At 44.8% G+C, this 60,948-nt stretch overlaps 2 protein-coding genes across 2 annotated transcripts; both read left to right on the top strand.

Annotated features, from left to right (window-relative positions):
* The first annotated feature begins 8,538 nt into the window (after window positions 1-8,538).
* LOC127183982 (60S ribosomal protein L26-like) lies at window positions 8,539-9,028 on the top strand. Its single transcript, XM_051140167.1, has one exon. It carries the CDS (start codon window positions 8,547-8,549, stop codon window positions 8,985-8,987), a length of 441 nt encoding a protein of 146 aa, XP_050996124.1. The 5' UTR covers window positions 8,539-8,546; the 3' UTR covers window positions 8,988-9,028.
* Window positions 9,029-18,560: 9,532 nt separating this feature from the next.
* Nphp3 (nephrocystin 3) lies at window positions 18,561-60,134 on the top strand. The gene is made up of 27 exons (XM_051140297.1): window positions 18,561-19,024; window positions 20,496-20,621; window positions 21,549-21,699; window positions 24,351-24,503; window positions 25,421-25,554; window positions 28,201-28,361; window positions 32,884-33,040; window positions 33,651-33,725; window positions 36,253-36,426; window positions 38,975-39,078; window positions 39,533-39,647; window positions 40,922-41,065; window positions 41,612-41,709; window positions 43,488-43,590; window positions 44,432-44,514; window positions 46,109-46,247; window positions 47,885-48,049; window positions 50,478-50,572; window positions 51,820-51,942; window positions 53,282-53,468; window positions 53,609-53,850; window positions 55,120-55,195; window positions 56,188-56,315; window positions 57,098-57,338; window positions 58,357-58,482; window positions 59,013-59,128; window positions 59,707-60,134. Exons 1-27 carry the CDS (start codon window positions 18,644-18,646, stop codon window positions 59,876-59,878), a joined length of 3,969 nt encoding a protein of 1,322 aa, XP_050996254.1. The 5' UTR covers window positions 18,561-18,643; the 3' UTR covers window positions 59,879-60,134.
* Window positions 60,135-60,948: the final 814 nt, after the last annotated feature.

The following is a 60,948-nucleotide window of genomic DNA, read 5'->3' on the forward strand; positions in this document are numbered from 1 at the left end:
AAAACCTAAGAGGAACAAGAATAGAAGAAAGAGAAAATTCCCAGCTCCAAGGACCAGAAATACTTTCAACAAAATCATAGAAGAAAGTTTCCCTAACCTAAAGAGATGCCTTTAAATGGGGTATAGAGCTAAACAGAGAATTCTCAGCTGAGGAATCTCAACTGGTCGAGAAGCACTTAAAGAAATGTTCAACCATCCTTAGTCATCAGGGAAATGCAAATCAAAACAACTCTGAGATTACATCTTACACCTATCAAAATGACTAAGATCAAAAATTCAAGTGATACATTTGACCATGTCCCCTGGAGGGGGAGACCTGGTGGCACTCAGAGGAAGGACAGCAGGTTACCAAGAAGAGACTTGATACCCTATGAGCATATACAGGGGGAGGTAATCCCTCTCAGGAACAGTCATAGGGGAGGGGAATAAGGGGAAAATGGGAGGGAGGGAAGAATGGGAGGATACAAGGGATGGGATAACCATTGAGATGTAACAAGAATAAATTAATAAAAAAAAAAGGAAAAAATTTCAAGTGATAAACACACACTGGCGAGGGTGTAGAGCAAGGTAAACACTTCTCCATTGCTGGTGGAATGCAAACTTGTACAACCACTTTGGAAATCAATCTTGTGCTTTCTCAGAAAACTGGGAATAGCTCTACCTCAAGACCCAGCTATACCACTCCTGAGCATATACCCAAAAAAATGTTCTATCATACCACAAGGACATTTGCTCAATTATGTTCAACAGCAGCTTTATCTATAACACCCAGAAACTAGAAACAACCCTCGACGGAAGAATGGATAAAGAAACTGTGGTACATTTACACATTGGAATACTTCTCAGCTATTAAAAACAAGGAAATCATGAAAATTTCAGGAAAATGGATGGAACTAGAAAATGTCATCCTGAGTTAGATAACCCAGACTGAGAAAGACACACTTATAAGTGAATATTAGCCATATAGTACAGGATAAATATACAACAATTCACAGACTTAAAGAAGCTAAGTAATAAGGAGGGGACAAGGGAAAATGCTTGAATCTCACTCAGAATGGGAAATAGAATGTGGAGAGAGGGAACAGGGTAGGAGATGGAATGACAAAGGAAATGAGGGTGGGGATCAGATGTGGGGAGAGCAGAGTTGGGAGGCCAGAGGGCTTGGAGAGAGAAGAGAAATGGGGTGAGGCATCTCTGAGACAAGCTAGAGACCTAAGAAGGCTCCTGTGAATGTTTTGGGGTGACTCTAGCTAAGACTCCTAGAAGCTCAGGTCATTGAGACTGAAGAGGCCACCTTCTAGCCAGACAGGACTCCTAGTGGAGGGACAGGAACACCAACCTACCCACAGAAACTTCGACCCAAAACTTAACTTGCCTACAAGATGTTCAGGGATAAAGAAAAAGCAAGGATTGAGGGAATGGCCAACCAATACCTAGCCCAACCCGAGACCCTCCCCATGGGAGAGAGCCAACTCCTGACACTATTAGCATAGCTCTCCTCTGAGAGGCTCCACCCAGCAGTGGATTGAAACAAATGCTGAGACTCATAGCCAAACATTAGGCAGAGCTCAGGAAGCCTTGTAGAAGAGTAAGGAGAAGATAGAAGGACTGGAAGGGGACAAGAATTCCACAAGAAGACCAACAGAATCAACTAACCTGGGCCCAGTGGTGCTTACAGAGACTGAAACACCAAGCAAGGACCATGCATGGACTGGACCTAGGCCCCCTACACAGCCGTAGCCAATGGACAACTTAGTCTCCATATGGTTCCCCTAGTAAGGGGAGCACTGGCTGTCTCTGACATGGGCTCTGTTGCCTCTTTTTCAGTCACTTCCCCCTGGCGGTGCTGCCTTGCTGGGCCTCAGTGGAAGAGGATGCAATCAGTCTTGATACGACCTGATGTGCTGGGGTGGGTTGGTAGAGGGGGCTCCCCTTTTCTGAGTAGTAGGGGAGATGGGATATGGGGAAGAGGGAGGGAGGGAGGATGAGAATGGGAGGAGAGGAGGGAGGGGGCTATGATTTGGACCGTAAAGTGAACAAATAAAAAATATATTAACATATTGGCTTATATAAATATTGTATTGAAATCCACGAAACTACAGAAGAAAAATTACCCAAGTTATAACTTTCTGACAGAGGTCATAACGTGTGGGAAATATTTCTAGGAAAAGAAGAGGGATTTCAAAAACACAGCCAGTTCTGGGAAAGCTCATTTTCTCCTAAAAGCTGAAACCTTCAGAATAATTTAATGTCGTAAGGAGGACAAAATTACTTTTTAGGCAATGATGGGAAGCCGGAAGTTTTATTTCTTAAGGTGAAGATGGATCTAATTTACTCAAAGGATGTTTGTTTCTAACCCAAGGAAAGAGAACTTGACAATGTGGTTTTGTCCTCTGAGGCTTTTCTATAGTGGTCTTCTATGAAACCATACTAAGATTAAAAGTGTTTACGCATTAGTAATTGAATCTCCTAGTATAGAGTTCAAAGGCAAGGTTTTACTCCAATATATTACATCAAAACCTCTTAGGGTTATATCCTCCCCTGGCACGACTAGAAGTAGCTGGTATCACAGATGTTTTACACACTGAAATTTCAAGATGTCGTACCCACTCGCTTCTAAATAATGATGCGGAGACTTTTTATTATTTATGAAAGCTTAGGCCTTATAACCGAGGCTTGTTCCCAACTAGCTTATATAACTTAATCAATCCTGTCTATACTAGTCCATGTTTGCCACATGGCCCGTTACCTCTCTTCAGTCCCTGTACATCTGACTTCCTGCATGTCTGGCTCATGAACCTCCTGTGCCTAATTCTTTCCCAGAATTCCTATCACTTCCCAGATGCGCTGCCTTGCCTCTGCTACCTAGCTATGGGCTGTCAGCTCCTTATTAAACCAATCAGAAGGTGAGGGAAGTGTGTTTACAAAACACTGAGTCAGGTGATGCTTCATAAAAATAACACAGCTCTCTGCTAGTGCAGAAATCAATGTCTGAATAATACAAAGGCAACCTCTACACAGTGCACAAGAGACTACTATCCCAACAGGTTAGCCAGTGAGTTCCAGGTCAGCCTCACAAACAATCAATCTACATGATTAATGGCATGCCACTGAAGGAAAAGCAAAAAAAAGAGGCTAAGAGGCCCTGAAGTTTCTACTGAGGTGGGTTTGCTTGCTTGTTGTTGTTGTTGTTTTGTTGTTTTTGTTGTTGTTGGTGGTGGTGGTGGTGGTTTGGTTTGGTTTGGTTTGGTTTCATTTTGTTTTTAACTCTTTGACAATTTAAGGCAGCCACCTTGTTCCCCATGCACTAGAATCTAGTTGACAACTCGTAAAGAAAACTGGCTCTCCCCGCTAGAGAAGCCATCAGTCATCAATGGCTTCTCAGTTAAGGTGTGAGCTAAGACCTGCCCTCTTTTTGATGGACCCTTGACTGCCTTCGTCTTGCACAGACTATCCCAGCGCCGTGAGTTCATAAGCCCAGAAGACACTGTTTGGCCCCTATCCACCCCCAACCTCTGGCTCTAAAGATCTTACTGCCCACCTCTTCAAAGTACCCTAAAGAGAACCTTGAGGTATCAGAAAGGATGGAAAATGACCTGTGTGAGATACAGGATACAGCCAGGGCAGTGGACTTGAATGTCCACAACTCATTCTAGTGACTGGAAATCCCATAACATTTGCATAAACTGGCTTGAGGGGGAGTGGGCAACCAGATCCTACTGGTAGGTCACAAGTGGGGATAGACTACTAGATTTGGGGGAAAAGACTATTGCTGCCATTTGGGGGAAAATATTAGAAGACAGGCAGGCTTTTGCCAGGTGGAGTGGGCGTGTGAGTGGATGTTTCATAGAAGAAGGTGTCTGACGAGGAAAGCAGAGGGATGAAGTTGCAGTAGATGGTTGGATTCAAGTATCACCCCCACACAGAAAGCAGCTGACCTCATAGCTAAAGATAGACTCATACAAAGCCCAGAGGAACTGGGAGAAATGCAAAGGGCACAGTTTGGGGGTGAGTTCAGAGTCCCACTGTAGATAAAACTTTCATTATAGGCAATAAAAAAGAGATTAAGCAAACTATTCCCTGTGTGTTTTCACACCCGGTACTTTGGTACTATGAATTAATGCCTTTTCAAGGTGAAAACTGTATCCTAGTCTGGTTATGTTTCCTCCACCATAGAACGTAGCCTCTGCTTCCACTTTCAAGCTGGGGTGTGTGTGTGTGTGTGTGTGTGTGTGTGTGTGTGTGTGTGTGTGTGTGTGTAGCAAGTGCTGTTTGTTCCTTTTTGTATATAGGTGTTGGAGGGTTTCACTTTGTAGTCCAGGCTGGTCTTCCACTCAAGATCCTCCTGCCTCAGCTTCCAGAGTGCTGGGTCCCATTACAAGCACACATCACCTAACCTGGTTTGGAGTGCTCTGTTGTCATTGTCTTCATGGTTTTGTTTGTATTGTATTTTTAGTTTGCGTATTAGGTACCTTTTTGCTGTCACTGAAAAGAAGCGACTCTAGGAGGAAGGGCTTATTTTGTCCCATAATCGAAGAAGGAAATACATGGAGTCCTGGGGTAGCAGCTGGTCCTCCGGGAAGCAGATAGGAAGTGGACCCAGGCTGTAACACCGCCCTGACCGCGTCCCGCCGCCTCAGGCACCCACGCTCCCCTCCCCTGTACCCAGCAAGGCTTCACCTCTTAAAGGTCTGACAGCCTTCAGAAACAGCAGCGCCACCGGAGGGCTGTTCAGAGCCATGCGCCTTTGAGAGGTGTTTTACACTGTGTAATAAAGCAATGTGCCTAGTCAACTCAGAAGCGCCCAAAAAGAAATGAAAAAAAAAGCACACGCACGCGCACACACACACACACACACACACACACACACACACACACACACACACACAAAGGGACGTTATCCTGCGTTCACAGGAATTAATAGTTACAATGTTTATGATGACAAAAGCAGTCTGCCAGCAGTATGCGACCCCGTCAACACTCCACCGACGCCTTATACAAGTAGAAAAGGGGAAAATCCTATGAGTCATGCGAAACCACAAAAGACCCCAAAAGCCAAAGCTATCTTAAACAGGAAGAACAGCTCGGGAGACATTGTGCTAGTGGATTTCAGAATCTGCCACGAGGCTAGAGTAATCAGGGCAGCATGGTGCTGGCATAAAAGCAGGAATATAGACAAATGGACCAGGATGAAAAGCCCCGAAATAAACTCACAAGTTTATAGCTGCTGACAAAGGTGCCAGGGACACACAGTAGGGAAAAGGCAATCTCTTCCATAATGGGGCTGGGGAAATTGGATGTCAACACGTAAAAGTAATGACATTGAGCCCGACGCTACCACACATACAGAAATCAACTGGAAAAGGGTAAAGACTCAAACACGAGCTCTGAAGCCATAGAACAGTGAGGAATTGGCGGGAAAGCTCTTGATGAAGCTCTGGACATTACCTTCGTATGCAGTGCATGGGCACCGAAGGCGGAGGTAGACAAAGGGAGTTAAGGGGGTGAAGGGGTGGAGGGGTGGGGGGGGTGGAGGTTTCTGCAAAGCAAAGGAAACCATCAGTAAAAAGAGCAGCTAGGAAGAGAAGGTATCTGCGAACTGAGCACCTGTAAGAGGTTATATACGGAAGCGAACTCAACAGCAAGGCAACAAACAGCCTGCTTTTAGAACGGGCAATAAAGCTAAGTAGATATTTCTCAGAAGAAGGCCGATAGCCCAGAGGTGTGTGATAGACACTCCACGTCACTGATCAACAGGGAAAAGCCAAGCAGAAACACAGTGCAGGCACTTGTCACACCTGTTAGACTAACTGTACTGAAAGATGACAGACAAGTGTTGGCAAGGTTGTGGAGAAAACGGAAGACTCACACCCTGCTGGTGGGGATGCAAACCATCACAGAAGACAGTGATGAGGTTCCTCAAAAAAAAAAAAATCTAAACATAGAGTAAGCATATGATCCAGCCATCTGACTACTGGATGTATGTACACCCAAAGGAAATGAAATCAGTGTCAAAGGCACAGCTGTATGCCCATCTTATGACATTATTAATAACAGCCAAGAAATGGAATCAACCTTGGCATCCATACAGAAAGACAAGAACCATATGGTCTCGATTGTATGTGGGATCTGAAAAGTAACTAAGGAAGCCACAAAGCAGAGAGAAGAACGGTCTTGTTGTGAAGGTGGAGTTGTGGGCGGGGAATTAGCTGCTGGCCAATGGATGCTAATTTTCCATTGAACTGGAGTAATAAACTTAATAGACCTATTATATCATGATGACTATAATTAGTAATGTGTTATGTGCTTGAAACTTGCTAAGGGAATAGACTGCAAGTGTTCTCAACACAGAAAATTTATGAGCATATATGTTAATTAAATATATATTATATATTTTATATATATCCATTATATATTTTATATATATCCATTCCATGACATATACATATATCAAAATAGCACATAGGGGAAAATAAATATATAAAAATTTTATTTGTCAGCTAAAGGTTAAGGAAAAGAAATCATTTGCTGCCTTTTAACCTCAGAATTCAACAGACACATTTCTGTAGAATGATCGGTCTCATGTTCAAAATAGAATAGCCAGAACCAGTGAAGAGAAGCTGTTTTAGGACACTGTTGTCTACGTAAGGATGATGATCCTCCAGTGGTTCTGTCAAAGGGGCTGGATCTTAGTAGACTGCCAATCAAAGCATCTCTTAGTCTTCTAAGGACGCAATACATCTGTCAGTGTTGTCTCTTTTTCATTGGGGTTGCCTGGCTACGTTACATAGAGAAAAGCATAGAACTAAATGAAACTGGGTTTGGGGTGAGTGTTGTTTTGTTTTTGCTTTGTGCATCTTCAGGGAGCAAAGTAGAATCAATTCAAAGTTCCTAGTTTGAACTCTTATCAGTCTCATTTTCAGAGGCGGAAACTGAACGATGAGAAGCCAAATAGCACACACAAAGAACTTGCTAGAATCTAAGCCCCAGAAATTGTCTGACAACTTGTTCTCTGTCCTGCCCTCCATGTCTCCTCCCTGTAGCACATCAGTGGGCTGTGCTCACTCTGACCTGTGGCTGCAGGTGTCCTCGTTTATGCTGATGACTTGATGATGATGATGATGACAATTACGATGACGATGACGACGACGATGATGATGATCTGTTTTATTTTAATGAAACAGGGTCACATTGCAAACCCACTGTCTGTATATGAACTCCTGGGAAGGAGCTGTTTATATAGGCTGATGCGTGGTAAACCTTCAGTGACTATGGAGGGTTTGGGATGTTGCTGATCCGATAGTCTAATTGCTTCTTTTGATAGCCTGAAAAAGAATTTCTCCTTGCCTATCTTTGTATCAGGCCTAACATCCTAATGAAGACATTGAAACTTCTGAACCCTATTAACAAAACCCTATTCCCCACGCATGGAGGGGCTAAGAGTGCTGTCAGATAGCATCTGAGGCTATGGTTGAGACTTCTTTGCCTGGGGTAACTGCCCACTCAATGCTTCCACCAGCGTATCTGCCTCAACTTACAACTTTCTCTGCTCTGTTACTATTTTAAAAAACAAACAAACATACAAACAAATTGTTTTCACATTGGAAGACTGCATTTGGAAAGACCCAAAGCATGTTCCTGGGCATGGTCAGTCATGTTTCACTCTGGCATGAACTGCCTTTTATTTCCTTTAAGGTTGAGCTCTGTGTTTTGCATCCACAGTAGCCAAAAGTGACTCTTAACTCTTGACCCACCTCCCACATACTGAGCTTACAGGAGCACACCACAAAGCCCAGCTCCACAGAGAGCCTCTTCACGGTTCCAAGCAGACACAAACATGAACAGGATGCTGGGTGAGATCTCATACCCAAGGGCCAATGGATGTATACTGGGTTCTCTGAGCTAATCTGGGCAAAGCATACATCTGTTCAATATATAAAGGGATGGAACGCCAGTGTTTTAACTCTGCACTTTCCTGTCCATAGTGTTCATTTAGCTCTGTGATGAGGCAACCAGAGGCTACCTTCCCTAGTTTAGCTTCCCTGGAAATAAGCTGAAAATACCAAGAAAGATTATTGGGTTGGGGTGATGGCTCCATGAGTAAAGTGCTTGCTGTGGGAATGTGAAGACCTGGCTCTCATCCCCTGCAGCCCATGTTAAAGCTGGCAATGGTGATGCACCTGTAATCCCAGCCCGGAAGGACTTGCTATCCAGCTCACCTAACCCACTCAGCAAGCTTTAGCCATTGTGAGACAGCCTATCCCAAGAAAGATGGTGGATATGTCCCACACTTTCATTCTCCATTCATTCACTGGTGGATGCCAAGGCTGGTTCCTTTTCCCTGCCATTATGAATACAGCAGAAGAAAATATGGGTGTGCACCACTTGGGTCAGCTATCTTTGGGGTAGACAAATAAACTATAAACTCTATAATGTTTTATAATAATAAACATTGCAATGAACTATAAACACTGTAATGACATGTAATAGTTTGAATGCTAGGGTTTTTTAAATTAAGAAATTAGAAAAAAGTCGCAGCCGCCGAAATGAAGTTCAACCCTTTCGTGACTTCTGACCGGAGCAAGAACCGCAAACGCCATTTCAATGCCCCCTCTCACATTCGGAGGAAGATCATGTCTTCCCCCCTTTCCAAGGAGCTGAGGCAGAAGTACAACGTGCGGTCCATGCCCATCCAGAAGGACGACGACGAGGTGCAGGTTGTCCGAGGACACTACAAAGGCCAGCAGATTGGCAAAGTGGTCCAGGTATACAGGAAAAAATACGTCATCTACATTGAACGAGTGCAGCGAGAAAAGGCTAACGGCACAACTGTCCACGTGGGCATCCACCCCAGCAAGGTGGTCATCACCAGGCTAAAGCTGGACAAAGACCGGAAGAAGATCCTGGAAAGGAAAGCCAAGTCCCGACAAGTAGGAAAGGAGAAGGGCAAATACAAGGAAGAAACGATCGAGAAGATGCAGGAGTAGAGGCCTCTCACGCACAGCTCTCATTAAAGACTGCTTAAGTAGTGAAAAAAAAAAAAAAAGAAATTAGAAAAAAATTAAGGCGGAGCATGATTTGAGGAAGATGCCTGCCATCAACTCCTGGCCTCCACTTGCACCTACACATTATATGCTCACACACAGAGAAAATACAGAAAAAAAAAAAAAATAGATTCCTAAATTGACTACCCCAACACATTACACGCATAAAAACAAAATCTATCAACGTCATGACAATAATTATTAAAATTTTATAACCATGAATAGATCCTATCTACATGATAAATCCTCTTAATTGTTACTCTTGATGTTTAGATGAACATTTTTAACTCATGCACAACTTGTGCAGAGATGTAGAGTGTTAGCTTGTCTCTTGCAGCTGGGGATGTCAGCCAACACTGCCAGAGTCTCAAGAACTCCTTTGCCGTGGGGCAGGGAGCGGAGGGAATGGGTTAAACTGGGCCCCACACCTGCTTCCTGGCATGTGGGGACTAAGTGTGTGTGCTAAGGGGAGGTGGGCGGGGACTGTCTCTGACACAACTATGTTGCCTGCTTTTCAATCATCTCCCCCTGCCAGGGCTGCCTCACCAGACTACAGGGGAAGTTCAGTCCTGATATGCTGGGATGGGTTGGTGGAAGGTGGAGCTCCCCTTTTCTGAGGAGTAGGGGAGGGGGATAGGAGAGTAGGAAGGAGGGTGGGTGGGACTGGGAGGAGAAGAGGGAGGGGGCTATGACTTCGATGTAAAGTGAAAAGTGAACAGTCATATAAATAAATTAATTAATTTTTAAAAAGAAATTGAGAGTATATTCATTTCAATAGCAGAACAAGAGTCAGATGTTGGGGTAGGAAAGAGAAAGCCCTGAACTGGATAAGTGAAAGGGCATTAGGTAGTGAGAAAGAAACAGTTGGGTTTCTGCATCCTATGGCTGGGGCTGCTGCAGAAAAAGAGCCACACAGACATCTCAAGTGAGCAGTTCGCTCATGGGTGCAAACAGTTACTACCCCATTCTCACCGACAGCAGTGTCAGCTTTCCTTAAAGCATGGCCTTCTTTATGCCTGGATATTTGCTCAGACCAATGTGACACAGCCTGGGGGAACCCCACACCCTACCCCTGACGAGGAGCAGGCACACCCTATTTGCAATGCTCCCACCCCACGGCCCTGCCCACTGCGCTGGCTTTGTCTTCCTCTTGCACACATCTAGGCCCTAAACTGCCCAACTTTACCAAGTCACACAAGCAAAAGGCAATCCAAGCACAGAAAAGCTATTGCCGACTTTAAAGGTTGGTTGGAGATTTGAGGGCATATAGGGAGGCCGGAGCATCGCACAGCAGGTTTTCCTTCTCCTTTCACTGTATTCTTCAATCATCTCCCTGTGAGACTGGAGACAGGCAAGGCTGTGTGTGGCAAGGGAGAAGGCCTTCCCAAGACCAGGCTTAATGCAGACATCGCCTCTCCCTCGCCCTGTCCCGTGTCCTCCTAGAACAAGGTCTCCAATAGGCCTATATTTACCTCTCGGGTGTGAAATCATGGGCGGTGCCACCACATCCAGTTTTTGGGGTGCTGGGGATCTAGCATGCTAGGTAAGCACTCTACCAACTGAGTCCCAGCCCCAAATGAGCCCTTCCTTGAGAGTGCCAGCAACCGGAACCTAAACTTTACACCTTCTATATTTACATCTTTTATATTGTGGGGAGTTACTCAGATACTGAAAAGATGACATTACTCCAAGGTGGGCCTTATCTACAGCACCCCCAAGACAGTTAACTTTACTTGTGGCTTACTAACTCCTTCAGCCAGAAGGAGATTTTTGTTGTTATTCTTGTTGTTTTGGGGTTTTTGTTTTGTTTTAAATCCAGTCGCATGAGCTCCACTCCCAAATATTTTGATGTAGTAGATTTGATGAATGTTGAAAAACTCAAAAGTTTTAACTGGTACCACAGAGAATTCTGGAAGCTATCCAGGCTTGAGGGGCTGTCCTCTCTCCGTGTCAGAAATCGGCAAGCTCAGCACCCAGGCTTAACCCAGCCAGCCACTTGTGCTTGCACATAAGGCTTTATTGGAATATAGCCATGCTTTGCTTTTGTGTACCAGGCAGGGCCATTTTGTGATATAATGACAAAACGTAATAATTATGGCAGAGACCATAAGACCCTCAAGCACTGAGGGTCATATCTGGTTCTTTATTTATAAAAAAATGTGGAGATACGCTCTTGGCTGTTTCATAAGCCATGTTATTATTTCTGATGAAAACTAAATACAGCAACGTAATCATTAGTGACTAAAAGGCCACCCCGCTGGATCCTTTACTGTCACCTTCACATCAATTTACTAGCCAAGTTGATTTTTTTTCCCTAAGTTGTACTGCCACCTACTGGTGGATATGTGGAATCACCGATGCATGAACAAATCTCTACTGTTAATTAATTCCCCAAATTAGAGTCTTGTTTATGGACTCCGTAATAATGGACCTTACCTGGTAGAAATGAGAACGACTAGGGTGATTAAACACCTGCACCTGGCTTTTCTAAGTTTTTTTTCTCTTCAAAGACTCAATTGTAGCATTTCCAGTCCATGGGGCACTTATTCCAAGGTGTTATGAATATTCGTGACGCCCGCACGCCTGTCTTCAAGGTTCAAGTACGATGCTATTGAAGAAATAAAAATGTCAGATTCATTCCCCATCTCAAGACGCTGAAAAGAAAGAACATTCAGACACAGAGATGCTTACCATAGGAAACTGTGCACACACTGGCAAAGATGAAACCATCGGTTTTCAAACTTGACTACTGATGGAGTCGATGAAGCTTTTAAGAGCCAATGGTGTGCAGGTCCTGTCCCTTGGAGGTTCTGATCTAACGAGTCTGAGATGAGGCCTGGACATCAGTTTTCGTTTTGTTTTTTTTTTTTTTTTTTCAAGTTCTCCGGGTGATTTTAATGGGCAGCAAGGCTGGGTCCCCTTCCTCAGGAGTGTGTCTCAAATGACAGTGTGTATCATTAAACCATCATGGGTCCCCGTTCTTCTCCCATCTCGAAGGTGAGGCTATACTCCAGCCATCTTGGTTCCCCGCTCTTATCTTGCAGGTTTTACTTTGGTAGCTCTGTGATGGCGCCTGAGGACCAGATAGATCCCTACTAAGCTCCAAGGGGATGCTGTGGGTGCCATCCAAGGACCATCCTACTAAAATCAGGAAGGAATTAGGTCATTCCTGCCCACACTTTTTATACAAACTCGATGGTGCTGAGATTTTTTTTAAGTAGGTGGGTAGCACCCAGGAGATGACTGAACATGAAGGTTTGAAGGGTCCAGCCTCAGAAACTCAATATATCTCCATTTCTAATAAGTATCCAAGTAATTCACTCATTTCTTTCTTTTTTCCTTCCTTTCCTTCTTTTTCCCTCTCTCTTCCTTCTTCCCCCTCCTCTCCCCTCCCCTCCTGCATCCTCCTTCTTCTTGTGTGTATGACAGTCTTACACTCTCCTCAGGCTGGCCTGGAACTAATGGTTATTCTCCTGCCTCAGCCTCCTTAGTGTTGGGACTTCAGTTCTAAGACATAGCAAGCAGCTGACCCAAGTAATCTCAAAATTCAGAGCCAGAGAGGCAGATACAAAGTGCCATTTTCTCTGAGGTATTTTGAAGAGCAGTATCGGTTTGTTAATTTGACATGCTACTCAAATCAAATGGGAGCATTTTCTTCTTCTTCTTCTTGTGTAGGAGTGAGAACAGCCAAAAGTTAGTGGCTGAAAGGAAGAGCAATTTCATTACACTCCTGACTTTATCAAAATCTCTTGTTACACAGATGGTAAGGGGTTGCTCTAAACAGGAGAGATGACCTTAGCACATGTGACTTGGGAAAGGTGACTGGAAGTCTGGGCCCAGCTGAGGCTGACATCTGCACATTAACTTAACAGTATGGCATTCTTGGTTTATAGGCTTCCAGAGAGTTCCAGAATACTCCAATTGGAATGGCCATTCTCTCAGGGATTCATCTTAGAAACTGTCGCAATGTTATTTCTGCTGCAGTTTGTTGGTCAAAGCAGTGGCGGGGCTCACCTAACCCTGAGGCACACAGTCATAAGCAGACAACTTCATCTGACCCCCATGAAGATTCCCATATGCTGCTCCTCCCCTGGCCCCCATACTCAAAGGGCTGCACTTTGGGGTTAACAGGCTGATGTTGTAGCTTGAAATTCTTCATGATTTTTGAACAAGGGCATTACATTCCTCTTTGGCAGTTGGTCCCACAAATGTAGGCGTTCTTTGTTTCAAACTTTCTTTCTTTCTCTCTTTCTTTAAGACTCATTTATTTATTATGTACACAGTATTCTGCCTGCATGTACACCTGCAGACCAGAAGAGGGCACCAGATCTCATTATAAATTATTGTGAGCCACTTGTGGTTACTGGGAATTGGACTCAGCCAGTGCTCTTAACCCTTGAGCCCTCTCTCCAGCCTCCTCAAACTGTATCTTTCAGTGGGAGAAGTGTTGAAAATGTTAGCAGTCAAAGCAGATATGGTGAGGCACATCTGTAATCCAAGCTCACTGGACGTTTGGGGTGGAGTAAGAGAGTTGAAGGCCAGTCTGGGCTACAGAGTGAGACCCTATCTCAAAAAGCCCCTCCTCACATGCTGTCTTTTAAAATTACACCACAGCATGCATTTGTAAGTCAGAGAACAACTTTCAGGAAACAGCTCTCCACCTCCATGATGTAAGTCTCAAGAATTGAACTCAGGCTGTCAGCCCCACAGCCTTTGCCATTTCTCTGTCCCCAAAAGATCTATCTTTAATCAGTCACCAGCCACCTGCCAGAAATTTCACTCCTCACTGAATCTCTATGACCAATGCTAAACTTTCAAAATACAGAGCAGAGTGGATAGGTTCTGTTAAGCATAAAGAAGGAAGGAAGATTGTGAAACTGAGATTAGACTATACTCTGCTGTGCTTTAGGATTGATAAACATGAAGTGAATCTACTAGCCTATCATACTGTGTCCCCGCTGGCTCCTTGTGCGTGGTAACCTTTGGGCTCCTTCACTTGGATTGCCCACTCAGACATTGATCAGTGCTTATCCAAGTGTCGACATGCAGGCTGAATGTATGTACAGTTGTTTGATGAGGAAAACAGTGTCTTTGTCATCAAATCTATAGATGCAGATAGGTCCAGGGTCTTGGCAAACCTGGTTTTGTGTTTTGGACATCTACAGAACCATTTGAAGCTACTTGCAGATGGTGGTAACTAGTCTCGTCTGTGAGCTCTGTGAGAACTGAGGTCATAATAGGTCTTTTCAGATTGCCAGCTATTTCCACTACTCTATATGCTCAGGAAATATCCAACGATTGGTGGTAGAGCATCAATAACAACCAAAAAATTACCAAAAAAATCCCTCCTAGTTGGTAAATTTTCATATCACTTTTCATATTGTTGTGACAAACACCTGTCAAAGAGTAACATACCAAAGAAAAGAAGGAAGGGAGGGTGGGAGGGAGGAAGGGCAGGAAAGAAGGAAGACAGGAGGGAGGGAAGGGCAGGAGGGAGGAAGGAAGGGCTTATTTTTGCTCACAGTTTGGTACTGTCCCTGACTGCAGGAAGGCATCATGGCCAGACTGAGAAGGCTGTTCACATCGCATCTACAGTGATGAAACTGAGAGAGATGAACTCTGATGGTCCAGCTGCTTTGTCCTGTGTACTCATTCTGAGACCCCCTAACAGGTAGAATGATAGTGCCCACATTCACCCATGGTCAGCCAAACCTCTCTGGGAAATGCCCTCACTGATGGGCCAAGGGGTGCCTCTGCTTGATGACACCGAATCCTGTCACGTTGACAATGGAGATTAATCCTCACACTTGAGGGCGCGACTGATGCAGAATGGAACACATTGCTTGGAGTGCTTTGCACAGGCCATGCAATGACTGTTGAAACTCTTGGCATGGGGGATTAACTTCCAAGAGCTACGGTTATCCAGTATTCTGGATAGCTGTCGGAGAAAGGAGCTACAATCTGAAGAAATGAGGGTTGACAGAGAGTACCCTCAAGAAAAACAGCAACAATGTTGACGGCAGAAGGAAAGTGGCCCAATAAAGGAGAAGTATATGTCCAACAGGGGACATCATCAGAGCGATGATGGGAACGGGGCAGGGGATTGATCACTTTAAGGCTCTTAGGAAATCTGAACTTCCAGTGTCGGCAAATTAGTATAGCTCTTTTCTGTCGTTTGTTGGAAGAGACAGGTGATGCCTTTTCTAGGGGCACGCTCATGGATGTCTTCAGCTGTGTCATGTTCCAAAGATAAGTATTTTCAAATGCATTGTCAGCTGTCTAGAGGTCGGGGCAGGATGTGTTGGCCTAGCATGCATAAAGCTGTGGGTTTGATCCCCCAGCATCGCAAAAACCAGTCGTGGTGGCACCTCCCTGCAATTTCAGTACCTGGGAGGTGGAGGCAGGTGGATCAGAAGTTAAAGGTCATCCAAAGCTACAAAGCTACCAAGGTTGAGAGCAGTCTGGGCTACAGGAGACCCTGGCTTAAAAAGAAAAGAAAGGAAGGAAGAAGACAAGACAAGAGAAGAAGTCTAGAGAATGGTCCTTAATCTCCGGTCTACATTGAAGGAACAGACATCAGCAATCAGCAACTAGCAAGAATTTGAGAATGGAGGGAAGTTCTATTATAGAGCAAATGTTTCCCTTTGGAAACCTTATGAACTAACCGGGGAAATCAATATGCAGTCTTTCAACTTAGAAGAATGTGGAAGAATGTTAATCCAGAACATGGCTGCTCTGGCAAGAGATCACATCCAAAGATCTTCTAGGTCTGTGTGATCTGGCTGAAATACAAATACACCTTTAATCCAGGTGACAGAGGCAGGCAGATCTGAGTTCAAGGCAGCCTGGTATAGAGCAAGTATCAGGTAAAGAAAAGCTTAGGTCCAGGTGTGGTGGCACATGCCTTTAATCCTAAACGAAGGGAAAGTTAGTTTGTAGAAGGAAGCACGCATATTTGAAAGTGATGTTTAATTGAGTGACAGAAAAGGTAACGAATCAGAGAAGATTTGACAGAATAGCATATGCTCAACTCTCAGGAGAAGAGAGAGGAAAGGGCAGCTACTTAAGAGGCAATTTTACAGGGAGAGAGAGGGAGAGAGAGGGGGGGGGAGGCAGTTTTTACCAGGACAGTAATAGATAGGTTGCAGAGAGAGAGAACTCAGGTAAAGACAGAACAAGCCAGAAAATGAGAAGCCAGGTTAGAGCAATTTGCTGAGTTAGTTTGAGGCCAAGGAGAACAACTCAGAGGCTGAGAGAAGACAGTTTGAATAAGTCAGCTGGGAGAGGAGTTTGAGCCAGAACAGCTGAGTTGAACCAGCCAGCTCAGAGCGCAATAAGACAAGAAAGGGTGAGATTGTTAAGCAGTAAGTCTCAGAGGCTGAAAACATTCTAAGCCTCAGATTGTATGGAGGCTAGACACTTCCAGGACTGGGCCTAGGTTAGCAGAAGGAAGCAGTAAGCCTCCCAGACAACAATTGAGCCAGGGGAATAAAAGACACTTTTTTAGATGTGTACAAGGACCAAAAGATTATCTAAGGGGTCAGAGAAAAGATGACCAGCTAGCTACTATGATGGAAGAAGCTCAGGGGTGTTTGTTCAGGGTTTAGAATGAACCAACATTGCCAGAGTTCTTTGGAGGAAAGGCTGTTTCCTGTGTGGTAGATTTGACTCTCAGCCATCAGTCCCCACCAGCTAAAGGGAGCAGATGACTGGATTAAGTGAAGTTTTGAAGTCCTAGCCCCCAAACCAACTTAGGACAACTCTACAGGGCCATCCCAGCTTCTGAAGTCCCTGCAGACCTGGCTGAGGTCTTTGTTGAGACTGCGCAGAAGAATGCAAACTCTCCTGTCTAACCTCACAGCTTCCCCTTCCTGGTCCCAGCCTTCCTGGCGGTCATCTTGTTTGGCTATCTACATCTGAGAGTAGGCTTTCCAAGAATCCCGACGATGCCTGTGGATCAGATGAAAGTCTGTGGTCAAGTGAGTCACCAAAGACTATCTTAGGTCAGCCTGAGGAGGCTCTGCATGGACAGATGCTTTAAAAGCCGATAGATTTCTTGCAGCTGGCGAAGGAGTAAGCAAGAGCTGGAATAAAGTTATATCATCCTTTGGCAAGGGACTCCAAGCAATGAGAGAACGATGGCAGGGTGGAGAAAACGGCTGGCATTTTGAAGAACTTTCCAGATTGCCTAAGAAGGGAAGAAGAGCGAGTATAAAGAGCACCAGCGCCCAGCCCACAGCAGTGTGAGTCAAGGCCACTTCTGCCCTTTTTGTCCCCTCTAACCTGGGGTACCAATCTGGGATGGGTAGGAAGATAAGTTAGCAGACAAAGGTCAACTCGCAACAGAATGAAAAAAGGATAGCAAACCCTGTAATTATACTTTCCTTTTGTCCGTATAAGGCCCCCAGCATCTCTGTTGCCAGGCAATAGAAACCCTAAGCTTATCAAAGCATGGTCCTGGGTGGTCTCAGGTGCTGACGCTTCCACGTTATTTTCCTGGCTGGCATTATTTATCACAAACACACTGAGAAACACACTAGACACTGAACTGCCTCTGGGAAGGGCAGAGTATCAGAAACTGCCCCTGGAAAGGGCACAGAATCAGCAGTGGTGGCACAGGGACAGGTGGGTGTGCAGCCTAATTCGTGCTGAGACTAAAGTCTTGCAGAAAAAACGGAGCGGCTCCCTTCTCGCTTATAGGCTTGGGCTTAGTCCCCAGCTTTCCCTTCTGGACGTCCCAAGTCTAGCTCTTCTACTGGTTCTGTCCTGCCTGCCCAACTCTATCCTGCTGCCTGCTCTTGCAAAGCAAGTTCTCAAGGCCTCCAGCCTGTCTGTGATACTCAAACCATTCTTCCCGATTCTCCTTTCTTGCAACCCTCCCTCTACTAATCCTCTTCTCCTATCCTCTTCCTCCGAAGCGCAAGCCCCGCTAGTTCGGGCACGTCCCGAGACCTGACTCGGCCCCTCTGGGCTCTACTCCTTTTTTTTTTTTTTTTCCCTGGCCACCCAGCCTATCGCAGTCCTGTCAAGGACCCTCTCCGACTCTTAGACTGTGACTCTCTCTCTCTTTTGCCCCTCCACCAGACCCCTTCCCGTAGCCGCATTACGCCTCACTGTGGGGTTACGCCTCCCAAATCTGGCCCAACATTCTCACCTGACCACGCCTCCTCTCCTTGCCACATCCCACCCTTCTCGCCAGGCTAGGGCCTCCTCTTCCCTAGCCGCAGCACGCCCTGCTTGTTCGTCCACGCCCCGAAAATATGACCACGCCCCTCCCCAGTTTGGCCGCTCTTCTCCAACTCCACGCCCCTTTCCATTGCCACGTTCCGCCCCTCTCCCCAATCTCCAGGCCCCGCTCACTCACTGCTTTGCTCCTCTTCAGACCCCGCCCTCCCGGTTGGGACACCCCGACCCACCCTCTCGGCCACGCCCTTAAGGTCTGGCCCCCGCCCCTTCTTGACCTCGCCCTTGCTCCTGGCCACGCCTCTCTCCGGTTCTAGTCTCTCGCCGCCCTGCTCCGCCCTGCTTGCCAGGCTCCGCCTTCTAGCCACGCCTCCTCCTGGCGTCCAGCAGGCCAGCGGCTACCGGCCTCGGGCACCATGGGGACAGCCTCGTCGCTGATGAGCCCCGCTGGCGGGGAGGTGATCGAGGACACGTACGGGGCAGGAGGCGGCGAGGCCTGCGAGATCCCGGTGGAGGTGAAGCCCAAGGCCCGCCTGCTGCGCAGCTCGTTCCGCAGGGGCGCGGGAGCCGGGCCCGGGTCGCTGCCTCGCGCGGCGGGGGGCGGCGGGCTGCTGGGCGCCAGCTTCAAGTCCACCGGCTCGTCTGTGCCGGAGCTGGAGTATGCGGTCGCCGAGTTCGAGCGGCTCAAGAAGGAGTATGAGATCTTCCGGGTCAGCAAGAATCAGGAGTTGTTGTCAATGGGCCGCCGAGAGGCCAAGCTGGACACCGAGAACAAGCGGCTGCGGGCGGAGCTGCAGGTAAAGCGGGACAGAAGCCCGCTGCTTAAGGGAGGCTCTGGGGAAACTGAGACCCCGGTGCGGTGCGCTGCTCAGCCGCTTGGTGGCACCACTATCCTACCCCAGCTACAAACCAAGTTGTTTTCCAAGTTGTACAGAAGCTGCTCCTTGTTTATAGCAATCGTTACTTGAGTCTAACGTAATTTAGCAGCATCTCGCCGCTCCCCTTTCAGTTTCCAGTTCATTCACTTAGACACCTTGACTCAGTCAACCCAAGTCCTGAAGCTGCTTTCTTCATGATGTTCTGCAGATTCTGGATTTTATTGATATGATAGGCATTTATCTGGAAATCTGTTTCCATCGTTTTCAACTGTTGTGGTTGAAAGCCTTCCTTGAGAGGACTCGAATTCCCTTAGTCCATTTGGTTGATGGACTCAATCAAGAGTTACTGCCGTGCTGTTGTAGGCCTTAGAACAGATCGTCTTCAATTCATTCAGAAAGTAGGTAAAGCAAAATTTCTCAGAGCAAAAATCTGGGACTGCATGCCATGGGCTCTGAGCCTATCTGATGGTCATTTGTTTGTGCCTTTCTCTTCCGTGGGAAGGATCTCTGACAGTCCAAGAACTCTGGGGCCCATCGAAATAGGACTGAAATAAACACCATAGATTTTTTTTTTTTTTTTTTTTTTTTTATTCTAGTCGGGCACCATCCCGTCAGGTTTTATGAAGCCCTTCATTGTCTGTCGTACTATTAGCATATTAACTGGGAAGATATTCTCACCAGCCGCTCCCTGCTGCCCTCACTTTCTACTAGGAGGCCAACGCACTTGCCCGTATAACGTGGACTTGTGCATTTCTCCTGTGGGGTTTCATGTGTGCGCACCACTGCCTACTGAGAACTAGGAGAGAGGGGTAGGAGAGAGGCCACTGTGTGCTGACAGACACAGAGTCACAGTTCCCTCCTGCCAGCACCCCCAATTCCTTGTGTAATTTGTTATTCCTTTCTTACCTGCATAATCTCGAGAAAACTCTACCACATTTATTTCATTCAGCCGTGTTGACGTTTACTGGAGGCCTGCCGCAGATCCAGACTGTGACCGGCTCAGGGGATCAGTAAAATGATTAATATGTAATGCCAAGGAGCACAGAAACTTTCACCCTAATTATTCGTCAAGCTAAACCTTACAAATTGCATTTCTTATTCCCTTAGAAACTCAAGGCATAGAAAAATTCCAGAGCTGGTACAGAGAAAAAAAGCATTAATTTCCATTGGAGGATCTTCGCTGAAGAACCTGTTTGCTAGGATTCAAACATATTTGCATTTTTTTTTCTATTTTGCTTGGGGAAAATGACAACATAGAAGTGCTTTATAACTGATAAAATACTCAGTAGAGCAGTAAAAGGCCCCAAATATGTAAACATATACGTAAGAATTTAAAATGTGGATGGAAGGCTATTTTTTTGTTAAGAGGTAACAAGGTGAGTCATTGCAGGCACTTCAGAAAACTTACCAGAAGATACTTCGGGAAAAAGAGGGTGCTTTAGAAGCCAAGTACCAAGCCATGGAGAGAGCAGTGACATTTGAACACGACAGAGACAGAGTTAAAAGGCAATTCAAGGTAAATTCCTGCTATTTCTACCCCTTACCCCAAGTGACACAGATTAAAAACGATTTTTAAAAAGTCAAAGTGTGGTAACGTACACCTTTTAAGGCCAGGACTCTGGATGCAGAAGCAGACAGATCTCTGTGAGTTCGAGGCCAGCCTGGCCTACAGAGTTGCAGGAAAGCCAGAACTATATAGTGAGACCCTGTCTTAATTTTTTTTTTCCCATCTGCTATCATGGTGCATAGAGATAACTTGAGTAACACTCAGGAAAGTGACAAGAGCTAAAAAAGAAAGTGTTTCCTGTTCTCAGGTATCATTTATTTGATACAGATGTGAAGCTGAGATATTGAGAAATGAGTGTGAATTTTGTTAATTTTTATTTTTAAGTTCATGCACAGCACACACATGAATGCAGTGCCTGTGGAGGCCAGAGTTGTACTGGAACTGGAGTTACAGTCCCTGTGACCCACCCAACATGAGTGCTAGGAATCGAACTCAGGTCTTGGGCGAGAGCAGTGTATGCTCTTAGCCACTGTACCATCTCTCTGGCCTCCAAAAATGTGTTTCTTTGTGAGACGAAGCAGTTGGGACATGCTTGGGGACAGTCTGTACTGTATGCGGCATGAGGAAAACAGATTTGTTATATGTCACACAAGACACACATCCATGCCACCAGACTTCCAGTGAGTTCCATTGTGGACAATAAAGTGAAGGTCTGCAAATGTCATTCTGTTACAGTGAGGAGACTGACAACCAAATGGGTACTGACTTTATGAATAAATAGTTTTCTCCCCTGAAAAGTTGGTGGTGCTATGTTGTGATTTTATATATATATACACACACACACACACATCTATATATGTACATATATATATACATATATGTATATGTGTATATATATATATATAAGTTTCAAAATTAAATTCTATTTTTTAAAAGATTTTTAGGGAGACCAAAGAGAATGAAATTCAGGACTTACTGAGAGCCAAACGAGAGCTGGAGAGCAAACTTCAGAGGCTGCAGGCTCAGGGGATCCAAGTGTTTGACCCTGGGGAGTCTGATTCGGATGACAACTGCACAGATGTCACTGGTAAACTCATTTTGTGTTCATGTTATGCTGTCCACAGAGCTGTAGTGACGCCCAGAGCCAATGCTGTAGTCCTTTTACTCTCCGTGAGTGGGCTTAATGCTTACTCTGCCCTTGCAAAAAGTGGGGAGCTGTTGGTGTCTCTCTCAGCTCTCAGGACCTCCTCTCCTTGAAGTGTATGACGTCAGGGGGCTAGGCGTTCTCTTGTCATCCTATTCTGCCACCCGTCCTAGCCCATGATGTGTATGTGTTCTCTCTCCACAACCTCCCACCCACCCGGCCCAAGGTACCTGCTCCAGATCACATCTGCATTTTCTCCAAAGGAAAAAAAAAAAAAAAGAAGGGAGAGTGTGTGAAGTGCTCTTCTTGTTGCTGTGACAAAGTGCCTGGCAGCAAACTACTTAAGGAGGAAGGTCTTGTTTCTGTTCACTGCCACGATGTCACAGCAACAAGAGCATGGGGCAGCTGGAACTGCTGCATTCAGTTAGGAAACACAGTAATGAATCTTATACTCAGCTTGCTTTCTCCTTTCCGTGCAGTTCGGGACCCCCAGCCCGTGGGCATGGGGTACAGCCCACAGTTAGGGTGGGTCTTGCCCAACCTCAACCCAGGCTAGACGTGTCCAGAGGTTTGTCTGTTCAGTGATTCCAAACCCTGTCAATTGAATAATCAGGATTATCCACTGAGCCTGCAACGTGGCTCCAAAGCTAGAGGCACCTTCACCCAGGCCTGGTGACCTGAGTTCTGTCCTGGGACCCCACAGAGTTTCAGGAGAGACCTAACTCCGGAAGCTGTCCTCTGACTTATACATACACACATGCCTGTATACACAACACCACACACACACACACACACACACACACATTTGCAAAACTATTTTTAAAAAAATAGCAGCACAGCTAGGCACCTTGCTTTTTCTGAAGGCACAACTTGAAATACAGTCACCAGTGCTCAAATGGCCCTGGTCAAAGCCAGACCTAGGAAGACAGGAAAGTATAATCAATAGCCAGGCAGATACGTGTCCAGCTAAAGCATGAAGGGAGCTACGCATCCTGGAGTTACATTCCCTACAGGTTATTCCCCATGTAGTGCTGTATTCTTTTCAACTTTGTTCAATCCGTGCATTGTGTTTTACTATTTCCAAAGTAGTGTTATGAGTCACCCAAAAAGCTTCCGTTTCATAGTACGCATTTAAGACATTTTTCTAGCAAAATAGAAAAGCCTGAAATCACAGAGTTGAAGGCATTTCCCATGCTTCAAGAAAATATTAATAAACTGCGATTAGTATGAGAAAAAGGGAAATTTCTTGTAGGTATAAGGAAAAGATGCTGTGGCCCCTGTGTTTCTAGGGGCCTACAGAGTGGTGTTTTAGGAATAAAATATGGAAACTGGCAGTTCCTTTCTAGTTTTCATTTTATTTCCCTTGGCTTGCAACCTGGGACCTGGGACTCTTGAGAAAAAGATGCGATGATTCCGATGGGACAAGAGCAGCTGAGAAAGTGCTTCCTGCCATCACGTTAGTCCCACTGGTTGCTTCCATACTGGCTTGTTCAGTGTACAATGTATCAAAGCTACTGTGATTGTTTTATGAAGTTAATAGAAACAAGTTCATCGTCCCTTCTTGGTCTTTCTCCTTGGTGCATTGATTTAAACCAGAAGGATACAAGTTATCAGTGCCCTGTTGACAGTCAACCTTCAAAGTCACTACATAAGCTGGGCATAGTGGTATTCACCATTAAGTTCAGGAGGCAGAGGCAGGTAGATCTCTGTGTGTTTGAGGCCAGCCTGGTCTACAGAGTGAGTTCCAGGACAGCCAGGGCTAAGTCTCAGGAGGGGAAAAAAAAAAAATAGCTCTTTTACATTTTAATGGATGTGTAAATGTCCAATTGCAAGTAGTTTTTTTGGTTTTTTTTTTTTGTTTGTTTGTTTGTTTTGGTTTTTCGAGACAGGGTTTCTCTGTGTAGCCTTGGCTGTTCTAGGCTCACTTTGTAGACCAGGCTAGCCTCAAACTCACAACGAACCACCTGCCTCTGCCTCCCAAGTGCTGAGATTAAAGGCATGCGCCACCATGCCTGGCTGCAAGTAGAGTTGCTTGTGGTGTTTTTAAGCTGCCTCATTTCAATTTTTTATCACATTTGTTAGTTGATTTTGTGACTATGTATGTGGGTATGTGTATGTATACGCATGTGGGTGTGTGTGTGTGTATGCATGTGGGTAGGAGTGCATGTGTGTGGAGGTCAGAAAACAATCTGTGAGAATCAGTTCTCTCCTTCTGCCAATTGCACTCCAGGTATTAGACTCAGGTCCTTAGGCTTCTTCCTGACCTTAAACTGCCTCTTACAAAAACAAAAACAAAAAACAAAAAACAAACAAACAAACAAAACCCTTTATTTCTTGGATTCCTTTTTCTTTTCCTTTTTCCTATTTTAATCCCTTCTTCGAATTTGAGACGACAACCAGAATTCTGTTAACCATAACTAAAGTGCTTTGCCAAGAGTCAGTGCCAAAATATTTTGAAAACTATTATTTGAACATGCTTGTTATACTTACAAATAGCCTACCTTGACACGAACACCCCTATCTGACATATATGGTAGGTTTTAAAATACTTGGTAACTTGGTCTTAATGAAATTCCAAATTCTGGTTGCAACAGCTGCCGGAACCCAATGTGACTACTGGGCCAGCCGAGCCTTGGGAAGCGAGCCCTCCATAGACAGCATGGTCCAGCTTCAGCAGTCCTTCCGAGGCCCCGAGTTTGCCCATAGCTCTATAGATGTGGAAGGACCGTTTGCAAACATCAACCGAGGTAACCCGTCCCTTGCCTGGTGGAGGTGACCACTCCTCTTGTGTGACAGAGCCTGTCATTAGTGTTCTAGCACCTTCCATTGGGCAAGCCAGCATGCACAGAGGCAGTGGCTAACCAGGCTGAGGCTGCATAATTCTCCTCAGGACAACACGGTCCTCCTGCTGTCCTGGCCACCCAGGCTCTAGCAGCTGTGTTAGTCTTGGTGTTTTTGTTGAGGCCCAGGGATATGATGTAGCAAAGTGGGAAACACTGTGTAGTCTTTCTCTCTTGCGCCTTTGATGGTACTGAAAGAGACTGATGGTCATGAAAGAATACATCTATCAGTTTAGTATTAGCCAGTGCACCCCAAGCTCGGGGATGTTCATAACTGCAGAATTTGCAGACCCAAGGACCTGCCAAGTAGCTCCACTCTTATTCTTTAAAACAGTGAGATTGTTTCACTGGAACAATGCAAATTCTTCTTATGCTGTGTTCTTGATTATCACATATTTTGCCATTTTTCCTTCCTACTAAATAGCATAAAACTACATTTCATTTTACACTACTCCTAAACTCTCGGTTTGCCTCATTGCATGCAAGAATGAAAAGGTGAAATGACACATCACCTTGGGAATACAGACCCTCTTCAAATAGCAGAATGGCTGAGTGGCTCACGTAAAATGGAATTGGAGCCACTGCCCTGGGGAATCTATTGTTCTCCAGGGGACACCACTGGTGGCATTCATTGTCTCAAATCCCAAAGTGGAAGTTGAGGCTAGAAATGATTTACTTTCTACTACGTTCTTCTAGCTTTGTTGCTGTTAGCACGTGGCAGCAGATTCCAGTCCACGTCTGCTACCCTTTTTTTCAGACTTGGAATTCTTTTGTCAGTTGTATTCTGGCATATTTCTCATAGTTTATGGAAACTTCCCTTCCAGATGACTGGGACGCTGCCGTGGCTGGTTTATTGCAGGTCACCCCCTTGTTCTCACCATCCCTGTGGAGTCACTCGGTCAGATGTTACCTCATCTACACAGATGAAACCCAGCCCGAAATGGAACTTTTCCTCAAGGTGAGAATATTCCTGAATTGGGTATTCACTCATTGAAAGTACCAAGTCTAGGGCTGGAGAGATGGCTCAGGAGTCAGAGTTCTGCCTGATCTTGCAGGGGACCCAGGTTTATTTCCCAGCACCCCCATGGGTGACTCACAACTGACTGTAATTCCTGTTCCCGGGGATTGGATGCCCTCTTCTGTCCTCTGTGGGCACCGGGCATGCACATAATACACACATACACACACACACACACACACACACACACAAACACACACACACACACACACACACGCACACACGCAAGCGAAACACCCATATTCCTAAAATAAAAATAAATACATCTTTTTACAGAAAAAAAAATACAAGTTAATCCCTGGGGTGGTGGCATATATCTGTGATCTCAGTGCTCAGAAGACAGAGGCAAGAGGACTCCATGATGTAGTTTGATGCTAGCCTGGACTGCATAGTGAGATCCTACCTCTAAATGAACAAAATATAAACTAATATTATATTCAGCCTATAATTGCATTTAAGCTAAGTAGCTTGCTACCTAGGAGATTATCCAGCTTACAACACAGAACACGTTGGGCTTTGCTGATGATGCAGTCTGGGTCAGCATCCACATGTGTAAAGGGCGACACTGTCTTAAGCCTACTAGTTTTTGTTTAACTTTCTGCTAAACTATATCAGTGTCTTCGTGACATGTGCACTCAGGAGGCAGAGACAAGCAGATCTCTGTGAGTTTGAGGCTAGCCTGGTCTATACAGCAAGTTCAAGTACAGCCATGCCTGTCTTGAAAAACAAGCAAACAAACAAACAACAACAACAAAAAGCCAATGTCTTAACATAAAAGTCGAAACTATAGTTTAAAATGTATATAATAAAATGACTTTTTCAAATTTCATTAAGTTTTCTCATTCTCTGCAGTACTTGAACCCTTCCTTGGCTCTGTCTGATTTAGTTGCTGTCCTAACCAATCATGACTTTGAACCTCTCAAGGCATCCCATGGAGTTATTCTAAAGTAGGGCTCAGCAAACTACAGCCTGTGGCCACTTCTAGCTTGCTGCCTGGTTTCATGTGGCCCAGAGCTAAGATTTGTTTTTACATTTTAAATTATTGGAGAAAGGAAATATAAGAAAACTACTTCATTATGTGAAAATTATATGAAATCCATACTATTTAAAAAGTGTTATTGAGCCAAGTGTAGTGGCGCATGCCTTTAATCCCAGCGCTCAGGAGACAGAGGCAGGCAGATCACTGTGAGTTCGAGGCCAGCCTGGTCTACAAAGCAAGTCTAGGACAGCTAAGATTACACAGAAAAACCCTGTCTTGAAAAACAAAACAAAACAAACAAACAAACAAAAAGGTGTTATTGGAACACCTTTAAGTGTGTATGTGGAGGGGGGGAAGCACTATGGCTGCACTACCAGCAGAGTTAATTGGGACAGAAACCAAAGAGATTTAAAAAGTCCCTGCTAAACTGGGCGTGGTGGCGCACAACTTTAATCCCAACACGGAGGGAGGAGGCAGAGGCAGGCGGATTGCTGTGAGTTCGAGGCCAGCCTAGTGAGTCCAAGACAGCCAAGATAACATAGAGAAACCTTGTCTCAAAAAAACAATAAATAAATAAATAGTCCCTGCTAAAACAAATGAATTATCAGACATTATTTTTTATAATGAAAATTTGCCACCTGACCTTTTGAAGGAAAAATCACTGTCTGAAGTGAATTTTAAATACATCTGCCCCAAGATAAACCGCTGAATTCATAGTCTGCAGACTGCTAACAGATTTATTTAGCATTCTTTGGAAATAATACTTAATCTTAGTAAAGTCATAGACTATCTTGAATCTCAAGGCTTCCATCTAGTAATTGCATGTAGGTTACTCCCAAGGACAATTGGAGGCATCTAACTAATTGCTTGCATAAAAAAAAATCATCATTATTTAATAATATACTTTATAATAGACCATCATTAAGATTTTTAAATTTTTTATGTTTCTGGAAAAGAGATCTAGGGCTTTTCATATGCTAGGCAAGCCTGCTAGCATGGAAACTATATTTCCTAGCACAGAGCACTATATTTCTCTCTCTCCCTCTCTCTCTCTCTCTCTCTCACACACACACACACACACACAGATATGAAAACAAATTATTCATGATAAAAATAATAATGAGAAATACCAAATCAAACTAACCTAATAGTTTCTTCTGTTGTTTAATTATGAAATAAGTCATTTTCTGAGCTAGAAAATACCCATGTGGTCAAGCTATTCTTTTTAGTTCTAAAGAGGAATTTAGAGAGGAATTTACTTTTGCTCTAAAGTAAAGCAGATTTTCTTTAAAATGTGATTATTTTAATTTTTTATTGGGACACAGCTTATAGAGACTATTCTTTTGTTTTGGTTTGGTTTTGCTCTTGTTTTTTCGAGACAGGGTTTCTCTTGTAGCCTTGGCTGTCCTGGACTTGCTTTGTAGACCAGGCTAGCTTTGAACTCAGAGATCTGCCTGCCTCTGCCTCCTGAATGCTGGAATTAAAAGCGTGCACCACCATACCCAGTACAGAGACTGTTCTAAAATATGCCTTTTAAGGATAAGATTCTATATACCTTTAGTTAAATATATCATTTATATATTTTATATTTTTTAACTCATTTTTAGGACCATTCACCTAAACTTAAAAGAATGTGCGAGACGATGGGATATTTTTTCCTTGCTGTTTATTTTCCAATAGATGTTGAAAATCAGTACCTCACTGTAAGAAAGTGGGAAATTGAGAAGAGTTCTTTAGTTATCTTATTCCTTCATTCAACGTTGCCAAGGTAAGCCAAAAAAAGATCTCTAAGTTACCATTCACATTAGCTGTAAAGAGATTACTGTCAAGTGAATTTCAAGATCAGTCCTAATTCCATTCACATAGTCAAAAACAGTGTGTCAAATCTTATAAACTTTATAACAACCACACACTCAAATAACAAAATGTAAAGTTTTATACCATTAGTTCCATCAGCATCATTAATATAAGAACTGTTTGGGTCAGCAGTTGGCAAGTAGTGGCCTAGGGCCAAACACTGCCAGGTATCAGCTTCTATAAATAAAGTTTTATTGGAACACAGTTACATCTGTAGATTTGCGCAATTGTTTTTAGTAGCTGCTGTCAAACTATGGCAGTACAGTGGAGTATTTACAACAAAAATTCTATGTCCTAGGTAGCCCAAAAGTTTATTGTCTGACTGCACAGACCATCTGCTGGCTTCTCATGTCAGTCCACAGTGAGCCTCCTTGTTTTCTTTCTTTGGATACAACTTGAGAGATGTGAATTTTCAGTGTGGATATTAGTGTTAACGGGTCTCACCTGTGAGGTTTTTTAATCAATCAAATGTAGCTGGTGCAGACACAGATAAAAGACAAAATGGGCTCCATGGAGGCTAGCTATTCTCTCTAGACACGTTGGCTGGACTAAGCCTTTCAGGTCTTAGCTGTCTTTGAGGATTGTAAGTTGCAGAGCAGAGCAGGCAACTTAGCAAGATCCTGTCTCAAAATGAAAAAATCAAGGGCTAGAGGTATGTAGCGCAGTTGGTAGGGAACGTTCCTAGCATGCACAAGATTCTGGGATCAGTCCCCAGCACCACATAAAAACTGGCAGAGTGACACATGCCTGTAATTCCAGCACTCAGAAGATGGAGGCTGAAAAGAAGGAGAGATCAAGGGTAAAACCCAATGGTAGTGTAATTGCCTCATGCGCATGAAGCCTTAGATTCAATGCCCAGTTAAAGCACATATAGACACACACTCATTCACACACTACACACAAACATACCACACTCACTCATACATATACAATAGACACACTCATCCAACACAAACATACACCAGACACACACACTCCTTCACACACACTCCTTCACACACACTCCTTCACACACACTCCTTCACACACACTCCTTCACACACACTCTTTCACACACACACCACACTCACTCACACACACATACAATACACACTCATTCAACACACACATACACACACACTCAAACTAGACACACACAACACGTACACGGAGAAAGAAAAGAGGGTGGGTCCACAGACTGCCTAGGGTCTGGGTGAGCCGAACTACGATACCCTTTACCTGGTTGCCTTCAGCTGAGTCTCCTTCCTCTACTGTCTTCTACTTGCTTTAGTATTTATTAAGGATGTATGCTTTTTAATACCTAATGTTTGGATTGTGTCTTATGTTTCTTGGTAATATATGCCCTTCATTGTTGAATATTTTTTTTAATTCTTATTTTTAACCTTTGAAAGCATCTTGCTTTTTTCTTTATCTTCAAGACACTCATTTGTTAGTAATATATACTATCCATTATCTTTCTGCTTTTAACGTTCATTTTCCCCTCTCATTTATTTCCTATTATTTGCTTATCTACTTTAACAAAAATTTTGTTTATTTTTTAAAAATTATTCTTTTTGAAGAATCAGAATTTTAATTTCTTGCGTTTCTGTTTGGGCTTTATTTTTGCTTGAATTTCCTTTATCTCATTGCATTCTTTACATCATTTGTTTCTCTTAGGCCTACCAAGAAGCATGGCGGTTGGGGCTGGGAGTATAGCACAGTAGCACAGCACTTACCTTGCATGCATGAGGCCTGGCTTCCGTGCCCAGGGAGCCTCCCTCCCCAGGAGCAAAAATATAGAAGGACCCCAGGAGCAATGACCTCAGACCACAGATACAGATGTTGGAGCCTTTGTCTCAGATTACTCCACTTCTGATTGGCTAGCTCTCCCAACTCCCCCAACAGACAAATCTAGAAAAGGCACCCCCGGACAGCTTGGGAGTTTTGTGGGAGAGTGATTTCCTGACCGATAATTACTCCTTGTGTGCCTATGAGACGCACAGAGCTACTTAAAGATACTGGCTCCTTGAATCATTCTGTACTCACATAAGAAACACTGTTGTTAAGACGTCACGCTCTTTAGGTACGCGAGACAAATGGATTCAGAGCAAGCTGTACTAACAACACACTAACAGTAGGTGAGGAAAGAGAGTAGGAGACTCAGGCTTCATGGGGAGCAGGAGGTGGGGGTCTCACCCCCCAACCCCGCTGTCCCTCTCCACTGCCCTTCACCAGAGCATGTGCAGAAGGGGAGCAGACTTCTGACACTACCAGCACAGGTGTTGTGTAATGTTCACATCTGGCGCACATCTTGATGGCAGACCCCATTTACAGTGAAGGACAGGAGGGGGAACACTCAAGGCTGAGTAGAAATCCTCCAGAAAACGGGCTTGGCTGGCCACCTTCATCACGCCAGGGACACTGCTTATACAGCTGGGGTCACCAAGAATGCTTGGTCCTGAGAGCGGAAGGCTGGCTGTCCCTGGGATGGCAGCCTGGCTTGACAGCACAGAGAGGCACCTGCCACTGGTTTGCTTCAGTGTGCCGTCCAGCCTTCTCAAGAAACAACAGCTCCCCTTGGGAAGCCTTCAGTGCCCCCAGAGTACTCCTTGGGACCTGTTCTTGGATTTGTTCCCCTCTGTTTTTAACCACCTATAGATCACTTCACAGAATGCAGCCAGGTGGGAGCTCTCTGTCCATGGCTGATCTGTTTCTGTAGCTCCTCAGCTTTGCTGTTTCGGCTTCCTCCACCTCACGAAGTAGTTTCACCCCTACCAACTGCATGTTTGCCTCTCAGCTAACCCCTCTGGCTGGATCCTACCGCAGATAAGCATGCCAGCTGCCTCCTTCCTCTCTGTCGTCAGCAGTCCCCCACTAGTGAGCTGTTTCTTTCACTTGTACTGCCTTCTTTCCTTCCACCAGAGTGTTCGAACCACATGCCGCAACCCCACGTTCCAGCTGCCCCATGTGTCGATTTCACAGCGTGTGGTTCCGAAACAGACAGTCCGCCCTGGTATTCAGGTGGACTTCAGTCTTTTCTCCCAAACAGTAGTAACAAAAGGACAGTTACAGTTCTGGACTTTTAGAGATTCAGTCAGCACGTTCACATGGAAACCATGTATAATTCAATAGAGATGATTGGTACAGAGCTACCTAATAAGACATTTTTTCTTTTGTCTTTGGAATTATTACTTTAATTTAAAGTTCTGATCTTATAAGCCTCCTCCCCTCCCCCCACCCACACACATCAATTTGCCTCTCATGAGATCTTTCACTTAATAGTTTCAAGGGGAAATTGCTTGCAATGTTCCTATTGTATACAAAACCCCAATAGATTATATTTTTTCCAGAACCTTGTAAAAATTATAGCTGTAGATCCCTATAGCAAAGTTCTTTTTTTCTTAACCTTCTCCTCAGTCATGATTATTGCTAGCTATTTAACAGTCCTCATTAGCCCCCAAGTGTTTCCTATAGCAGACACTGAGTATAAGGATTCAGAACATGAGCTAAGAAAGGGCTAGAGAAGGGGAAACTCCTGCAGTTTTAAGGCTGATAATATTTGTATTTTAATTTAGAAAAATAGGTATTTGAAATGGAATCTGTTTTGCAAGGTTTCATGAGTCTGATTTATTATTTTGAGCCATAGACAAACAGTATTTTTGAGAATTTGTATGTTTAAAATGAATCACTTATAGGCCAGGTGTGCTGGTGCATGCCTTTAATCCCAGCACTTGGGAGGCAGAGGCAGAGGCAGGTGGATTGATGTGAGTTCGAGGCCAACCTGGTCTACAAAGCCAGTCCAGGACAGCCAAGGATACACAGAGAAACCTTGTCTCGAAGAAAAAAAACACACACACACACAAAAACAAAAACAAAAACAAAAATTACTTATGAAAGCTTTATAGTTTATAGGTCTTATTCTCATTGGCTAATGAACGTACTATATTTCTAAGACCATGTTATTTTTTAAAGATTTATTTATTTATTATTATGTATACAGTGTTCTACCTGCAGGCCAGTAGAAGACATCAGATCTCATTATAGATGGTTGTGAACCACCATGTGGTTGCAGGGAATTGAACTCAGGACCTCTGGAAGAGCAGACAGTTCCCTTAACCGCTGAGCCATCTCTCCAGCCCTAAGACCATGTTATAATAGTACTATAAAATGGCCCGGTTTGGGAACTGGAAAGATGGCTCTATGGGTGAAGTGTTTGCTGTACACCCATGAAGACCTGAGTTCAAATTCCTGAACCTACATAGAAATTGGATACTGCTATGAATATCTGTAATTTCAGCGCACACACACACACACACACACATTTTTGGAAAGCTTTTCCTCCTCTGTAGCTGGGTCCTTCCTTGTCACCGTGGTAAAGCCCATCTGGACACTTAGGCTGCTCATCTAAGTATCTGCTCCCACAGTAGCCCATGAAATGGCAATTTCCAATCTAGTTTTTTACTGGAAGACTGTGAAGAAGCCTTTCTGCAAAACCCAGAGGGAAAGCCTCGATTAATCTACCATCGATTGGAGGACAGGGAAGGCACTTCCGGTTCTGTCCAGCAGTTACTGGATCAAGTTTCTAACCTAAGCAAGACCACCCAAGCCAAGGTAAGACCCAGAGGTTATGTCAGGGGTAAAGCAAGAGCCAAGGCAGGGTGGTCATGGGGAAGGAAGCCAGGGTGTCTGGAGAAAGGGGGTGGCCCAATTCACCCAATCCTGAAAAACCTCAGAGATTATTTTGAAGACCTCGGCTTTTCCTTTGGAGGGGCTGAGGAGTACTGGTTGGCTGTGAGCAGCATGGTGGAGCCCTGTATGGATGTCTGTCAGTGACTTCCTCCATGTTGTGTGAGGAATGAAGTAGTTTGGAGGGCAGTGGGAAGTCTGAGATTGGGTTCAGTCATCTAGATGAGAGACGCTGGGGCTCCTAACTGAGGAGTGATAGGAGGGATGAGACATATGCCCATACACACACACACACACACACACACACTGTTCTCACTGAATCCCTGTGAAACCTCAGATGAGGTATTTACCTTGCCTCAGCTTCCTCTTTTTAATGAGAAGGTTAAAATATAGTATCATTTTTGTAAAGAGCTTGCTGGGATAAATCAGAGTTGAAATGTTAAAAGGCTTGCTGCAGCCTCCTCCTCCTCCTCCTGCTGCTGCTGCTGCTGTGTTTCCTTGTTACTACTGAGCGTCCTTTCCCCCTCCCCCCTAGATCATCCATCACTCAGGAGATCCTGCGGACGGAGTGTATAATATCTACATGGGTGTGGAAAAGATTATTAAACAGGTAAATATGCTTTTCTCTGTAAGCTTCCATCTAAAATAGCTTAATAGTATTTTAAAAAGAATTTTCCAGACAACATTTCTTGTGTGTCATTTTTAAGCACAGTGCCCCAGGAGAGTGCCATTGTTCTGTTGGAAGTTCATCCTGGGGTGACATGCTGGTATCATCAGGATTTGCCTCCCAGAGCTGGCTGCGCTTCAACACCTATTAGGTGTGGAATGTATCGCAAACATGAAAATCCAGAGGAGGCATTTGAGGACAAATGCACATTTTACTCCATAGAGAGGCCTCTTGGGTTCTCTGTGTACTTGGGATTTTCACATATTTGAGATGTCCCCCACTTTACTATCCCTAACAGCAAAAGAGAATAAAGAAGCACCTTTCAGGGAACAGGAGCATGGTCCATGGAGAAATATGGAACTGGAAATTTCCTTGAAATCTCATGTTGTCTTAGTTAGGATTTTATTACTGTGAAGAGACCACGGCAACTCATAAAGGAAAGCATTTCATCAGGGCTGGCTTACAGGTGCAGAGGTTTGGTCCATTATCATCATGGTGGGATGTATGGTGGTACACAGGCAGACATGGTGCTGCAGAAGGAGCTGAGAGTCCTGCGTGTTGATCCATCAGGCAGCAGAAGGAGATTGTGGGTCACACCAGGCATGGCTTGAGCATGGGAGACCTCAAAGCCCGCCTCCACAATGACACACTTCCCTCCAAGGCCACACCTGTTCCAACAAAGCTAACAGTGCCACTCCCTATGGACCGAGCATTCACACACAGGAGTCTATGGGAGCTATTCCTGTTCAGACCACCACACATCTATATGCTTTCCATAGCTGCTTGGTATTACACCTGGGATTAGTGTTGAATGCAAGAAATCATTTCAGAATTGTGTCAGCAAAAATACCAATAACTAATAGCAAAAGACGGAAAACACCCTCAGGTCCAGGTAAAACGAGCACAATATGAAGGTAGACCCTGCTTAACCTGAGGATACCTGCTCATCTCTTCCCAGGAGCCAGAGACCTTTTCCTAAAAGGAGGGAATTACATCCCCCTTTGGTTTGGTTTGGTTTGGATTTTGTTTTTCAAGACAAAGTTTCTGTCTGTGAACAGCTCTGGCTGTCCTGGAACTTGCTTTGAAGACCAGGCTGACCTCGAACTCACAGAGATCCACCTGCCTCTGCCTCTCCAGTGCTGGGATTAAAGGCATGCGCCACCACCACCACCCAGCTTAACCTGTTCTAATTACATCAGGTTGCAGATTTAGAGATTTATCATCAGAGAACGCAATGAAGAGACACTTGGCAGCGTGTTCGCATGCCTTGCTCCAGTATAAAGATTGCCTGTGTGATTCTGAGCTCTTTTCTTTTCTTTTCTTTTCTTTCTTTTCTTTCTTTCCTTCCTTCCCCCTCCAGATTTATTTATTTATATGTACACAAAGTTCTGCCTGCATGTGTGCCTTCCCACCAGAAGAAGGCACCAGATCTCATTATAGATGGTTGTGAGCCACCATGTGGTTGCTGGGAATCGAACTCTGGACCTCTGGAAGAGCAGCCAGTGCTCTTAACCTCTGAGCCATCTCTCTCCAGCCCTGGTTCTGAGAGTTTCAATCTTATGATTTTAGGACCAAGATAAGTAAGATGAATGGATTGTCATCAATGCATTTTCCGTGATTTACTGCAGAGACTAAGTGGGACAGCAGAGAGGTTTGGTATCAGGAAACTCCATCTAAAGCTGGGCAGTGGTGGTACACACCTTTAACCCAGCACTCAGAAGCAGATGGATCTCTGAGTTCCAGGACAGCCAGGGCTACACAGAGAAACCCTGTCTCAGAGGGGGGGGAGGAGAAATGAAGGAAAGGAAGGAAGGAAGAAAGGAAGGAAGGAAGGAAAGGAAGTCCATCTTAATAATTCAATTTTATGCCATATTTCTTAGGCATTAGTGTAGCCTTTGAAGCCATTCACTAGTGGGGCTGAAGAGACAGCCCAGTGTGTAGTCCACTTGCCTCACAAACATGAGGACTTTAGTAGGAGTCTAAGCACACACTTAAAGTACCAGGCATGACAATGTGTGCTTATAATCCCGGCACTGGGGAAGGATTCCCTTAGGCTCACTAGCTAGCCAGTCAAATGCAGTTGGTGAGCTCCTAGCCAGTGGGAGACCCTGTCTCAAAGGAGATATGTGTCCCTGGGGATGGCCCCCAAAGCTGTGCTCTTGCACCCACACTCGGGTAACACACACTTTTTTTTTTTTAAGTGATTCACTAGCCAGATATAATTACAACTGTTACATGGATTTTCCAGAAAGTAAATCCCATCAAACATCCTGATTTTACTTTAGTTGAGAGGAAACTCTTCTTGTTTTAGAATTTCATTTTACACTAGGGTTCTTATGGTTTCAAATTTATTCTTAGAGGCACTTACAGTAACCCTTAAGCTTAAGTCTGGCCCTGTGTGCCCTCGGTGGCCCCAGCTTCAAGGTCTCTGAATTTCACTTCCTTTCTCGTACTTGTTCTTTCTACTCAGGAGATCCTTGGCCTCGAGAACACAGATGTGGAGGTGAAGGATGGGGGCAGTGAGGACTCCACTCCGGAAGAAGATGATTTTGGGGATGTTCTGTGGGACATACACGATGAACAAGAGCAGACGGAAGCCTTTCAGCAGGCGTCGAGCTCCGCCCAGGAACTGGGATTTGAGAAGGTGAGCTTCTGTGTCCTCTGCCAAGTGATGATCAGTGGCTGAGCAGGGGAGGTGGCGCGGCTGGTGAAATCCTTGTCACCTAAACACGGTGACCAAGTTCAGATCGCCAGCACCCAGGTCAGAAGGAGCATGGTGGCTCACTTCTGTAATCCCGGTGCGTGGGAAGGGTGGAGGCACAGATAGATCCCTGGAGCTCATTGGTCAATCAGCCGAGCCAATCAGTGAACCTGAGCTCAAAAAATAAGGTGGTGAATAATAACAGAAAAAACCTGATGTGAGCGTCTGGCCTCCACATTGCAACAGCATGTGTGTGTGTGTGTGTGTGTGTGTGTGTGTGTGTGTGTGTGTGTGTGTGTGTGTGTGTGTGTTGCTGCTTAAAGGTTGTCATATGATATCTCCTTCCCTTGATCATAGTCGAGTTCATGACTGTTACCTGCTCTCAAGGCTAGAAGGCCCATGAGGAGACGTGCTTAGATTTGTGTCATCATAGAAAGACCATGCGACACTGGCATGTATTTGTGAACACCAGTTACTTTTATCGATGACGGATGCATCAGCCATGCACCCATTATGCTTCCACCTGCAGCTCACCCAGATCAGGGTGGGAAATTTGATGATAGTAAGACCTGAGGGGGGAGGGGAAGGGGTAGAGGGAAGAGTCAGCTCTTCCCAACTGTCAAAAGAATTAAAATACCAAACGTTCAGAAAACAAACTCTGGTGTTTCACTCAACAGGCAGATCATGTGTTCAGTTTCGGTCTAATCAGCATCTATAAACATCTAAAGCTGACATCTGCTAAGAAATCTACATGCCCACGTTATAAAGTACTTATTAAACTAATATACAAACCAGCTTTTAAGTGTGTATGACATTATGTATTTGGTGGGGGGCGGGGTGGGACATACATGCCACGGTTGCATATGTGGCTATCAGAGAACAACTTGAAACCAACAGACTCTCCATGTCCACCACTTGTGTCCTGGGAGTTGAACTCACGCCATCAGGCTCAGTGGCAAGGGCCTTTAATGGGCAGAGCCATCTCAACTTGAGTCTACAAATTAATTTCCCAAGACTATCACGGAAGCTAACATGAGCTACTGCATTTTTGTAGTACTCTTAGAATTTAGACTGTGCTTATTTCTTGGTTTTGTCAAATCTCTTGGCCACTCTAAACTTGACCTTCTTATCGGTAAACGCAGACTAGCTATGTGCCACTCGCCTCGTAGGACAGTGTTGCAAATGTTTAGCCAGATGGCGTCCTAAAGCAGAGCTCAGAGGCTGCCGTGGCCTTACTCTTAAGTAGCAGTTGTTTCAAGAGAGGAGCTGATGTGATACGGTATAAATGAAGAAACCGACGTCTGACAGGCTCTCTCAGGAGCGCACGCGCAGTCTACATCTGAGGCTTTTTCCTTTGCAGCAAGATACCCCAGCTTGGGGACCATAGATGTTTAAGTGGGTTTTCTGTGGAACCCTGAACTCTTGGGATTGATAGGATAATAAATCAACAAAGGCCCTCCCCGCAGGTACAACACTGCTATGAGAGCCACTGGCAGTTAATCTATGCCTAGATACAAACTGAAAGACTACCCCAAGGATGGGTTCTTGAGCTTGGAGAGTTTACTGCCATGAAACCAGCCTAACGTCCACTGCAAGCTATTAAAACTTCATCCCCAATCAGCTAGATGTTTATAGACACAGCAGGGCCAAGCTGGCCCCGGATGCTCTCAGGAAGTATTCTGATATTTGCCTTTAAGAGCACGGCCTGCCGGGCGTGGTGGCACACGCCTTTAATCCCAGCACTCGGGAGGCAGAGGCAGGCAGATCGCTGTGAGTTCGAGGCCAGCCTGGTCTACAAAGTGAGTCCAGGATGGCCAAGGCTACGCAGAGAAACCCTGTCTCGAAAAAACAAAAACAAAACAAAACAACAAAAAAAAGAACACGGCCTTCCCAGGTCTCATGTGGCTAGGGAAAGGCCAGGAAGGATGGGTTCTTGGACTTCGCATAAAACACAATTTCATGAAGATCTCTAGCAATCTGGCTCTCTGGGTCAGCCTGGGAGAGTTGGGGGGGGGGGGGGGGGCGGGGAGAGGGGCTACTTTTGTTTGGACCCATTCTTCTAAGCCCTAGAAACTGAGGCCTACTTTGAAACTCCGCACTCACTCTTCTGAGCAGGAAATCTAGGGTTGCTGTCTGGGCCCCGCACGGCCTTCTGGGATACTTACGAGGTCGAGGGGCTCCAGTGTGGCGTGAAGTCCTTCCTCCTTGTAGTATTTCCTTAAATATTTGAACACTGTAAAATCCCACCGGAACTCCCCGTTGTAGCAGTGCCACGGGCCCACTTCCTGCCTCCTGCACCACCACTGTATACAGATCAGTACCTGTGTGTGCGGGTGGTGGCGGGTGCTGTTGGCCAGCAGCAAGTTGTTTTTCTCACACACTTTCCTCTAGTGTTTTCAGAGGTTGATAAGAAGTTGAACGTCTCAGCTTCTCAGAGGCATATGGAGTCTCATAAATCTGGTTTTTTGTTTGTTTGTTTGTTTGTTTCTAGTATTACCAGCGCCTGGATGATCTGGTGGTGGCGCCAGCCCCGATCCCACCCCTCCTGGTTTCTGGAGGACCAGGTTCTGGAAAGTCTCTTCTTTTATCAAAGTGGTATGATGCAATGCAGTTAAACCATCCTTTTCCCTGCTTGGGTGTGTGTGTGTGTGTGTGTGTGTGTGTGTGTGTGTGTGTGTGTGTGTGTGTGTGTGTGTGTGTGTGTGTTTTAGAGACAAGATCTCGTGTAGTTAAAACTGGCCCAGTTTCAATCTTACTACGTAACTAAAGCAAAATTTTAATTAAAAACGAGTGCTTATTTTATTAACATTTTATGTTAATTAACATCAACCCGTAATTAAAATGAGGCTATTAGCTTAAAAGGTTCTAAAACTAGAGTGAAATCAATAATTTCCTTATTTGTCATCACGGGACGAGCCATGTAATTGAGGACTGGGGGGGGGGGGGGCGTGTTTGATATCTAGCTTTTTGCATTTTGTTGATGTGGACAGTAAAGAGCCTCCCCATCAGTTTTTATTTAAAAAAAAAAATTCTTGTGGTTTTCCCTTAGGATTCGGCTGCAGCAGAAGCAATTCCCTAACACGCTGATCCTGTCTCATTTTGTGGGGAGGCCCATGTCAACCAGCTCAGAATCCTCATTGATCGTCAAGCGGCTGACTCTGAAGGTATGGTGTGCAGGCTCTGGGGCTGTCGGAGGGTATGCGGATTAGCAAACTCTTGGGGCTGAGTTAAGAATATTAAATGGGCGTTCAGAATTGTAGGTAGAGCATCACTAATTTGAAACCTGAGACTTTTTTTAACAGCAGTGAAGATTGAACGCTGGGCCTCATGCATGAAGGGTAAGCATTCTATCACTGAGCTCCAGTCCCAGCTAAAATCTGAAACTTTTTTTTTTTTTTTTTTTGAGTATCGACATGACAACTCGAGTGGAAAATTCTATGAATTCTATGCCTAAGCTCGCATGACATGTCACAGTTAAAATGTTGCCTCGTTTGGAAGGTTTAGAGTTACCTTCAGGCTGCTGGTAAAGGGTATATATGAAACATATGTGGATTTCATATTTAGACTCCGGTCATGTTCCCAAGATCACTTACTACACATATGCAAATATTTCCCAGATCCCCCAAACCTGAAATGCCTGTGGTGCCAAGCATCTTGCACAAGGAATATCCAACCTGTGACAAGTTATTTGAGGTCGTTATAAAGTTTGAAAAAGATAGTACTTTGGGTTGGAGAGATGGCTCAGAGGTTAAGAGCACTTGTTACTCTAGCAAGGGGCCCAGGTTTGGTTCCCAACACCCACCTGGCAGCTCACAGCCATCTGTAACTCCAGTTCCAGGGGATTTGACATATTCTTCTGGCCTCCGTGGGCACCAGATACACATGGTACATATATATACATGCAGGCAAAATGCTCATATACATAACATAAAAGTAAATAAATCTTTAAATATATGTGATGTGATGTGTGTGTGTGTGATTTATAAGCTGCAAAGATGACACAGTCAGTAATGTGCTTGTCATGCAAACATGAGACCTGAATTTGTATCCCCAGCACCCATGTAAACACTCAGGCATGGCAGCATGTTTGTCTGTAACTACAGCATGACGGGGTGGCTCATGACAAGGATCCGTGGGACTTTCTGGCCACTAGCCTAGCCAGTTAGTGAATTCTAGGTTCAGTGAGAGACCCTATCTGAAAAGATAAGGTAGAGAAGCAATTAAGGAAAACACCCAATATCATCCTCTGGCCCTCACATGCAGGCGCACGCGCGCGCGCACACACACACACACACACACACACGCATGTACAAACACGTACTTGAACCACCGCCATGGGGAGTCAGTGTTGATGTACACAGTGAGATGAAAAGTCTCCCTGCTACCTTGGAGCACGGCTGATTTACTTTGCATGTGGTGTCACCTTGTCACTCTGCAGCTGATGCAGCACTTTTGGGCGGTTTCTGCACTCACACCAGATCCTGCTAAGCTTCTGGAAGAATTCCCGCGTTGGCTGGAGAAGCTCTCAGCTCGGCATCAGGGCAGCATCATCATCATCATCGATTCCATAGATCAAGTTCAGGTGATGCTCTCACTGTGACTTCTGTTAGCAGACACCCTAGCAAGCCAGAGTGCCAACAATGGATGGGGGGGGGGGGGCCGGGAGGGGAGGGAGAGAGAGAGAGACTGTATGCTTACAGACAGACAGTAGTGTCAAGTAAATCTACATACTTAGCACAAAGTATTTATTTTGACTTTTTTTTTTTTTTTTTTTGAGATAGAGACTTTTTTTTTCTGTGTACCTTCAGCTATCCTGGAACTCACTCTGTAGACCAGGCTAGGCTCAAACTTAGAGAGCCACCTGCCTCTGCCTCCCAATTACTGGGATAAAAGGTGTGCACTGCCACCACCTTGCCCTATATTGACATATTTTTAAGGCATGGACAATCCCCTAAATGTCCAGAATTCAAATTTGGTGATAACAGTGTTTCACCAACATAGGAGAAACCGTTCCCAAATAGAAGTTGTATAAGGAAGAGCGTAATGAGACTTTTATCCTGTTGGAGAACCCCAGAGAATGTTTTGAGATGCCATTGTTCCAAGTTGACTTCTGCTGTGTGCTCTTAAGCATGTGGAGAAGAGCATGAAGTGGCTGATAGACCCCCTGCCGGTGAACGTCAGAGTCATCGTCTCTGTGAACGTGGAGACCTGCCCCACAGCCTGGAGGTATGGCCCGTGCCCCACAGCATGGAGGTATGGCCCGTGCCCCACAGCCTGGAGGTATGGCCCGTGCCCCACAGCATGGAGGTATGGCCCGTGCCCCACAGCCAGGAGGTATGGCCCGTGCCCCACAGCCTGGAGGTATGGCCCGTGCCCCACAGCCTGGAGGTATGGCCCGTGCCCCACAGCATGGAGGTATGGCTCGTGCCCCACAGCCAGGAGGTATGGCCCGTGCCCCACAGCCAGGAGGTATGGCCCGTGCCCCACAGCCTGGAGGTATGGCCCGTGCCCCACAGCCTGGAGGTATGGCCCGTGCCCCACAGCATGGAGGTATAGCCCGTGCCCCACAGCATGGAGGTATGGCCCGTGCCCCACAGCCTGGAGGTATGGCCCGTGCCCCACAGCCTGGAGGTATGGCCCGTGCCCCACAGCCAGGAGGTATGGCCCGTGCCCCACAGCCTGGAGGTATGGCCCGTGCCCCACAGCATGGAGGTATGGCCTGTGCCCCACAGCATGGAGGTGTGGCCCATGCCCCACAGCCTGGAGGTATGGCCAAAACCAGTTCTCTCAGAATGAACTGTTTCAAAGGCGAACAAGGAAAGGTTCCTGATGTCTGTGATTTTCCCGTAAATGGCTATGAGGCTGAGGATAGGCAGATGGCCTCAAAGAGAAGACACCATCTGTAAGATATGAGGGGAAGTTAGAGCTGGGGTGGAAGGAAAAAGGAGAAACCGGAAACTGCTGCAAAGTGTCTGAACCAAGAAATGAAAGCTCACTGTGACTTTGTGGGCTGAAAAAGGAAACAGGAAGAATGGCAGGTTTGATGCGGGAGCTTGAAGGTTTGCTTCTTGCGGGGAGGGTGGTTAGTTTGAACAGCAAATTGTAAATCCAAATAATGATGTCCAGTAGGCAGGGGAATCGGTGGTGAGAGAAAAAAACAAACACATACACACACACACACACACACACACACACATACACATACACACACACACACACACACACACACATACACACACACACACACATACACACACATATACACACATACACACATACAAACACACACATACACACACACATGCACACACATACACACACACATACACACACACATACACACACACATACACACACACACACATATACACACACACATACACACACATACACACACATACACACACATACACACACACAATGGAGAGGAGTGGCAGCCTGGAAATTCCAGTGTAGATACCTGTTATTCTAGAATGCAGGGCTTTCATTGACAGCCCTCAGCAAAGAGATATAAGGGTTGGATTCTTTAGACAGTATTCCTTAGCCTATTTATTTTAACCCAGAAAAAAATAACCTTGTAGCATTTTTCCTACAAGAAACCCTTTCTTCCCCCAGCCATGCCTCCTTAAGGAACTTCAATACATACACTGTATGTCCATGTGCATCTATATACAGACACGTGTGTGTATATTTGTGCTTTGTACATAAGCATAAGATTGTTCCTACCCGCAGCCGGGGGCCCTGTAAGGAGCCGGGTGCAGAGGCCATCTTGAACTAACTGCTCCTCCTGATCACCTGTCTACTGTCACTGCAATATTGACTGTAGACCTAGCTAACATACACAGAGCCTGTGGCCCGCTGTTTATCAGCGGATGTAATTATAAATCTTAGAATGAATTAAATAACGACTTCATGCGATTAACAGATTCTCCATGTTTATTTTATAAAGAACAACTCATGTCATGCTAAAACTTTTGTTCTCTTTCTCCCGTTTTCAACCAAAGGTTGTGGCCTACACTGCATCTCGATCCTTTAAGCCCCAACGATGCAAAATCCCTAATAATTGCAGAATGCCACTCTGTGGACGTGCTGTTAAATAAAGAGCAGGTGAGCTTCCCGCTTCGGTGCTTTCTCTCCTCTCTGCCAGAAGACTTAAAATTCAATATAAGACTGTGTTCTTCTGAAGGAAGTTTGGAGTCTAGTAATTATTTAGTTTGGTAAATAATTCTTCCCTTTAAAAAAAGTGTGTGTGTGTGTGTGTGTGTGTGTGTGTGTGTGTGTGTGTGTGTGAGATGCATGGATATACGTGTGTATACAGGTGCATGCCCCTGTGCGCATTCATGTGGAAGCCAGAGGTTGGAGTCAGGTGTCTTCCCTTATTGCTCCCCATTTTATTTATTTATTTATTTATTTATTTATTTATTTATTTATTTATTTACTCATTTATTTTAGCTAGGTTCTCCCTGAATCTGGTGCTCAGCATTTGGCTAAACTAGATGGCCAGTGAACTCCAGATACCCACCTGTCCCACTCCCTCCACTTCCCACTGCTGGCACACACCACCAGGCCCAGCTTTTTAAATGTGGGTTCCTCAGGAGCTGGCCTCAGGTCTGCACGACTGTAGAGTGAGCGCTTTACCCACTGAGCTACCCCACTCACTCCATTCTGTTTGTAATGACAGGTATAGAGGAAACTATACAAATATTTTGGCATTAAGGAAGAGTACATAGTATTAAGTAGGTGTTCTAAAAACTGAAAGTATTTTTATGCTGGCTGCTTCTTCCCTCTGCAGCTGGAATCTGCCTGTAGCCAGGCTCTGGACCCTACCCCTGTGACATCACTGATAGCGACAGGGACCGTTTCTTTGGATGGGACATCTGTGGCTGGCTTGGGGATCAGTGGGCCCAGGCTCTGTTTCTCACTCTGTTTTGTTTGCAAACTGGGGTAGGAAAAGAAGTTAGACCAGCACTGCCGTCCCGCCACCACCCGCAATGCCCTCTACGTCACCCTCTTGAGCAAAATGATGGCGTGGTAAGTGCTCATCCCCGGTGGTGTTCTGCTTCGGTCCATCCTGTTTGCCCTGCTGCGGTCCACTTCCCCAGCACAGTGAGGGCTGCTCACACTCGTTTCATGGGCCTCCGAGTTCTCCCTGCTGCATTGTAATACTAACACTCCTTCAGAGAGTGTGGCTCACTGTTGAAGATGGAGCAGTCAGGAGGGGTCACTCATTGTCTCTGTTCTCAAATCTAGTCATAAATATCTACTTTCCATATCAGGCAGTTATCCATTTTCATAAACATCTGATCATTGGTTTCTACGGCCTCCCTCTACGTTGTCCTCAGCCAGAGATGTAAAAGGACTTTTTTTTAAATGTTTGTCATAATAGATTCATCCCAACACAGCCCTTGTTTACACACAGTGAATGCAGCATTCTTGCGTTTAATTCCACATTTTTTAATCTTTTTTTTTTAAGACATTTATTTATTATTTGTACAACAGTAAGTATTCTGCCCGCATGTGTGCCTGTCCACCAGAAGAGGGCACCAAATCTTATTATAGATGGTTGTGAGCCACCATGTGGTTGCTGGGAATTGAATTCGGGACCTTTGGAAGAACAGTGTTCTTAACCTCTGAGCCATCTCTCCAGCCCCCTAATTCCACGTTTTTTATCTTAGTCCTGCTGACAGGTATAAGCTGGGCTCAAAGTAGTTTTGATTTGCATCTCCCTCGTGGCTAAGGATGTTGAACATTTCTTTACGTGTTTCCCAGCCATTTGAGTTTCCCCTATAGAGAATTCTCTTTAGATCTGTACCCTAGTTTTTAAATTGGGCTATTTGGTTCTTAGATATCAAGTTTCTGCAAGAATCTATTTTAAGAGGGACTGTGAACCATTTCGGTATTTAAAAAAGAAACTTTTGTGTGGGACCCAGGCCTAGGCCAGGGCATGTACTCTGCTGCTAGGCCGCATACTCAACTCTTTTCTAATGTATGTGAATGTGTGTGTGTGTGTGTGTGTGTGTGTGTGTGTGTGTGTGTGTGTGTGTAGCATCTGTATTTACTCGGTTTGTTTATTTTGCAGTACCTAGACCTGAACCTAGAGCTTTATGCATGCTAGACAAATGTTCTGCCCTGAGGTGGGGTCTCACTAAGTTGTGAGTCTGACCTTAGACCCTAGGCAAGTCTTAAACTTGGGCTCTTCCTGCCTTGCTCCCACCCCATGCCCACCCCAAGTAGCTGGGGTTACAGTTGTATCACCAGCCCTGGCTTATTTACTAAATTTCTTTAGTTTGCCCTAGTGCTCCTTACAATTTCAGTGTGCAGGGAGGGCTAACTGTTTACTGTTATTCCCTGCATCCTGCAGTAGGTGGTTTGCTGGAGGCTAAGAGCCAACTCTTACCAGTGTTTATGCTCTGTGGTGAACACTAATTACTCGACATAAAATAACTCTCAGCGCATGCTTATGGAAATAAGTTAAATGGTATAATAAAATAAACCAAATGGCTCCAACAGCCCCAGAAAACTATCACTTTTTTTAAATTGACTTCCCATTATGAGTTGCAGTGTAAAAATAGAGGTCATTGTTTTTCTGTGCCCCAGATTCTCAGTCTGTTCTCTATGCCCACAGTGCCGGGAGAGCAGGCAACTTAGATAAAACCCTTCATCAGTGTCTGCAGTGTCAAGATACAGTCTCACTGTACAGACTCGTTCTCCGCTCCGTCCGGGAGTCCATGCCAAATGAAGTGGATAAAGAGCGGATGACACAGGTGAAATGCAGTGAACCCAGGAGAGAGGCGAGCCGGGGCCTCGTGTGGAGCCCTGTGAATGGAAGTTACTCGTTTTTTATTTGAGTTTAACTATGCTGCAAGCAGATGTAGGAGGCTAGAGCCAGTGCTTAGTAGGAGCCTTCGTGGTTATCACTAAGATTTCTCTTCTTGTGCTTATTGATTATTCTGTTTGTGTGTGTGTGTGTGTGTGTGTGTGTGTGTGTGTGTGTGTGTGTGTGTTATAAGATCAGGTCTTGCTCTGCTGGGCCAGGTAGTGCACACCTGTAATCCAGGGAGGCAGAGGCAGGCGGATCTCTGTAAGTTTGAGACCAGCCCGGTCTACAAAGGACAGCCAAAGATACACAGAGAAACCTTGTCTTGGAATGGCCCCTGCACTCCCCCTCCCCTACAAAAAAAAAAAAAAAAAAAAAAAAAAAAAAAAAGAACAAAGAAAAAAGAAGAGATAGGGTCTTGCTCTATAGCTCAGGCTGTCCTGAACCCCAGGCTGGTCTCAAACTTGAAGCAATCCTGGACCAGTCTTCCAAGTGCTTTGATTGTAGGTTTGTACTTGTTTTGGGCTTGGTTTTAATTCCATGTATACCTGTGCCTGTCTTCTGGGGCACAAATGAGCATTAGTGTGCAGCTTCCCCAGTCAGCCAGGAGGGGTCTCTGGGTACCCTGGAGCTAGAGTTAAATGTAGTTGTGAGCCCCCTGGTGTGGATGCTGGGAAATGAACATTCGCCCTCTGGAGGCAGCAAATGCTTTTAACTACTGAGTCACCTCCCCACACCCAAGTTTTCTTTTTCTTATTGGTTTGAAGTTCTTAAAATGTTCGTACTGAATATGAGTTAGATGTCTTTTTCCTTTGTGTCTCATCATCTATGGTGGTATTCATTTAAATTTTTATTTTGGTAAAATCAAATTTGCCAGCAGTTCTGGTCTGCTATGTCTTTAAAACTCCCTGCTGCTCTAAGTGTCCCCTGTGGGGTGTGTGTACATGTAGCTTCTTTTAAAACGTTTATATCTTTATATGTAAACGTTTATTTGTTTTGTTTTATTTTAGCTCATGTGAGGAAAACTTAGCTACTTTTTAGCCTTTTGTCATGTGGCAACCTGATTGCTATTTTTTATTAAATAATATTTATCTTCTGATTTGGAATGCTACCTGATAAATATCACGCTCATATGTGACTGTGAGTGTATTTCTAGACTTTTCTGTTCAGTTCAGCTTTTCTTATTTTGCCAATAATATGCTGTCTTAGAACTTTAAGACAAGCTCTGACATTTTGTTGAGTAAGTTTTCTATTTTGGGAGGGTGCTGTGTTGGTAAGGGTGTGTGTGTGTGTGTGTGTGTGTGTGTGTGTGTGTGTGTGTGTGTGTGAGAGAGAGAGAGAGAGAGAGAGAGAGAGAGAGAGGGAGAGGGAGGGAGAGACCTGCATGTTAGAGGGTGCATTTGCCAGTTTGTACACATGTTGAAGTCAGAAGTTGACATCACCATGACTTTCTTCAGCTGCTTCTTTACTTTCTTTCTTCCTTTGAGACAAAGTCTGAGTAAAACGTTAGGCACTGAGTCTTAGAATTCTTGGCTGTGGTTTCTGTGGTCCCTGTGGTCCCCATGTGCTCTGTTCTCTGTCTAGATTCTCTGCCTCATCAACGTTAGTCACAATGGCGTGAGTGAGTCAGAGCTGATGGAGCTGTATCCTGAGATGCCCTGGGCCTCCTTGATCTCCATTGTTCACAATTTACACAAAATGTGTCTGCTGACTTACAGCTGTGGCTTGCTCAGGTTTCAACATCTGCAGGTAAATGTTACTTCAGACACCTTTTTAATACAAAGGTTTTTTTGTGTGTATGTTCTTTTTTTTTTTTTTACTTATAATTATCAATGTAGCATTCTGTGCTATGTTATACTATGTTAAGTTAAATGTTTCAGATGTTAGCATCAAAAGATGCTAAGCTTTGTCAATATGATTTTTTTTTTTTTTTGTAGTGACTTTAGGTTAGGTGTGGAACCTGTCCAACACTAAGCATGTGTAGTGCCTTCGTGAGGCAGCTATCATGTCAAAGGCGATACCCGAGATGCTTTAGTTCTAAAGGTCTACTGTAAAATATTGTCTCTATAGTGTATATTGTACACTTCAATCTTAACAAAAGGAGCCAGTCCCAGTGTCACAAGTCTACCATTATCTCAGTACCTGTGAGGCGGAGGCAGGAGGATCAGGAGTTCAAGACTAGCCTCTGCTATGTAAGTCTAGCCTGGGCTGTATGAGCTTATGTCTCAAAAGACACATTTATTAAGAGAAGCTAGGTATGGTGGCACATGCCTATAACCCTGAGAAGCTGAGGCAAAAGCTTTGTGAGTCTGAGGCCAGCCTACGCTACATTCCAAGAGGCAAGTCTCCAAAAAAGAAAAAAAAAAATATTAAGAAGTTATTTCTATTACATGTTGCACATAAAATGTTAAATTAAAAAAAAGAGCACAATTCCAGTCATAAAACACCTGAAGCAAAATCAAAAGGGACTTTCTCTCTAGGAATGCAAACACACAAGGAGAGTCAGCCCCCTCCCTGCACAGCCGCTCACCCCGCTCCGGTACTGTCCAGTGCAGGGTGAATTCTAAGCTCAGCAAACTGCCCAGCTTCCCATGGGGTTGCGGAGAGACTGGAGATGGCCCTTGAAGGGATCAGGCCAGCTGTGTGGCTCACGGCTGTAAAGCTGGCCGATGGGATCCGTGCCATCACGCCATGACAGAGCAGTGTATGAACTCCTTCACCTTAGGGTACAGCATCCTGTAGGATGCATGTCATTTTACAGCTTTGCTCCTTTCTCACGTATGACTTGGATATAATTTATTCTTTTGAGTTACCTTTTCAATGCGCTGTTTTAAAAAATTACCATATTTTCCAGAGTACAAGATGACTGCCAACTTTAACTTTTCCAGTTAAAAAAGAGTTTAGAATATACTCGCTGTATAAGACTGCTCCTCTTAAAATGGGACTAGGGCTTCCTCAGGACCCAGCTATTCCACTCCTTGGAATATACCCAGAAGATGCTCCAGCACACAACAAGAAAATTTACTCAACCATGTTCATAGCAGCCTTATTCATAATAGCCAGAACATGGAAACAGCCTAAGTGTCCCTCATTAGAAGAGTGGATAAAGAAACTGTGGTACATATACACTATGGAATACTACTCAGCTATTAAAAACAAGGAATTCCTGAAATTTGTGGATAAATGGATTGAGCTAGAAATGATCATAATGAGTGAGTTAACCCAGAAGCAGAAAGAATCAAATGGTATATACTCACTTATATCTGCATACTAGCCCAAGGGGCATGCCCCACGAAAGCCTTCACTTACCAGGAAACTGGGACAGAGGGGAGGGCATCCCATTGGGACTCTAAATGAGAGACGCATGGGAGAATAGCAAAATAAAAGGATCCAGAGGGTCCTAGAAATCTACAAGTAGAACGATATGATAGGCAGATTTGGGCCCAGGGGTCCCGCTCAAACTAAGGCACCAGCCAAGGACAATACAGGCGGTAAACTTTAAACCCCTTCCCAGATCTAGCCAATGGTCAGAATATTCTCCACAGTTGAATGGAGAGTGTGATACGACTTTCTCACGTACTCTGGTGCCTCACATTTGACCATGTCCCCTGGAGGGGGAGACCTGGTGGCACTCAGAGGAAGGACAGCAGGTCGCCAAGAAGAGACTTGATACCCTATGAGCATATACAGGGGGAGGTAATCCCCCTCAGGAACAGTCATAGGGGAGGGGAATAATGGGAAAATGGGGGGGGGGGGAAGGAATGGGAGGATACAAGGGATGGGATAAACATTGAGATGTAACAAGAATAAATTAAGAAAAAAAAAAAAGAAAGAAAAAAAAAAAGACTGCTCCTCTTCCAGTGCAGGAGCACACCCTGTGCAGCAGACTCAGGCTGCAAATGCTATATTTTAACTGGAAAAGTTAAAGTTGGGGGATGGTCGTCTTATATGCCAGAAAAATTTTTTTACATTTTTAAATTAAATTGTGCTTTGAGTTCTTAATTTTTATATTAAACTAAGCTTTTAACATCAGTATGTCTTGAAAAAAATTTTAATATTGTAGGGCTATTTCTACTATATAACTATAGAAGTGTCAGAATTATACATTGCTTTTTGCAAATCCGCTGTCAGATGTATAATGACTTGACTTCTTTTATTTCCCTTCCCTCACCCCAAGGCCTGGGAAACAGTGAGATTGGAATACATGGAGGATCCCGCCCTCGTCTCCTCATACAGACAAAAGCTGATCGATTATTTTACCTCACAGCTCAGGTATCGCCAATGTCTGCCCTGTCCTGCCACACACCCCACCTACCTTTGTGTTCTTGCTTCTCTTCCTTTGCTTATAACTTGACGTGTAAACTTGAGCCAGGTCAGGTGGCACAGGCCTGTGATACAGTTACTTAGGTAGACTGAGGCAGGGAGATTGTAAGTTTAAAGCCTGTCTAACGCTATTGGTGATTTCAAATCTAGCCTGCAAAACTTAGTGAGACCTTCCCTATCTCGAAATTAAAGGCTGGGAAGGTAGCCCAGTGCCTACCTAGCGTATGCTAAACTGTGGATTCCATCCCAAGTACTGAAAGAAAAAAAAAAGTAAAACTTTAATTATTACCTAAAGAAATCTATTCTTTCCTTATCCCATAGCAATACCAAGGACAAAATACCATTTTATGGAAATCTTTTGTTATTACGACAAAGATGAAACATTGAATGACACTGATACAAGATCAATTTGCTGTCTTCACTTTATTCCGTATAAATAAAGATATATAACACACATGTGCATTCTCTCTCTCTCTCTCACACACACACACACACACTCACACACACTCATTCTCTCTCATACACACACACACTCATTCTCTCTCACATACACACACACTCACACACACACTCAATTCTCCCTCACACACACTCACACACACTCATACACACACACACTCACACACACACTCACACACACACACACACACACACACACACACACACACACACACACACACGCCCCTGAGTATGTATATTCAGATCCTTTGCAGGTCTTCTGCTGCTGCGTCTGCTTCTGTCTTCCTTTCTTTCCTTCTTTCTTTGCCTTCATTTAGAAAAACACCTTTAGCACATGAAGTGTTAGTGTATGGATGGGGCTGTCACTCTTAACTCTTTCAGTGTTTCAATGTTTTATCTCCTCCTCTCCTCAGCCTGGGCAAGAGCCTGGTCCAAGATGTCAGGGGTTTATCTAACGGCAAGAATGGGAAACCAGTTCTGGTATTTATCTAATGGTGAGAATGGGAAAATGGTTCAGGTATTTATCTAATGGTGAGAATGGGAAAATGGTTCAGGTATTTATCTAATGGTGAGAATGGGAAAATGGTTCTGGTATTGGCCTAGCTTTCTCAGCCTTGGACTCTTCTAGAGTCAGCAACAATGGTTAAACGTCTTTGTCTCCCTCCAGCACTCTCCTGAAGCCTTCAGAGCCCTCTGTGGTGGAAGTCTCACTGTGTGGTCTCCTCTCTCTCTCTCAGTCAGGACAGAGTGACCTGGAGAATCGCGGATGAGCTCCCGTGGCTCTTCCAGCAGCAGGGAAGTAAACAGAAGCTTCACGACTGCCTCCTCAATCTCTTCGTGTCTCAAAACCTTTACAAAAGGTCCGAGGCTCCTCCTACATCCTCTCTCCCCAGAGGGACAGCTTTAAACAGCCAGTTGTTCTGCTTAAGAACACTGGTGAGGCTGGGCAGTGGTGGCGCACGCCTGTAATCCCAGCACTCAGGAGGCAGAGGCCGGTGGATCGCTGTGAGTTCGAGGCCAGCCTGGTCTACAAAGCGAGTCCAGGACAGTCAAGGCTACACAGAGAAACCCTGCCTCAAAACAAAAACAAAAAAGAACACTAGCGAAATGGAATTGTATTGACATTTAAAATAGGAGGAGTTTCAGAAGCATCTGAAATACAAACAGTGGGGGGGGGGGGGGGGAGTCCATGACAGTTTAGAAATTGTCATGAAGCTCATTTGTCTGGAGGGAAAGTATATTGGTGCTTTTCGGTCAGCTGGAATGATCCCAGGGCACTTGTATATCTTATTTTTGCATTTAAGCAGATTTTAAACTGTGCAGAGAAATTATTCCCAAAGTCAGCCTCTCAGGGCCTCCAGGTCTCTCACAAGTGCCACTTCAAACGAGATTCCGGGTTCCCAGTGGAACCTGACCAGTGTTGATCTATAAACATTGTTCTGTCTCTTGAGTGCATTCTGTTGCCTCTTTGGCTACATTTGGGCTTCCTAATGGTGTAACTGTACTTCCATTAGCCCAACTTCTGACCTACAAAGCCCCAGAAAGGATTCCTTGTTCGATTTCTGCCTCACTAGAAATGTAGACACTTCTAAGAAAATACATGAAAATTTTGATTTGCTCCTGAGCAAGAGCTCACAAATTTCATTCTTGGGCCCGTTGAGCTCCATGCCAGCTGGTTGTGAGTCCCAGGAATTCAGATTTGGCCTTTGGCTTGGCATCTCTCTCACCCTCCTCGGCATCACCTGCAGATGGATGCTGCTATTTCCCCCCAGTTCCTTGAGACAAGCACGAGGTGCCTATGCTATGGGAGATGGCCTGTTCCTCTATTTTCTGCTATTCTAATTCTCATCGTTTGAAATGATTTGGGGGTGGGCCGAGGTAACTTTAGCATGGACTGTCTACCAGGGATTCCAGTGACTGCAAGATCTTAGCCACAGCTGCCGGCACTGCAAAGGCCTTTCCCTCTCAGACAGCAGGTGGCGCTGGTATCCCCCTTTGGGAGGTCAGACAGCCCACTGCGGAGGACACAGCTGGGAGCTATGGGATGGATGACTGAGCAAGGCTAGCCTCAGCGGCTCTGTGCTATGCTTGCCTCGGCATCAATTGCCAATAGCTCCGTAGGAAGCTATTCTGGTACTTGCACTTGCAGCCGACTTTAACGTTATGTTTCCAGCAAGTTAACACTGTTTGTTGGAACAGAGGACACTTCGCGGAGTTGCTGAGTTACTGGCAGTTTGTTGGCAAAGACAAGGGCGCAATGGCGACTGAGTACTTCGAGTCACTCAAGCTGTATGAGAACTGCGAAGGCGAGGAGAACATGCTGTGTCTAGCCGACCTGTATGAGACGCTCGGCCGCTTTCTGAAGGACCTGGGCCTCCTCAGTCAGGTAACCCCAAAGGCAGGGCGGCTCTCCACGTGTGCAGGTCTCTCCTTCCCAGGAGGGGAAGCTGTTTTCGCTTGTGGGTGCCTGCCGAGAGCTGTGGTGGTTAAAGGCTGCGTCCATCAGCCCCTCACCCTTGTTCCCAGGCTGTGGTACCTTTGCAGAGGTCCCTAGAAATCCGGGAGACGGCGTTAGATCCAGATCACCCGAGAGTAGCCCGGTCCCTCCACCAGCTGGCCAGCGTGTACGTGCAGTGGAAGAAGTTTAGCGATGCAGAGCAGCTGTACAAACAGGCCTTGGAGATCTCGGAAAACGCTTACGGGGCGGACCATCCGCACGCGGCCCGTGAACTTGAGGCGCTGGCGACTCTGTACCATAAACAAAACAAGTAAGTCTTAGCTGACTCACGCTCCGCCTTCATGGACCAAGTGTGTGTAAGTGGTAGGCTTTGCTTTGCGGGTGTTTAGCTTCCTCACGTTCAGATGGTATTTTCTGTTCTGAGTGGGCTACACAAAGAAAATCAGAATGTCCAGGTTGCTTTTCCCTGAAGATGCGTGAAGGAGAGGCATATTCAGAAGTAATGGAGTTTGAGGTTTGAACTCTGGCTCTCCCAGCAGGCGTCACTGTGATGCTGAGCACACTGCGATTACCAGGACCATGATCTGTTCTTAGTGGCCAAGTCCAGTTTGGCAATAAGGGTTTTGTTGTTGTTGTTGTTGTTGTTTTGTTTTAAGATTTATTTGTTTGTTTATTTATTTAATGTATATGAGTGCTTTGTACCTGGATGCCAGAAGAGGGCACCAAATCTCATTATAGATGGTTGTGAGCCACCATGTGGTTGCTGGGAATTGAACTCGGGACCTCTGGAAGAGCCGGTGGTACTCTTAACCTCTGATCCATCTCTCCCGCCCAGCAATAAGGTTTTAGGTGCTCCTGGCCATGACTTTTATTTATGTATTACCCACAGTCACTTCTATGCTTCATTGGAAGGTTTATTTATGTATTACCTGTAGCTACCTCTATGCTTCATTGGAAGGTTTTCCTAGTTTTGACAGAGGTCACAGAGCCCACAAAGCCTAAAATGTCAACTACACACCCGTTGTAGGAAATGTGGGCTGATCAATAGTGCAATAAAAAGGCTTTCAAAGCGAGGGTATAGCCCAACAGCAGAGCACTTGCCCAGCCAGTGTGTGGCTCTGACACCGTATCAATAAGACAGCATGCCTTTTTAAGGCTTTTCTACTACTGAGTGGCAACTCTTCCAGTCTCAGAAATTCTTTCTCTTCCTCCACCATTAGGGAAACTTCCTAGAAGTTCTACTTTTTAACTTCTGTAAGAATTGCTTCACACTAACTCAGCCTGGATTTTTGCATTTATAGCTAACCAAAAATTACCCTGTCCAGATAAAAGGTGCCCACTGCAAACTAAACTTTGGGTTTAAAATCATTAATTGTGACCTTTTCAGAAGGCTGTGTGGGTTTCCTCAGAGACTTTGAACTGCGTGAGCCACCCCTAGATTCCTATTGTATTTAACAGTCAAAACAGTCAAAACTGTAACAGTGTCTGCATCTCCCTGGCTCATGACTCAGATATGGTCTTTCCCATGACTCACCATATTCTCTCTTCCTCTCTCCCTCCCTCCTTCCCTCATTTTAAGGTATGAACAAGCTGAACATTTTAGGAAAAAATCCGTTATAATTCGTCAGCAAGCCACAAGGAGAAAAGGCAGCCTGGTAATAATAAGCTTTGTTCCTGTTGTCCTTGAATTTGAGGGGAAGATGAGGTCTGGGGACCACGAGTGCAGAAACCTTCAGGTTTTAAGTGACTTTAGAAATATACCTATCAGCGTTCTCCTTTTATTTATAATCACAGTAGGAGAGCAGTATTGTTGCTAAAAGCCAGAGAGCATTTAACTTATAGACTCAGCTGAAGGAGACTCTGGCCAGTGCTGTTTGAAGCCACTTTGATTCTGATCTGTGAAGAGTTAGGAAAGGAAATAGAGGTTTAATTAACATCTTCCTTGAGATTAGGACCAGGAAGAACTATTTTCCTTGAGCAAACATGTTAAATGTTTCTAAGTTGCCGATTTAAAAAAAAATTTAAATAAAGCATGTTCAGCTTCACCATTCTCTGTACGTGGGACTGAGGAGATGGTTGGTGAGTAAAGTACTTGCTGCATAAACATAAGGACCCGTCTGCAGCCCTCACATTAATAAAAAACAAAGGCTGGCACGCCCACACAGTGGTAATCCCAGCACCGGGGAAGCAGAAACAGGAGGGTCACTGTCCCTTTCCTAATCTAAGTGGCTCTCCCCAGGTCCCAGCAAATGACAGCCTTTCTAAAAATAAAACCAAGTGAGGTTGACCTCTGGCTTTCACATACACATGTGTGTACATATGCATGATTCTAAAACAACAAATAAGTATAAAATGCTCTGGAGAGAAGGACCCACTTCAGTAAAGATTAGGAAGCCGTTGCCAGGTCTTTCTTTGCAGGGCTGTGGCACACTCCATGCTAAAAATGCATCACGATCATTTTCATACGTGTTTAAGGAACTGTGAACATGATTCCACGTAGAAATAGTACTCCTTGTAAGTGGTACAGTCAGTGTGCTACTTCAAATAACTGCCATCCAGGTTACAGAGAAAGGCTTTTGTTAGGACGCCAGTAGATGCTTCCCAAGTCGAGGCCGGCACTCAGTGGTCGCGTTTTGTGTCCCTGCAGTACGGGTTCGCCCTGCTACGCCGACGGGCTCTGCAGTTAGAAGAGCTCACTCTGGGCAAGGACAAGCCTGAGAATGCCCGAACCCTCAATGAACTGGGTGTCCTCTACTACCTCCAAAACAACCTCGAGTGAGTACCGTGGCGTTCACAGCCAGACTAAGTATCCACTGGCTCTCTTTGCTGTGACGCTGTTTTACATGTGCGTCAGGTTCAGTTAGGAAAAGCGGACGAAGCCTCTGCCCACTTCCAGTTTGATATTGGCTGAGGACCGTTCACACACTTGATGTTTTGTTTCCTTTTCTTTTCCACGTTGCTTCTGAAGCTAAGTGATACTCCGGAGCTCCCGTAGCATGGCCTTTCGTGCTATGAAAAGTGAGTTAATGCGGACAGTGTATGTGAGCCCTCACAGGAGCAACTTCAAACCAGCGAGGAGCTAGGAGAGTCAGCGGCCGGCTGCGCCTTTCACCAGTTAGTTTACTTAGAAACTACTTCACACCTACCCGTCTACTGTCTGAAAAAACAAGTGCATTTAGGTTCCAGAAAAATGAAACACGTTTTCCATCCTCTTCCCCTAAGTTCCTTTTACTAACAATTATTTAGTAGCAAACCCTAAGGGAAAGGGCCGAATGCCAACATCTTTCATTTGGCACCGGGCTGATCACTGTAAAGATCTTTGAAGGCTGTTTCCAAGAGTATGCGTGGGTTTTCTTTTAGGAGAAATGGAGTTGAGAACTGAGTGACCACACGGAAGCAGTGGGGCAGGGGGGCGGGGGGGGGGCAGGTTTGGGATGAATATTTCCTTTGCATTGTCTAGGAATAAAAAAATGTTTCTGTTCTCCACCTCACTAGGGCTTAGGGCCCAGACCTCTAGAGAATAAATTATTTCAGGCACTTTGGGGTTTTGTTCCTAGAACGGCAGAACAGTTTCTAAAGCGTTCCTTGGAAATGAGGGAACGGGTTCTGGGCCCGGATCATCCAGACTGTGCCCAGTCCCTGAATAACTTGGCAGCACTTTGCAACGAAAAGAAACAGTATGTTAAGGCAGCGGCACTCTATGAACGGGCCCTGGACATCCGGAGACGGGCCTTGGCTCCTGACCACCCTTCCCTGGCCTACACAGTGAAGCATCTTGCAATCTTGTATAAAAAAACAGTAAGTATGCCTCACCGTGCTCAGATGCTTATAATGTACCAGAGAAGCCATGACTGCGCCCAGCCAGTTAGTTTATAACCCGATGGCAGGTAATTGAGGTGAGCTTTTTAAAAAAAATATGATTTAATTTCTAACAAAGGAGACCAGGAAGGTATATATTGTTTCAGATTTAATCCAGTTAAGATATGGATTTGGTTTTCTGAAGATACATTTCACCTACAAATCTACCCATCAACATTGTGAATGAGTTCCTTTCAAATACAAAACATTTCATCAGCATTGTGAATGAGATGGTTTTTATATAATATCTCAGGGATTTTCAAATCCCCCTTTCTGCACGTGCTGTTAACCAAAACACACCAAATCATCCAATGGCATGGGATGCAGAAAGTGCCGCCCCCCTTTTTTTTTTTTTTACAAAATCGTCATTTTACTGCACTTTTCTCTGACTTTGTCTACAATTTAAATATCAGCTCTTCGCCATGGGAGTGATGTTTGGGTGACTCTAACTGTTCAAATAAAACTTGGCCCTGGTGTGCTGTGAGTGGTATAGCCACAGAGCTGCCGGCTGTCCTGAGAAGCCATGAGGCTCCCGGGCTGGTGGTCTCAGCATGGAAGGGCCTGGAGTAAGAAGGGAGCATGCCATTCTTTCAGGCCAGTTTCGGAGTTAAAGCACCAAGACGCCCCAGAGGTTTGGCAGACGGTGGAAAGTGGCTTTTATTTTGATGCCGCCGGGAGTTAAGGACAGCAACAGATCTACACCACTGCATTTTTTTTTTTTTTCTTTTACTGGAAACACTGGATGAGTAAACAGAGTGCAAATTATCTTCCCAAATTATCAGACAAGTCTGCATTCCCAGCAACTTCATTGAGATATTTTGGATTTCCAGTTGCCTATTGGCATAGTTAGCTGTATGCTTCTCCACTTCATTTAATAGTTTTATTTTGGGGGAAAGCTCTGGCCAGAAAGTAGTTATTGCTTTCATGTTTTGTTAGATTACACTTTTTTGTTTTTAAGGGAAGAGTTGACAAAGCTGTACCTTTATATGAATTGGCTGTTGAAATTCGGCAGAAATCCTTTGGCCCAAAGCACCCCAGTGTAGCTACTGCCTTGGTGAATTTGGCAGTCCTTCATAGCCAAATGGTAAGCATCTACATTTCAACTATTTACAAATGAATGGTCTGAAGAAAAAAAAATATATATATATGGATAAATGTGAGTTAATGGCACCATATAAGGTCATTTACCAGCTAATGCTTCTTTTTTAAATAATTCAACTCCTGTTGAAGTTAGGCTCGTAAGCTGGTTCCTTTCTGCACATAGAAGACCAGCTGACTGATGACTTGAAATCAGGTTTGCTTTTCATGTTCTGGAGGCCCCATCATCCTCAAGACAGTCTGGGGCAGTAAGCAGGCTGTGCTTATATTCCAGAACCGGGTCAGATTGTTACTAAACCAAGTCTAAAACTTAAGTTTTTTTACTTTCTGCTATAATTATCCACAATCATAACTTATGATTGTTCATAAAACAATGTTTACTTGCATCCCTTAGGATATTGAGATTTTTTTTTCAAAGTGCTTACCAAGTAGGTCAGCTCAGTATAGAATACATTAAAAGTAATTTGAGAAACACGGTGTGTTAAGTGAGCACCATTACTTTTTGTCTTTAATAAGAAAAAGCACAGCGAAGCCCTGCCACTGTATGAAAGAGCATTGAAGATTTATGAAGATAGCTTGGGGCGGATGCATCCTCGAGTTGGAGAAACATTAAAAAATTTAGCTGTGCTCAGGTAAGAACTTTCCCCCTTTTCTCATCCATCCCAATTTTAATAGCTTTGACTCATCACAGAATAGCATGGGATATTTATTGCTGAAAAGGCATCTCATGCAGCTTTGGATACTCCTACGGTAGGTACTCAAGCAGAGAAGACAGGCTGGTTTTTTGAAGGTGTATATCATGCCCAGCAGTGAAGATGGCTTATACTGGCTGCTAACTGCTTCTGGAGTGATAGGGCTACCTACTAATCTCAGAGCTGGCGAGTAAGGTGTGTGTTGTTTTGCTTACTCCAGTGTCTTCATCTTGGGATGCAGATGGTAAGAGCACTGGGCATCTGTACCGAACCTATTACAGTGATCTTAATGGTGCACATACAAGAGACAGAAGGTTCCACACTGTAGACAGAAGAATCTGAGAACCCTGGCTAACTGGTCTGACCTGTGTGAATATACTAGAGGGGAAAGAAAAAAAACAGTGCAATGGCAATGGGAAATTATTTGCAACTTGTTTTTATGTGTCTGGGATGGTTATTGAGAAGCAAGGGCCTCTTGTTAATGGCAGTGCATTTCTCATGTTTTTTCCCTCTCAAAGCTATGATGAAGGGAATTTTGAAAAAGCTGCTGAACTGTACAAAAGGGCAATGGAAATAAAAGAAGCAGAGACATCACTTTTGGGGGGAAAAGCTCCTTCAAGGCAGTCCTCAAGTGGAGACACATTTATCTTTAAAACATCTAATGTCTTCCTCCATCAAGGACAAAGGTAACAGTATCATTCTTTGTGAGAATACCTCAGGCTAAAACAACATCTGGAACATTCTAATTCAAAATTTAAACGTTTTTAAAGAAAATCATTTTTTCCAACTTAGTGTTATTTAACTGGTATTTGCATGACGTTGTATTGGATTACACTGAATTGCTGCGTCAGGTTTACATTGATTAATGAGCCCATTTCCTATGGGATGAGATCCAGGGTGTAGACATCAGCAGTCAATGGCATGAGGAGGTTGACTTCTGCAACAAGAGCCCATGGTCTAAGAGTTCCATGGTTCGTTGTCTCCGTCAGGAGCAGCCTTCCCTCTGCCACTCATCATCTGTTCTCAGCAGGGGTCTGACCCAGTTCTCTACCTCAAAGAACTTTCAAGGGCTAAAGGGATGTTTAGGAAAGGCCTGAACAGTCTTCAGTGAAACGAAGTGGACAGGAATTCTTGTCTGTTTTCTGGGTTTGTGTGTGAGGATATGCACACATACGTGCATGTATGTGTGGAGGTCAGAGGTCAGCCTTGTGTATCATTCCTCAGTTGCTGTCTACCTTTTTAATTTTATTTAATTTTTAAAAAATTTTTTTGAGACAGGGTCTCGGTGACCTGGTGCTTATTTACCTAGGCTCACTGGCCTTCCAGCCTCCTAGTGACCTATCTTCTTGCCCTGAAGACAGGGTTACAAGCTTCCATTTCTATGCCCAGCTCTAAAGTCGGTTCTGGGGGTTGAATTTGGGCCCTTAGGCTTACATGGCAAATGCAGAACTGAGCTATCCCCCTAGCTCTTCACTGTGTGTGTGAGTCTGTATAGTTCAGGGTGACCTTGAACATTCCTCCTTGGCCTCCTGAGTGCTGGGCCCACAGGTGCAAACCACCACACCTGGCTTTGCTTGTCCTCCTGAGTGCTGGGCCCACAGGTGCAAACCACCACACCTGGCTTTGCTTTTGAGTCTCCCGATTCCCTAAGCAGATTTAGTCATCCCCTGCCTTCTGTGCTGTCTCCAGGGACGTTAGCAATGTGCTGTGCCTGTGCCACAGGTGTCTGGCTCTTTACCACTCTGATCTTTCTTATTGTG

Source organism: Acomys russatus, chromosome 32 (assembly GCF_903995435.1).
Source record: "Acomys russatus chromosome 32, mAcoRus1.1, whole genome shotgun sequence".
NCBI lineage: Eukaryota > Metazoa > Chordata > Mammalia > Rodentia > Muridae > Acomys > Acomys russatus.

What these genes read in the sequence shown, in the direction of transcription:
- LOC127183982 (XM_051140167.1), top strand. Translation starts at nt 8,547, where the DNA reads ATGAAGTTCAACCCTTTCGTGACTTCTGACCGGAGCAAGAACCGCAAA.
- Nphp3 (XM_051140297.1), top strand. Translation starts at nt 18,644, where the DNA reads ATGGGGACAGCCTCGTCGCTGATGAGCCCCGCTGGCGGGGAGGTGATC. An exon ending in CAAGGAGAAAAGGCAGCCTG is followed by an intron (nt 55,196 to 56,187) that starts GTAATAATAAGC and finishes GTGTCCCTGCAG; the next exon opens with TACGGGTTCGCCCTGCTACG. An exon ending in CAATCTTGTATAAAAAAACA is followed by an intron (nt 57,339 to 58,356) that starts GTAAGTATGCCT and finishes TTTGTTTTTAAG; the next exon opens with GGAAGAGTTGACAAAGCTGT.